Source organism: Mobula birostris, chromosome 24 (assembly GCF_030028105.1).
Source record: "Mobula birostris isolate sMobBir1 chromosome 24, sMobBir1.hap1, whole genome shotgun sequence".
NCBI lineage: Eukaryota > Metazoa > Chordata > Chondrichthyes > Myliobatiformes > Myliobatidae > Mobula > Mobula birostris.
Genome location: NC_092393.1, coordinates 41,987,490 through 42,059,578, shown reverse-complemented (window position 1 = coordinate 42,059,578; position 72,089 = coordinate 41,987,490). Strand labels below are relative to the sequence as shown.

Below are 72,089 nucleotides of genomic sequence, written 5' to 3'. Positions count from 1 at the left end.
TCAAAATCTTGGAATGTTCAGTTCAATAACATTTGCCCAAAGGACTGCAATGGCTCAGGAAGATGAATTACACTACCTTTTCGTGGATAAATTCGATGGGCCATAAGTTCTGGCTTTTGTAGCAATGCCCTTGTCTTATAAATGACTTATCAAAAAGCCTGGCTTGTGTGCCTTTTTGATATTAATCTTTGTGGCTTTAAGGTAATTAAATACAGTTCTGATTTTCCTACTTAGTGGGTAATACATAGAAGACATGATGCATTAAACAGGTATTTTGAATATTGTCATTTTCCGAATCATCATGAGATGCCATTAGACATAATTAAGGAATATTGTCTGTGTTATAAAATTGGTACGCAAACCCAGACACAGGAGATTCTGCAGATGCTGGAAATCCTGAGCAACACACAAAAAATGCGGGAGGAACTTAGTAAGTCAGGAAGCATCTGTGGAGGGAAATAAACTGTCGACATTTCCGGCTGAGAACGTTCATCAGGACTCATGTTGCCTGACTTGTTGAGTCCTTCCAGCATTTTGTATGTGATGCAAATAGAATAATATTGCATCATGAGCAAGCAGCGGAATACTATAAAATATGCAGACGTGATGAAGGGTCATAACATGCTTTAACATGGAGGATATATAAACTTGTATTCACTCGAACAGAAACAACCAAGTGTATCTGGCATCTGGCATGATGCATTCAATGAAGGCTTTTAATCAGAGCTGGCACATGGACCAAATGTCTTATTGTCTTATTAAGATAGAAATTACTTTGCCAACAAAATATATGAAGCATTATACTGACACAGAGTGGTAAGAAAGGGAACTGCAAGTTTTTTTCCCTGTCAGGCACAAAATCACAATCTAGTTAGATGACCATTTTCTTTCTAATTTAAGAAATGCAGAAAATATTACAACATTCCCACATAGTTTTGTGAAAATTAATCTTATTAATGAAAATTGAATTGAGAGATATATTGCAATAAATTAACGACGTGTTAATTAAAAAGGACGATGCACAGCACAAGGGGGAAGAATTGAGAAACGATCACGATTATACCCATATAACTATATAGCAATTACAGCACGAAAACAGGCCATCTCGGCCCTTCTAGTCAGTGCTGAACTTTTACTCTCACCTAGTCCCACCGACCTGCACTCAGCCCATAACCCTCCATTCCTTTCCTGTCCATATATCTATCTAATTTAACTTTAAACGACAACATCGAACCTGCCTCAACCACTTCTGCTGGAAGCTCGTTCCACACAGCTACCACTCTCTGAGTAAAGAAGTTCCCCCTCATGTTACCCCTAAACTTTAGCCCTTTAACTCTCAACTCATGTTTGAATCTCCCCCATTCTCAATAGAAAAAGCCTATCCACGTCAACTCTATCTATCCCCCTCATAATTTTAAACACCTCTATCAAGTCCCCCCTCAACCTTCTACGCTCCAAAGAATAAAGACCTAACTTGTTCAACCTTTTCCTGTAACTTAGGAGATGAAACCCAGGAAGTATTTTAGTAAATCTCCTCTGTACTCTCTCAATTTTATTGACATCTTTCCTATAATTCGGTGACCAGAACTGTACACAATATTCCAAATTTGGCCTTACCAATGCCTTATACAATTTCAACATTACATCCCAACTCTTATACTCAATGCTCTGATTTATAAAGGCCAGCAAACCAAAAGCTTTCTTCACCACCCTATCCACATGAGATTCCACCTTCAGGGAACTATGCACCATTATTCCTAGATCCCTCTGTTCTACAGCATTCTTCAATGCCCTACCATTTACCATGTATGTCCTATTTTGATTAGTCCTACCAAAATATAGCACCTCACCCAGGAGCTCAAAAAACATTGACAGTTTTTGGTGGCTTATGAGGTCTTAAGTGATTTTGTAACTTGATGATAAATCAGCAGAGTGGCCTGCATGTCTCACATAAAACCCAAACAAAAACTTTTTAAAAATCTGACCATAAACACAGTGATTCGGCAGATGCTGGAAATCCAGAGGAACGCACACAAAATGCTGGAGGAACTCAGCAGATCAGGTAACATCTGTGGGACAGAATAAAACATCAATATTTTGGGCTGACACCCTTCATTAGGCCTGAAATGTCAACGCTTTATTCCTTTCCATAGATGCTGCCTGGCCTGCTGAGTTCCTCCAGCATTTAATGTATTCCACTTTTTTAAAAAACTGACTTTCTGGGCATGACTTCTTGCTCTGTATTTCACGCCTCTCACATTTTTGACTAACTTCTTCTGTCTATGTTCTCACTCTCAGCTGCTCCTGTTCACTCACTTAAAAGATAAATGTGTTTGGGGTTTATCGTCATGGTCTCCCCTGCTTCAGGGTTAGTGGATCCACATTCAGTGCCCTGGATTATTATTCTAGGGAACTCAGTTTCGTGGCAGTAGGGAAATTAATATTCAGCCAACAATAAGATTTTGGAATAGGTATTCAGCCTTAACCAAGACAACCATTATAAGAACCTGTGAATAAATAAAAAATAACTATTTATAGAGGCAAAAAAATGAAGGCCATTCCGCCCCTTTATATCCATGCCAGCTCTCCGTAATTAGACTAACCCCATAGTTTTATTGGATCATTAGTGCCATAGTTTTATGAGATTATTAACCTCACAGTTTTATAAATCTGTTCAACAGCCCCCTAGTACGATAATCTACCCTATGATGGCATTATTGTCTGCCTGCACTGCACTTTCTCTGTAATGGTAACACTTTATTCTGCATTCATTTATTAATTTACCTTGTCCACTTCCCCAAAGCTCCCTTCATTTCCTCCAAAGTAAACAAATCCAGCTCCATCAGTTAACTGCACTGTTGTAATGAAATGATCCATTTGGATGACATTCAAAAGAATGATTTTCACTGTAGCTCACAACACATGACAATAGTAAGCCAATTTTCCAATTTACTAATTTACCATTGTCCCACTGCACAGTAAGTTTTTCTCTCAAGTGTCCATCCAATTTCCTTTTGAAATCATTTATCGTCTCCACGTCCATTACCCTCCAAGGCAGCAAGTTCTTAGTTCTTGTCATTCATTGTGTAAAGAAGTCCTTTCCCCCATCCCTATACATCTCTTGTTTAAGTCATTTAAATCTATGCCTCCGCATTGCTTGCACCTTCTATCTAAACTTGTGAAAATATTCTCCACCTCCCCAAAGCTCCCTTCATTTCCTCCAAAGTAAACGAACCCAGCTCCATCAGTTAACTGGAATAATTGAAAATAATTGAAAACCAAATAAACCAAATATTGGAAATCTGACATGTTTGTTCACTCAGTCTCTAACTTGTTTCATTATCACCCATAAGCTCTAGGAAGATCAGCATCAGAATCAGTAACCCTTGCCTTACCCCATCAACGCAATTTCGCCTTTTCGTCTTTCCATCAAACATGGTTTGGCAATAATGTCTCCTCCACACTCACCATCTGCTCAGATACAGTTTTGGACTGTATGGTTAGATCCCTGCTTTACTCACCTTGTACCTGTGATTGTGTGTCTAAGCACAGCTCCAATGCCATATTTCAGTTAGCTGACTACACCATTGTCGCTGGCTGGATCAAAGGTGGTGATGAATCGGGAGATTGAAAATCTGGTAGAATTGTGCCACAACAACAATCACTCATTGAATGTCGGCAAGACCACCAAACTGATTATTGACTTCAAGAGGAAGAAATCAGAAGTCCTCATTAGGGGATAGGAGGTGGAGAGGGTCAGTAGCTTTAGCTGCCTTGGCGTTAACATATCAGAGCATCTGTCTTGGGACCAGCACATAAGTGCCATCGCGAAGAAGGCACAATATCGCTTCTACTCTCTTAGAAGTTTGATTAGATTCAGCATGTCACCAAAAACTTTGGCAAACTTCTCTCGGTGTACAGTGGAGAGTATCCCAATTGGTCGCATCATGGGGACGCCAATGCCCTTCTCCGGGGGCTATCCCCGGCAGAAAGAAACTATGACACCAGAAATCTGGAGATTCTTGTGCTTAAGTTAGCCTTGGAGGAATGGCATCACTGACTAGAGAGGACCAAGAACCCTTTTATCATTTGCACTAACCACAAGAACCTGGTTTATATTCAAGAGGCTGAAATCCAGGCAGGCCAGGTGGGCTTTGTTCTTTAACTGCTTTGAATTCATCCTGACCAACCAACTGGGGTCGAAAAACCAGGAGCCAGATGTCCTGTCGGGTAATATGATGAACCGGAACGAGAGGAACAGCCCACCGCCATTTTGCCCCAGGAGTGGTAGCACTGATTTGTTGGGGTGTTCATGCTCTTGTTCACAAGGCCCAAGCACAAGGGGAGATTCCGAGGAATGGTCCTCTGGGTCAGCTGTTCATCGCAAGTTCCGTCCGGTCCCAGGTACTCCAGTGGGGACATTCATCGAGAATGACTGCATGCCCAGGGATTTCCAAGACCCTCGAGTTTATCAAGAGGAGGTGTGGGCGGAATGACGAAATTTGTTCAGCAGTACGTGCAGGCGTGCGAGGTGTGCACCCAGAACAAGGAACCTTGTACCTGACCTCGGGGGCTCCTCCAGCCCCTACCTGTTCCAAAAAGACCTTGGGCACACTTCTCCACGGACTTTGTCACTGGTCTCCTGCCATCCAAGGGGAAGTCGCTCATCATGGTAGCTGTTGATCAGGTTTTTGAAAGTCAGCAAGTTCATCGCCTTGGAGAAGCTACTGTCTGCAACAGAAATGGCTGAGATTGTCCTAGACCAGGTCTTCAGGATCCTCAGATTCCCAGCAGACATTGTGTCAGATCGCGGTCCACAATTCACCGTATATCCGGAGGGTGTTCTGCCAACTGATAGGGGCAACAACAGGCTTTTCCTCTGGGTTTCACCTGCAGTCCAACAGCCGGACAGAGCAGACCAACCTGGATTTAGAACGTGACCTAAGATGCCTGACCTCGGAAAGACCAGAGGAGTGGTGTGACCATGTGATGTCGGCAGAGGTCGCCCACAACACCTTACAGCATTCTGCGCACAGGATGTCACCGGTCGAGTGCCAGTTTCATTATCATCTGCCTCGCTTTCTGGAACAAAAGGCTGAGGTTGGGGTCTCCAAGGCAGAAGACCTCATCCAACACTGCATGCAAAGATGGATTAGGTCAAGAGAGATTTTGCCGGACTCTACCCGGAAAGCAGAGACCAGGGCGAACCAAAAGAGAAGTTAGGGACCTGTTTACAGCCTGGGCAACAGGTCTGGCTATCCACTCATGACTTGCCTCTCCAAGTGGAATCTAGAAATTTGCCGCCTTTGGACCCTTTGAAATCCTGAGGAAAGTAAACCCAGTGGCTTACACCTTGAAGCTCTCCAGGACCTGAAGATCAATCCCACCTTCCACATTTCTAAATTAAAACCTGTCTGCACAATCTCCTTCACCCCAGCCCCGTCAGCCCTGCCACCAACCAGGTTTATCGAGGGGATCAGGTCTTCATGGTGAATAAACTTTTGGACTCCTGTACTGATCGAGGGGTTCACCAATACTTCATGGACTGGGAAGAATTCGGACCCGAAGAGAGGTGCTGGGTATTCGCAAGAGACATTTTGGATCCAGTTCTCATCCACGATTACCATCATCGCCTTTCCCAGCAGCCAGGGCCGTCAGGAGTCAGCCGTAGGGTAGGGGTCCTGTTACGAGATGCCCCATATATACCTGCTTCTAGGATTAAGACGCTCAAACTCCCCAGAGTACGGACAGCTGACGCGGCCCCTTTAAGGTTCAGGACGATCCCGCTAATTGATAATCATGTTTTGAGCGCTGAGTATTGAGTAGTTAAGGAACACCTGAACTGTGGTTCAGTGCTCAATCACAAGCCTACTAGTGATATCGCCTAGCGTTTGTTTAGTGCTAAGAGTCAGTTGGATGCCATCCCAAGCATTTGGGTCCAAACCATCCTCGTCAAGGACTCTCGTCACATGAGGTCCCACACCACCAGATTTAGAAACTATTACCCTACAACTGACATGGATAACTACACTCACCAGAGTTCTGAGCTGATTTAACAACCTACAGACAGACCCACTTTCTTTGACTTTGACTACCATCTCTGCAATTTAAAATAACCTCAACTTTCTCAGTTCTGATGAATAGTTTTCAGCTTGAAACATTAACTCTGTTTCTCTTTCCACCGTTGCAGCCTAACCTACTAAATTTTATTCCCCATTCTAACATCATAACTGAAGTTGCTCATCACTGGATCTGTTCCTATAAACCTCATCCAAGCATTTTAAGGATCTTCATGTTCTTCCAAAGTGTGATGACCTTTGGCCCAGGCACTTAATCAGAATCAGAATCAGGTTTATTATCACCAGCACGTGACATGAAATTTGTTAACTTAGCAGCAGCAGTTCAATGCAATACATAATCTAGCAGAGAGAGAAAAAAACAATAATAAATATAATAAAACATAGTAAATAAACAATTAAATCAATTATGCATGTTGAATAGACTATTAAAAAATGTGCAAAAACAGAAATACTGTATATTAAAAAAGTGAGGTAGTATCCAAAGCTTCAAAGTCCATTTAGGAATCGGATGGCAGAGGGGAAGAAGCTGTTCCTGAATCACTGAGTGTGTGGCTTCAGGCTTCTGTATCTCCTACCTGATGGTAATATTGAGAAAAGTGCATGCCCTGGGTGCTGGGGGTCTTTAATAATGGAGGCTTTAAGAACACTTAGGAACAGATAAAAACAGGACTATCTTATTTAGTCCTCAATCTAAATTCAAAAGTGTTCAAACTTCACCATAATTTAACCTTAAGGGTCAATCTGGTATATTTTTGCTGCATTCCTCCCTGAAGCTCAGGGCTGCTCACAATACCGCAAGGGTGGTCAAACTTTATATGGGTGTAATAAAATTTCCTTTCGCTTGTACTCCAATCCTCCAAACAGAAAGCTGCATTCCATCAACAGTAGGATGAAGAAATAGAACAGAATTATACAACTGTACAATACAGGAACAGGTCCCTTGGCCCATAATGTTGTGCCAAACCAGTTAAATTAGCAATCAAACAGCTAACTAAACTAATCCCCTTCGACTACATAATTTACATATCCTTCCATATTCCTCACATTCGTGTGCCTATCGAAACGTTTGTTAGGCATCTCACCCTAACCCTGGACTTTTTATTCTCCTCCCATCCGGTAGGCGCTACAGGAGCCTCCGCTCACGCACCAGCAAGCACAGGAAGAGCTTCTTCCCTGAGGCTGTGACACTGCTGACATCACAGCGCTAAGCAGTATTGCACCCATATTGTACTGTCTCAGTACTTTTATATTTGTGTGCTATAGCACTTACTTTCTATTCACAGTTATTTTGTAAATACGTGGGCACGTGGCCAAGTGGTTAGGGCATTGGACTAGCGACCTGAAGGTCGTGAGTTCGAGCCCCAGCCGAGGCAGTGTGTTGTGTCCTTGAGCAAGGCACTTAACCACACAGTGCTCTGCGCCGACACTGGTGCCAAGCCGTATCGGCCCTTGCCCTTCCCTTGGACAACATCGGTGTCGTGGAGAGGGGAGACTTGCAGCATGGGCAACTGCCGGTCTTCTATACAACCTTGCCCAGGCCTGCACCCTGGAGAGTGAAGGCTTTCCAGGTGCAGATCCATGGTCTCGCAAGACTAATGGATGCCTTAAATATTCTGTAAATAACACTATTCTTTGCATTTCTGGTCAGATGCTAACTGCATTTCATTGGCTTTGTATCTGTACTTGGCACAATGATAATAAAGTTGAATCTAATCTAATCTAATAGTTTGTAATGTTTCTGCCTGTACTACCACCTCAGGCACCCACCACTCTGTGTAAAACAAGGCGACCAGAACTGTAATCAATACTCCAGATGCAGCATAACTAGGGTTTTATAAAACTGCAGCACAGCTTCCTACTTCTGAACTCAATGCCTTGACTAATGCCATATGCTTTCTTAACCACCATATCAACCATAGCCCCCTGAAAGCATAGTCACTTTCAGGAAGCTATGAACTTGGACCCAAGACCCTCTGCTCATCAACACAGTTAAGGATCTTGTCCTTAACAGTGTACTGTCTCTTTACACCTGACCTACCAAAGTGCAAAACTTCACATTTGGCCGGGTTCAACTCCACCTGCCATTTCTTCACCCGTATCTGCAACTGATCTATGTCCTGCTGTATTCTTTGCCAGTCTTCTACGCTCTCCACAACACACCAGTCTTACAAATCTTATAATCTTACATCTACAAACTTACTCACTCAGCTATTTATATTTCCATCCAGATCATTTACATACATCGCAAGCGGCAGAGATCCCAGTACAGTTTTACAGATCACCACTAATCACAGATCTCCAGGTGGAATAGATCCCTTTGACAACTACCTTCTGTCTTCTATGGGCAAAGCAATTCTGAATCCAAATGGCCTATTCGCTATGGACCCCATGCATCTTAATCTTCAGGATAAGCCTCCCACGAGGGACCTTGTCAAACACCTTTCTAAAATCTGCGTAAACAACATCCACTGCCCCACCCTCATCAATGTCTCTCATCAACTCATCAAGCAACTCAGTCAAGTTGGTAAGACTTGGACAAAACAATGTTGGCTCTCACTAATTGGGCCATAAATACTCATCAATTCCCTTCCCTAGAATTCTCTCCGGTAGCTTCCCTACCACTGCCGTGAAACTCACTTGTCTCTGGTTTCCAGGATTATCTCTTTTCCCCTTCTTGAATAATGGAACAACATTAGTTACTCACCAGTCCTCCAGGACATTACTTGTGGCTTGAGAGGACACTAAGATATTGGTCAAGGCTCCAGTAATCTCTCCTCTTGTCTCTCTCAGTAACCTGGGATATGTCCCATCAGGCCCTGTGGACTTATCCATTTTAATGCTCTTTAAGAAGCCCAACACTACCTCCTCCTTTATTTTAAAATGCCCTAGCATGTCAATACGCTGGGCACTGATCTCCCTATCATCCATGTCCTTTTCCTTGGCAAATACTGATGTAAAGAATCGCTGAAACACTACACAGAAAGGCTGTCAAACAATCAATGTAATGCGCACAAGATGCTGGAGGAATTCAGCAGATCAGATCAGGACTAAGTAGGAAAGGGGGATGGCACCAGAATAAAAACGGTGGAGGGAGAGAAAGGAAGATAGCTGGAAGGTGAAAGGTGAAGCCATGTGTGTTAGAGTGAGTTTTTTTGGGTAGATGATTTGTTTACACTTAAATGACTTTGGCCACCAGACTTCTATTTGATAATGCACTTCCTAAAAAGGTGTGAATACCAGAAGCTTCTGGCGCCATAGTTTGACCAGATGCTGTAGTTTCAAAGACAGTATTATCTATATATTATAAATTATAAATATTATATTAATATAATCATATTTATTAATATTATATAATTATATTTATTAATATTATATAATTATATTTATTAATATTATATCATTGTATTAATTATAAATATTAATCAATATTTATATTAGTATTATAAATATCAATTATAAATATTTATTATATATTATAAATATTAATTGTCTTCTATGTTAGCAGGTAAAATGCCAAATAAATGTATTGTGGATTGAACTAAAAGCTGTGGAAACCAAACCGGACACGTTGGCGTCGGAGGGAAAGGATAAAATCCGAAGGTGTGATGTTTGTATGTAGCTTCAAAAGGAAGCATTGTCTAAGCATTGTCTGTAACTTTTTAAGTAGCGATTGCCTTTGGGTTTAGCATATAAATATCGAGCCCACATTGAGCTAGAAGTCCTTTCTGCGGAAAGCGTCTCCATCCGTAAGATGCCTGCTGTACCTTGTTGTGTCGAATAGAGAAGCTGCTTTGTATCTACCAGTGACTCTGTCTCTCCAGTAATTTCATCCATGCTACAACAATGTGGGTAGGAAAAGATAAAGCGAGCTGGAATGGAAAGAAGGAATCTGATAGGAGAGGAAAGTGGACTATAAGAGATTGGGAAGGAGGATGGGACGCAGGGGAAGGTGATGGGCAGGTGAGAAGAGGTAAGGGGCCAGAATGGGTAACAGAAGAAGAGGGAGGGGGTGGAATTTTTTTTTAACCAGAAGGAGAAATCGATATTCATGACATCAGATTTAAGGCTGCCCAAGTGGAATATAAAGTGTTGCTCCTCCACCCTGAGGGTGGTCCCGTCATGGAACAAACAGAGGCCATGGATCGATATGTCAGAATGGGAATGGGAATGGAATTCAAATGTTTGGCCAGCAGGAAGTTCCATTTTAGGCAGCTGGGGCAGAGGTGCTCGCCGAAACGGTCGCCCAATTTACGACGGGTCTCACCAACGTAGAGTAGGCCGCGTCGGAAGCTCCAGACCCAGCAGATTCACAGGTGAAGTGTTGCCTCACCTGGAAGGACGGCTTGGGGCCACGAATGAGTGTGAGGGGGGAGGTGAACAAGCCGCTTTCAGGGATAAGTGCCAGGAGGTAGATTAGTAGATTAATGGGGAGGGGTGACTGGACAAGGACATCATGGAGGGCGTAACCCCTGTGGAAGGCAGAGAGGGGGGAGAGAGCTAAACATGTGTTTGGTGGTAGGATCCCTTTGGAGGACGGCTTGGGGCCACGAATGAGTGTGAGGGGGGAAGGTGAACAAGCCGCTTTCAGGGATAAGTGCTTGTGGAAGGCAGAGAGGGAGGAGAGAGCTAAACATGCGTTTGGTGGTAGGGTCCCTTTGGAGGTAACAGAAGTTGTGGAGAGTGATGTGTTGACAATCAAAGTGCGAGGTGACTCACTGCTGTCTTTTCAACGATGGGCAACCAATGCTGTCCTTTGCCAGTGATTCGCAGGATCTGAAAAGTAATGTTTATGTTCCACGTGGAGTATAAGCGATAGAGAATTATGGTTTTGTTTAGGTTGTATATTTATGTGACTTGAAATCTCACACCTTGGCATGCTGTGAACATCATTGCGTGATCTATGAATAAACTTGAACGGTGTAAACCCAAAACAATACTGAGAGGCAAGTGACAGTTCATTGGGAGTAATTTAGCCACAGGAAGTTAATTAAGCAGCCTGCAGCATTTTAATTGTTAATTCTTAATGTAAGGCCCATTTGACCGCACTGGCTCAGAATCAGGAAGGTGATGAGCCATTTAGTCTAATATCTTCATAGAGTAAATCAGTGTTAGTGGTTACAGAAATAGATTTAATCTTTTTAATGGCGGAAATCACCAACTTTATCCACTCAGGGGATCTCCCATCCACTGCTACCAACCTTATAGTTCCCACACCCCGCACTTCCCGTTTCTACCTCCTACCCAAGATCCACAAACCTGCCTGTCCTGGCCGACCTATTGTCTCAGCTTGCTCCTGCCCCACTGAACTCATTTCTGCATACCTCGACACTGTTTTATCACCCCTTGTTCAATCCCTTCCGACCTATGTTCGTGACACTTCTCACGCTCTTAAACTCTTCGATGATTTTAAGTTCCCTGGCCCTCACCGCTTTATTTTCACCATGGATATCCAGTCCTTATATACTTCCATCCCCCATCAGGAAGGTCTCAAAGCTCTACGCTTCTTTTTGGATTCCAGACTTAATCAGTTCCCCTCTACCACCACTCTGCTCCGTCTAGCGGAATTAGTCCTTACTCTTAATAATTTCTCCTTTGGCTCCGCCCACTTCCTCCAAACTAAAGGTGTAGCTATGGGCACCCGTATGGGTCCTAGCTATGCCTGCCTTTTTGTTGGGTTTGTGGAACAATCTATGTTCCGTGCCTATTCTGGTATCTGTCCCCCACTTTTCCTTCGCTACATCGACGACTGCATTGGCGCTGCCTCCTGCACGCATGCAGAACTCGTTGACTTTATTAACTTTGCCTCCAACTTTCACCCTGCCCTCAAGTTTACCTGGTCCATTTCCAACACCTCCCTCCCCTTTCTAGATCTTTCTGTCTCTGTCTCTGGAGACAGCTTATCCACTGATGTCTACTATAAGCCTACTGACTCTCACAGCTATCTGGACTATTCCTCTTCTCACTCTGTCTCTTGCAAAAACGCCATCTCCTTCTCGCAATTCCTCCGTCTCCGCCGCATCTGCTCTCAGGATGAGGCTTTTCATTCTAGGACGAGGGAGATGTCTTCATTTTTTAAAGAAAGGGGCTTCCCTTCCTCCACTATCAACTCTGCTCTTAAATGCATCTCCCCCATTTCACATACATCTGCTCTCACTCCATCCTCCCACCACCCCACTAGGAATAGGGTTCCCCTGGTCCTCACCTACCACCCCACCAGCCTCCGGGTCCAACATATTATTCTCCGTAACTTCCGCCACCTCCAACGGGATCCCACCACTAAGCACATCTTTCCCTCCCCCCCCTCTCTGTATTCCACAGGGATCGCTCCCTGCACAACTCCCTTGTCCATTCGTCCCCCCCACCCCTCCCCACTGATCTCCCTCCTGGCACTTATCCGTGTAAGCGGAACAAGTGCTACACATGCCCTTACACTTCCTCCCTTACCACCATTCAGGGCCCCAAACAGTCCTTCCACGTGAGGCAACACTTCACCTGTGAGTCGACTGGGGTGATATACTGCGTCCGGTGCTCCCGATGTGGCCTTTTATATATTGGTGAGACCCGACGCAGACTGGGAGACAGCTTTGCTGAACATCTACGCTCTGTCTGCCAGAGAAAGCAGGATCTCCCAGTGGCCACACATTTTAATTCCACATCCCATTCCCATTCTGACATGTCTATCCACGGCCTCCTCGACTGTAAGATGAAGCCACACTCAGGTCGGAGGAACAACACCTTATATTCCGTCTGGGTAGCCTCCAACCTGATGGCATGAACATCGACTTCTCTAACTTCCGCTAGGCCCCACCTCCCCCTCGTACCCCATCTGTTACTTATTTTTATGCACACATTCTTTCTCTCTCTCTCTTTTTTCTCCCTCTGTCCCTCTGAATATACCTCTTGCCCATCCTCTGGGTTCCCCCCCCCCCCTTGTCTTTCTTCCCGGACCTCCTGTCCCATGATCCTCTCATATCCCTTTTGCCAATCACCTGTCCAGCTCTTGGCTCCATCCCTCCCCCTCCTGTCTTCTCCTATCATTTTGGATCTCCCCCTCCCCCTCCTACTTTCAAATCTCTTACTCACTCTCCCTTCAGTTAGTCCTGACGAAGGGTCTCGGCCTGAAACGTCGACTGCACCTCTTCCTAGAGATGCTGCCTGGCCTGCTGCGTTCACCAGCAACTTTGATGTGTGTTGCTTAATCTTTTTAACTTATTTTTCTTTCTGTCCCTTTTCTTTCCCTCTCACTATTATGACAATATTTCTTCCCATCTCTTGACTTCTTTCTGATTTGTCCTTAATTCTCCCTCCTTGGACATTTCTCTACGCTTCTTGATAGTTAAAGTGGATGGATTAGGAAGGAAAGCAGTTGATTCTGTCTTCCACCAAGGTTCTGGGTTTACTGGAACTCGTGACATTTCCAGTAATTTACACTGAGTTTGCAGTAAATACAGCAATTGCTCTCCATTTAGGATTGGGTTGTGTGACTACTCCTCAGTTTGTTACAACATTTTGTAAACGTTTCCAGAGAAATAGTCTGTGAAATGAGCCCTGGAAGATACACACAAACTTTATTTGAACACCTCATCCAGTATGTATTCTCTTTGGACCCACTCCCATCACCCCTCCCTCCATACGTCACCATTCCCACCAAGATTTTCCGAGGATGATTTACTTCTCCTTCATTTCTGATTTGTTTCATTGTTTCGTTTAGTTGTATATACGTACAGTCAGGTGACGACAAACTTAAACTCGAACATAATCTATTTCTGCTTTGCTCTCATTGTTTTAGCTTGTCTTTACATTTTTTCCCTAAAGTATTATATTTCATTTTATATGGCAAAGTTTTTCATAATGTTTTCCCAAATTCTACAGTACATCTAGAAGTTTATCAAACACTCCACGTTCATCAGGACCAACTATAGAAATGTTAAATATATAAGAAATTTGAAAAGGCCAGTTAGTCTATCAACCATGACCCATAGTTCAAACTGCATCCAAACTTTTCAAACATCAATGTAGTATCTCTTATGATAGTGAAAAAATTTAAACGTTCTATTAGGTTATAAAGAATTTCCTCAGCATTTTCAGATTCTTTAGAGACTATAACATCTATTGTTCTTAACGGATTTTTTTAGAATCTTGTACAATATACACACACTAGGAGTTATTCCCATTCATTCATACAGAACTACCTTCAATCATAACAAATGTTATCTACTAGAATTGGGCCCAGTTTTGTATGAACTTGCAGTGCCGCTGGGTGCTGATAACTTACAGCTTCAGTGTGATGTGCGTTTTTTTGGAGAACATGTTTTGTTTGCTTAGTGGGTGAGACAGCATCTGTGAAGGGAAAGGCAGAGTTAATTTTTCAAGTCAATGACTGCTCATTAGAGTAGTAAAAATGAGAAAACAGGTGGATTTCAAGTTGCAAGGGAAGGGAAGGGTAGAGAGAACAAAGGAAATGCCTGCACATGGCGTGGAGACTTCGGGCCTTAGGTGCCAGCTAAGAGAAGGAAATGCAATAAGTACTTGTTTAACAGCAGCTATGGTTACAAGGAAGTAAAAAATTAAGAGCCTTCAACCTGAAACAGTAATTCTATTTCTCTTTCCACAGATTCTGCCTGGCTTGCTGCAGATTACCAGCATTTCTGTTGTTATTATCATTCATTTCCTTTCGGATCCCCAGAATTTTCTGTTTTATTTCAGATTTTCAGCATCTGCTGTGTATTTTGCCTTTCAAATATTTCCAATTGAAGTAACTTTTTGATTACTTTCCATTCCGTTTGCGGGATGCTATATCATTGATGGAATATTTCCTGGTTTTCTCTGACTACATATTGTAGGGGCAAAAAAAAAGAGAAAAAACTTTAACCATTACATTACTTTGGTGTTATTTATAGCTGGCAATGATTCGTGGATAAAATCATATCAAATTACTAATTTGCGATATAAACCTATAATATGAAATGTTATGAATAATTTGTACTAATGTAATTATATTATATAGATGCATTGTGTAGCAGTGTAACAGTGACAGTGAGACTGCACTGTGCATTGCGATTAGTTGCAGAGTTCTAGTGCGGAGGGGACTATATGTGCGGCGGATCTGTTTACACCGCACCAGTGCGCGGCGGCGGTTGCTTATTCGGGTGACACTCGGAGTGACGGAGAAATTTGAAGCTAATCTTTCGGTTAAAAGAACCGGTGGAGGAGCGGCATGGCGGAGAATATCGTGAGTAACCAGCTAAGGTTCGGCGTTTCGCTGCCTGGGCTTGACTGGCTCCAACCCTTGGTTATCAGCTTGCCCAGGGCCGGCTGAAGAGGAAGGCCCGACACGGCCACCGCGTTCAGCGCTATGAGGCAGCAGTTTGAGGGAATAAACCGCGGGCCTGGGGCAGAGCTGGCAAGCGGTGGGCCGGAATTTGGTGAAAATTGTCTCTACCATGTACAGCCTTGCTCTGAACATCGCTTCCCCATAACCTTAGAATGGTCAGAGTCCGTCAATACACGGGCTCCTGCATGCCGGGTTTTCTGCCGGTCATTGTGTCTATTCTCTTCTGCGGATGAGTGGAGAATGAAACCACGACATTTCTACTTATTTCCTAATTCTGTGGGTATACTGTCAGTGTTCATTGTTTGAATAAAGTACTTGCCCAGAATAGTATACTAAACTAGTATAAGTAAAACTAGATACTGTTTCCAAGTGAAACACGCAACAGTGGAAAGATCAGTCAGATTTAACTAATTCTATATTATTCTTCTATCTCTTGTCAACAGGCTTGACAATTTTAACTGCTTTCATTGATCCCTTTGTTAAGCCGGGATCCTAGGGTTGTGTTAAGTTTGAATAGAGGTGTGCATTTGTTGAAGTTGCTGGTGTTCTCAAGAGTTAAATTCAGCATGAGTTTGCATTTTTGGGCGGGGAGGAAGGCTTAATGTGTCATTGTAATTTGAGCAAGTAAACCAAAGGATGGAAAATTTGCAGTAGGGTTTTGGTTGGAAACAACTATGTAGTGGTTGCTCATACATTTGGGATGGTCAAACCAACAGACAAGTTAATGTGTAGTATGAGCTTTGCTGTGGAATTTAATCCAATCACTATTCAAAACTGCGCTTTTCAGTTTAAACAGTGAAATTTAAGAAGCAGGGAAAGAATACAGTGTTCATTGGACTGTAGTATTGTATCTGAAGGGAAGATGGTAGATGTAAAACTTGGACATTCTAACTCCAAGACTCTCACAAAATGCTGGAGGAACTCAGCAGGCCAGGCAGCATCTATAGAAAAGAGTAAGCAGACGGTGTTTCGGGCTGAGACCCTTCACCAGGACTGATGAAGGTTCGCTGCCCCAAACGTCAACTGTTTTACTCTTTGGATGGTGCTCCCACAATGGCTACAGGTCACTTATTGCTTCCTGACTCATGTGGGTGTCAGTCTGGATGTATCTGTGACTGCAGTGGCACATTGTGTGTGCGCATGGTTCACCCAGTTATCAATGAAAGTTTAGAATTGCTTGACTTGAAGCATTTTGCGGTTACTTCCTGACAAAATCATTCAGAATCAGGTTTATTATAGTTAAGTTTGTTGTTTTGCAATGCAAATACATAAAATTACCATAAATTACAAAATAATACAAAGAAAAGGAACTATGAAATGAGTGAAGCTCTTTCAACATTGAGTGTGGCAGTTTTTGAATCTGCATTTTCAGAGAGCAGTTTTGAATTATAATTCTCTAGAAGAAATAGCTTTCATTGTGATTTAATAAAAGTATGTTCAATCTGTTTATTCTGAGTCAAGTACTCCTTGTTCTAGACTCTCCAGTGTAGAGAAACAGCCTTTCATCTGTAATGCAGTGTATGGAGACCGACTGAATTGTTTTGGTCATGCAATGTATTATTCAAGGAAATTTGTTCTGCTCTGCGAGTCAACCTCTTTGGATACAGGGACCAAGATTGTATACTGTTCTCCTCTTGTGACTGTAACTGAGTCACTGGAAACTGGAAGCTCACAGATGCAAAAACCCTATCATGAGAAGCAGGCGTTCTCTCTGAGACCCTATCAGTAGAATCTCCCTGAACCCAAAGTATATCGGGTTTTTATACTCTTACACCATAACTGACAAAACATCTCTGAATGTCAAACACCTTTGCTGGGATAAAGTAATTCACATGGATGGTCTGGAGATAGTGAATCTTGACACCCAAAATTAGGCCAGGTCGCATTTTTAGGAAGAGGTACAGTCGACGTCTCAGCTGGAAACGTCAACTGTACCTCTTCCTACAGATGCTGCCTGGCCTGCTGCGTTCACCAGCAACTTTGATGTGTGTTGCTTGAATTTCCAGCATCTGCAGAATTCCTCTTGTTTGCGACCCAAAATTAGGGTTGTGAGGGCTGACTTGAGCTGACCAATGTACAATTATTAATATGCCTATGACCATGTTTGAGCTTAGTATGAATAAACAAAATAAGTTTGGCCTGGAGCCTTCCATGACCTCAGTCACAATGATGCAAAATAACTGAAAGTGTCCGACACCTAGTAGGCAAGTTAATTTAGCCCCATTGTCATGCATTTGACTTAGCATACAGGAATGTCTCATGGTTGTGTTAGTTTACAAACCGTGAGCAGCTCCTGCTGCAGACAGTAGCTTGCGTTCTGTGCATGGCTCTGTAAATAGTACTGTTTGTGTCTATAGCTCTTCTTTTAAAAAAACACTGATTACTGCATGCAGTTTCATTTGAACAGTTTTTGAAGACTCGATCTCTTTAATATTAATGCCTGCTGATCACATAACAGTAATTCCTGAAGGATGTCCTATGTCTAACAATCCCTAATGTGCTGTCCTTTGCCAAATCAGTATATATACTGACGATAAAGCTCAACATATTATTAGTTTCTCCATAACCGTCTTGTTTTTGCATCAGATTCTGTTTCCCACTACTTGTGTCATCTATGTTTTCTGTAGTGAAGTCTCAGCAAATTATTAGACAGCCATTGTATCCTTTTCCTCACTTTCCATGATAGTTTGAGGCCTATGTAAATGTTTGTTTCTATCTTTTATACACACTTTTTGAAAACTTAAGCACTTTGCTAATTTATTTTCTTATATTTTTCTCTAGTCTTTCCTATTAACCACTGGTTAAGTGGTTAAAGCGTTCATCTAGTGATCTGAAGGTCGCCAGTTCAAGCCTTAGCTGAGACAGTATGTTGTGTCCTTGAACAAGGCACTTAACCACACATTGCTCTATGTCCGTGTGAGGAGTGGTGCACCACACAGTCTTTCGCTCCGTGCCTTGTAAGGCATGAAAATGCCCGACGCTGGCCTCTTAGGCCTGAGTCGATGATCCCTCCTCCCTCCCTCCCCCCCCTTCCTATTTTAAAAGTTGACCCAGTCCTTGTGATTACTACTCGCGCTTTTGTTTTAAAATCAATTTTCTCTAATCATGGTGGGTAGCTCTGAATGGCATGTGCTTGTCCTGCTCTTCTCCCTGGATAGATACTGAAGAGAATTTGAAACTTTTTTCATGTGGACAGTGTTTAGGATCTAGAATTTTTCATCAGTGGAAGAGTTGTGTTAGGTTGTTCTACAATCAACTAACATGGCTGTGAATTGGTTGGTCTTTGCCATTATGATCCTATGATATATACTGTAAATTTGATCCATTTGCTCTGTGGCCTCCAATAGAATGATATAGAGCAATTAGTGTTTTGAATCACAGATACATTAACAACAACTTAAAAGGTAAGTGGCAAGCAAAAAGAGGTTTAGAGGAGAGGTTCCCAACCTGGCATCCATAGACCCCTCAGTTAATGGTAGGCTCCATGGCACAAAAAAGGTTGGGAACCTCTGGTTTAGAGAGAGGTGGGTCAAGCACAGGGAAATGGGAGTAGCTTGGATTGAAGTTTTGTTTAGCATGGACCAGTCGGTTAAGGGGCCCATTTCTGTGCTGTATAATTATGATGTTAACTGTGTGTCACTCAATACTTGCAATAAATTTACATTTTAAGATTTCTGTCATTAGAAAAATTGGCCCTTTAAATGTCATTGTTGACCAAATGACCCAATAAAAATCTGGGTATTATTTTGTTTGTGTTTTTGTATCTCCTTCACTCCTGACTGGTTATCCAGTTAGCCACATTTTGAAAATACAACAAACAATCCTCTGAAATTACTTGGTAGTTTATGCTCTAATTTTCCACTGACTGTTTCTGTACACTCACACATACCTCCACCAGATGTAGAATGCGCATCTTAATTACAGATAGGCTGTAGAAGTCCTGCCTCCACAACAAATAACTGGGTCGGGAGCTTTAACTTTAGAGTTATCCACTGGTGGGGGATAAAATAGGAGATTGGATCTAGGGTGAAGGACCTGTAGTTAGAAGGATGACTTTAGACTGTCTGGATCAGCTTGCTTTAAGAAGACTGAAGGAAACGTGTAAAATGATGTTGGATCTGCACAGAATGGACAGTGGGATGTTTTATTTGTTTTGAAGCTACAAGTACAGAATTGAGTGATATGAGGAAAACTTGTTTAATGCTACATGGGTTGGAATCTGCATTGAACTAACTGAAAGAACATTGGTAAATGGCTGATGGGTAGAGTTAGGAAGTTTCTGTAGTATAGAGCCAGTGGCTATGATGGACCAAAAGGCCTCCCTTCCATTCAGAAATCTTTCTATAATATTATCTTGAAACTTCACACAGAAGCAAAGTACCATGGATTCTAGTTAATTGGGTCATCAGTTAATCAGGGCAGCTGCTTACCTGGGATAACACTTAACAAAAACAAATGGAGAAAATATCCAGGATTCCTTCATTTATTTCTGACAATATGCCACTTAATTGGAGCAAGAGACTGGCTGAACATTTTCTAGCTTGTGTCCGTTGCGTGTGCTTGTGTTCAGAAAGCAGAGATTTTTGTTGCTGATAGTTGGAGAGAAATAAGCAGTAAGACAATTACTGTGGTTTCAAGCATTCAGACTCTGAAATCCCAGCAACATACAGGAATGAAAATAACAGTGAAACTATTTCACTACTTCAACAAGTTAGAAACTATGAAGAATTTGAAGGTAAATTCTGACAATCATCTTGACGTCATTGATATATGCAGGTGATATTAAATCTGATTGTGAATATTACCTTTGGTCCTCACCGAACACTCAGATCTCACCTGTAGCTCTCAGGTGTTTGTGTACGACAGTGGTCATACCCTGGTACACCACTTCGACAGGCAGGCTAAACCAGATGAGGGTAGCCAGCGGGTCTCAGCCGTGTGGGATAAGGAACTTGTTTCGGCAGACTGGGTGAATGAGATCTTTCATGAAATTCTGTGGCCAGGAAGGCAGTTCTGCCATGCTCTGTGGAGAGCGAATCACATGACGAGGCACGGAAGAGGTCATGATTGTCCACTGTGACCAGGGAAGACCCCGGTTGTGATGTCCACTCATCCCACTGGACCCGGATTTCCAGGGTCATGTGAGTGGAACTGCCCCAGTGTAACTGCTTTTCCACTTTAAAAACTCCTGCACTGGATTTTTGTCATCAGCAGATACGGCTACCAATATCAGTAATATTGGTAGTTCTAATTTATTCTGTATTTCATTTAAATACATAATTTGTCACTCAGTTAAACAGTAGTTTGTCTTTTTTTAATACCTTTTTAACTATTTCCATGAAACTTCATTAATTGGGGCAGCCGCTTAATTGGGCCAAAATGTACTGTTCCCGATGTGTCCCTATTGACTGGAATCCACTGTATTTCACTTTTCCCTTTGACTCCAAATCAGTAGGCCTAGATTACCCATTATAATTAGTTGAACTTCGGACGATGTGACAGCTGAGAGACTATTTCCCGGTGTAATGCCAGGGAATTCAACAAGGCTAGACCTGGTAATGAAGCCTAGTAACAGCTGTAGTGCCATCTGTCCTTTCATCCCAGGCTTCTGTGCTTGAAAGTGAATGTGCAAAGCCGGCCAGGAAAAGTCTGAGAGATCCAGTCCATTAAGCAGTGAAAGAAAACACAAACTGTAATGTGGCAGTATAACATTACTTATGAGGTAGGTTAACTGAACAGCAACAGTAGAGAGGAAAATACAAGCTGTATTTGAGATAAGTTACTTGCATATTTATATGAGAATTGTTCTTACCATTTATGGAATGATCTGACCTGTCAGTCTTTCATAAAATTGAATTAGGAAGCAACTGGGGCCAAATAAATTTCTCAAGAACTATAGAAATGTTGCCAATTAAAAATTGAACTAGTCATTGCAACACACACCCACACCCTGTCGCTCTTTCGAACTCAGCAGGCCAGGCAGCATGTATAGAAAAGAGTACAGTTGACGTTTTGGTCTGAGAAGTCCTGCTGAAGGGTCTCAGCCCGAAATGTCAGCTCTGCTCTTCCCTAGATGCTGCCTGGCCCACAGAGTTCCTCCAACATTTTGTGCATGTTACTTGGATTTCCAGCATCTGTAGGTTTGTGATTGAACCCGTCATCATGGTGTGGCCTGCTACTGAATAACCAAATGAACCAGCATGATATTTGTGACTATTGTAATAAGTTACATTAGAAGTCCTGAGAGTGAAGCTGTTTTTACAAAAGAGGAATAGAGAAACCAATACCTAAACATTAGGCATAACATCTGCTCCAAATCCTCCTTTCCACAGATGCTGCTTCATTTGAGTTCCTCTAGCATTTTGTGTGTGTTATGAATGCATATGGCTGTTGATTGGTATTATATTGAGATGGCAAGTCAGGGAATGTGGATATTTTTATATAAATTGTAATATTTCAAAATCCAGCTGTTTACAAATCGTAGGTGAATTAGTGGCTAGCAAAATGATCAGTATTGTATAACGGGTTATAAAATTGAACTAATATATCGGTACCGAGCTCTGTAGTTTGACTTGGGTATGTATTGACCAGTTTCACTATGCTTTATTAAGATAAAAAAGAATTCCAAAGACTCTGCTAACTGCCCATTGTCTTTGGTATTAATTGTTTACATGCAGTTTTGGTTGTAGTTACATTACTTAACTTGTAACACTGCAATATATAGTCTTCGCAGCAGCAAATCAATATAGGCCCACTAGGTAGGCTAAACACCAGAGTAGTGGGACTTGCTTCTGATTAAGAAGAAAACTTTATAACAGGGTTAAAAGCTCCAGCAATCTCCCTATTTTAAAAAAAGTGTTCCCTTTTCTATGCCTGCTGCTGTCATGTGAAAGTAACACCTGACAGTCATGGTTTTATCAATTCACCAGTGTAGAGACTTGCACTTCAGTTTTCAGGGCTTTATTAAGGTGTCTTAGTTTCATTGGCAATTATTTTTAAAAACAATCTAATGTTGTGCTGAAAGGCTCAATTGCAGTTTAATCTAGGACATTATACAGGATCTAATCTCACTCTTGCAAAAGCTTTAATAAGTTTTGGCATTTTTGTATGTACTTGTATTTTTTTTATAGATTGTTCGCATCCAGTCACCACATGGCATGAAACGGATTAATGCGGGGAAGCGAGAAACTGGAGCCCAATTTTTGAAAAAGGTAATGGGCTATTTTCAAGGACATTTCTTTCAGAGTAAATTTGTGTATTCTTTAGGTTTACCCATCTGACCTAATTACTTAAAGCTATTGTAAAGAGAAACCGCTAGAGGCCTTTTTAATTGGTTTGCTCAAACATTTATTAATGTTGCCAATGGGATGATGGACAGGTCAGAATTCTCTTGTCTGTTTTGTTTGTGCCAACTTTAAAGTAATGTGATTTCTCAGAGTGGTGTTAAGACCAGGCTTAAAATCGCAGACAATGTTGGGGAGCGGGTGTTGGGGTGGGAACATTAGGAGACAAAAATAGGTAAATTTTTTTCCTACCCCTCTAATTTGTTGAAACTAGTACACTGACATAAGAATTTGGTCAAATCAGATTCCACTACAGGACAGCAATCTGTCCTAAAGGTCCACAGATGTGTGGGAAACAAACCACCAATAATCTAGATCTAGTCTTGCACAGCCTAAAATGGGAACAATAGTCTTCCCTGATCTATTCAGGATAAAATCTAAACTGGCACACTGTCTGTGTGCATGATTTTGTAAACAACATCCAAAAGTCAATGCTAGTTTTTGAGGTTATCTTGGTCACTATGATACTCCATCTTGTACGTTACATTAGTAGCCCTCCTTCATCCTTTCTTCAAAGCGTTAATTATGCTTGTCTTGTAATTTGTGACCTGACAGGTCTAGCTGACACTCCCTTACCAGCTGTAGTTGCAGCTGAAAGGTATGTGCATTTGCCTCGTTTGGATGGGGTCAGTGTACCTTAATGCAATGAAGTACCGTAGGCCCCAGTGGTTTTGTGTGAGCAGTGCCAGGTGTTCCTATGATCTTCTATACCTTCTGCTAAATCTCTGTATTTCATAATATGGAGTACAGAGAATTTCTTCCAAGAATGATACGGCAGTGGTTCTCTCCACTGGATGGGAGGGATCAGGAATTTGGCCATGTGTACTGTTTCAGCAGGAGTTTGGGAATGTGGGTTGGCTAATATGCTGAAGACTTATTTTAGGAACATTGGCTGGGTATACAGTGGAGCTGGAGACAGAAATGTGTATTGGTTGTGGGGTTGGAGCCAAAACTGATATTTATTCAATTGCGGCCATGATGGGTGGCAGTAATTCCCCACAGAACATCACTGTTGTTCACTGGTGCCATCTTGCAGAACTTCACTGGCCTGACTGGTGCCTTATTCTTTCTGTTACCTCTGTCAACCTGGTCTCAGAACGTAGCATCAAAAGGAGCTTTTGCACAAGTGAATCAATATTAAAACACTCTGCTCCCCATAAAGTCAGCCCTTCTCAGACAACATGGGCATCCTGTCAACTCCTAGCCTACAGGATACAGAATGTCTGTGGTTAATGGCTGCTTCGAAGTCTGCTCTAATGGGCACCCATGAAAATGCTCTTGTGGTTCTTCCTGTTACATGGTCTGGGTTCGCGAAATTAAGCAGGAAGTCCAGGAGTTAGTTTTTTGCAAAGATTGAGTGTTCCAGATTTCTAAACACCTTCATTCCTCAAAGGAGAAGAAACATCACTTCTGGGAGTTAAAGGCAGAGGTCAAGCAGAAAACCCAGGATCTAAAGAAAAGATGGTTCATATAGCGAATACTGGAGGCTCAGTATTTTCTGACAGTAATGATGTTCATGGGTTCTTTGATGCTGTCAAGGCTTTGGTCTGGGAGTCGGGAATGAAGGTAAACTTACTAGGGAGACAGCTAGTCATTGGAAGGAACATTTTGAAGACCAACCTTAACTATGACTTTGTCCTTAATGTAAGCACATTTGTTAGAAACCTTCTTTAGTCAGCATTGCCACTGTTCCTGATGTGCATAAAGTGAAAATAGCCATATCCCATCTAAAAAAGTATTAGGGGCTTGAGAGCAAGCAGCATTTTTATTGTGCTTCAGTAACAAATTCACAATCTCGTCGTTCATTTCTTAGAAAAGGTGCATAAGCCAGAGGTGGTCATAATTATGACATCTTCAGGGAAAGGGGTAAATCGAACAGTTGTAACTACAGAGGCATCTCACTGTTTTCTTTGTGACAGAAACTTGACGCTTGAATTGTCCTTATCTAGCTCATCCTGGTGATTGAGGAATTGCTTCTCAACTCATTGGAATCCATCCATCCAGAGCTACAGATGGCATGATCTGTGTGAAAGCAATATTTGCAGCGGCCTTTGATCTCACTTAAATCTTAGTCTCTCCCAAACATCAGAGTTAGAAACACTCCAAAATTCAGCTACCCACAGAAATCCATTGTAATTTTATGTTTGTTTCACAATTGCTTGCAAGCCATGATTTTAATTCAAGGTTATGCAAGAGAGTCAATTTTGGAGATGACCAATATCAAAGAAGACTGTTCTTTCCTTGACTCTTCCTTTTTTATCACCATTATTGCATTTTACCTTTATCAGACATCCTCCAGTAGTGAAGCTACAGAAGCGCATGAGAGAATGGAAGTCTCAAACAACATTGAGAAGGAAAAGATCCTCTAGCATTCTTTCCCAAATGCATAACACTGTCCGTCAATGATAAAAATCACGCCAAGATCTTGGAAAATGTGGTCCATTTTATTATTCACATGATTTGGGCTGTTAAACATTAGAAAATCAAAAATATAAGAGTGTTTCCCATTTTAAAACATAGGAAATTGGTATGTTTTGAATACTGAACTCAGGGTATTAGGAGTTCTAATGCAGGAGTCAGTCAGCAGAGTTGAAAGCAATTTTAGCCCAATGTCCATTTACTTAGTATGAAGATTAAGTGTTGAGTAAATTGGGGAGAAAAAAGGTTGATAGTCCACAGAAAATATGTGCTTAATATTGCATTTGTAGATGGATATATAAATGTGGGTCAGTGGCTGCATACATAAGTATAAGCATGCAAAATGTTAGAAACGTTTTTTCTTTCTGCATCCGAATTGTAATTTAGTTTTTTAACTTTCTTTTTAGGTTGCAAAGGAATTTGGCTGTTCCAACAATGGCTTTTCTGTATATCTTAACAGAAATAAAACAGGAGAAATCTCCCCTACAACGAGTAAATCACTCTCTTTGCTTAAAATAAAGTGCGTATTGGTATTTGTTCATGTTTTCTTGAGCGTTTTTTAAACAACCAAAAGTGCGGAATGAAATGTATGACCAAGTGAAGTTTTAAAATATGTTAACAACAAAGTTATTGATGATGAAATGTTTTAGTATTAAAGTGGACATGTTGCTCCCCTGTCATCAATTTAGGTATTAAATTTTTTTTTTATAATTTACTGACACTTCACAAGTATGATTGAGAGAGTGGTTCTTTCAAAAGGGATGCTTATTCAAACCTTCATCAGTTGGGGGATTGAGTTCAAGAGCTGTGATGTAATGTTGCTGTTCTATAAAACTTCGAATACACCATGCTTGGAATATTATGTTCAGTTTTAGTTGCCTCATTATGGAAAGGATTTGGAAGCTTCAGAGAGGGTGCAGCAGATGCTGCCTGGATTGGAGACGGTATGTTATGAGGATAGGTTGAGTGAGCTAGCGCTATTTTCTTTGGAGTGAAGGAGGTTGAGAAGTGACTTGACAGAGGTGTACAAGATGATAAATGGCATAGATTGATTGGACAGCCAAAGTCTTGGATTGAAATGGCTAATATGAGGGGCTATAATTTTAAGGTGATTGGAGGAAAATAGGGAGATTTCAGAGGCAAACTTTTTTTTTCACAGAGAAAGTGATAAATGTAGTAGGTGTGTGGAATGTGCTGCCAGGGGTAATGGTAGAGGCAGATACATTAGGGATATTTAAGAGACTCGTAGTAGGCACATTGATGAAAGAAAAATGGAGGCCTATGTAAGAGGGAAGGGCTAGATTGATCGTAGAGTAGGATTGATCTTAGTGCAACATTGTGGCTGAAATTCCTGTATTGTGCTGTACTGTCCTACTGTATGTAAAAGGTTGTGTAGGATATCAGTTGTTGCGAATTATATAGAGTACATAACAATGGAATATATTGTCTCTGCTAATGCAGTAAAATCAAGATTTTGTTTTAGAAATGTGCCTACTTAATTAATAAAGTTAAATTAGTATGTCGTTGAGGAAGAGACACCTGCATATATTTTCCTTGACAGAGTTGCCCTAGTGGAATAGAGGTGAGGAGGTTTTACTTGTTTTATTCTTACGCATGAAAAAATGCCATTTATGTGTCAAAAAATAGGTTGTAGACAGCTTATTTATAAGAGGGATGAATGCGGTTGACATTTAACTATTACAACTTATATTGCCGTTTTCAGTTGGAAAGCAATGAAATCAACATACTGATTTCATTTACAGAGAAAAATGAGCAAGATCTCAGTATTCCTGTAAATAATGATTATGTTGCAACAATTTTCAATTACTTTAAGCATGTTTCTTAATCTATTTACCAGCTGGGAATCCATCATATCTAGGCTTGAAGTTTAACCTCAATACAAAAATTACATTGAAGGTCACTGGATAACAATTAGATCAAGGGGCACTGTTCTGATAATTTTCCTCATTATGTAGGAGATAATGTAGCCAAAAATAAAGTGAATGCTACAGATGATTAATATGAAGAAATAATGGGAGGTTCTTTTACCATTTGCACCCTAAACATTGAGCTATAGATTTAGTAACATGTATAAAGAATCATGAGATTGTTATTTTGTCAGAAAATATTCAGCAAAAATCATCTTAAATTAACTATGAATACTAATTATAAACAAAACACTATTTGCAATGAAATTTGGTATGTATTTTTTCAAATTGCTTACCTCTTTTAATAAAAAATCTTTATATGCTCTGAGCAGAGATATTTGAAGGGAAATTGTGTTTTTAGAAGTATCAGAGATTTTGTTTGTCTACAGAAAGCTTTAAAATGAATTGTTCCAATATGATTATCTGTGTTTGATTTCATTATTTATTAATATTTTTTCTTAGACATGGAGACTTGCTGTACCTCTTTCCATCCAGTGATGCTGGGACTTCTACTCAGGTCATGGAAACTTCAACCCAGGCGCAAGGAGGGTCACGAGTTTTAACCCCATCTTCTGTGAATATTGTGGAGGATGAAATTGATCAGTATTTAAGCAAGCAAGATGGAAAAATTTATAGAAACAGGGACCACCAACAGTAAGACTTCCTGAACAGAAATCTATAGAATTGCACTAATTACTTTGTAAATAATATCAGCTTACATTTTATGGTTTGTAACTATTAATTTCATAAACCAAGAAGCGCTGTAGTTAGAAGAAAAAATTCTGTATCTAAGATTTAACCCTTCATTCATTATGTACTGAGCCATATGCCATAGACGATCATGGTCTTTCCATGACCGTGATTGTTCTTGGTAAATTTTTCTAGAATAGAATAGTTCTTTGCCATTACCACCTTCTGGGCAGTATCCTTACCCCAGCCATTATCAATACTCTTCAGAGATTGTGTGCCTAGCGTCGGTGGTCACAGAGCGAGGACCTGTGATATGGACTAGCTGCTCATACGACCATCCACCACCTGCTCCCGTAGGTTCACGAGACCCTGATCAGGGAGTTAAGCAGGTGCTACACTTTGCCCAAGGGTGACCTGCAGGCTAGCGGAGGGAAAGAGCGCCTTACACCTCCTTTGGTAGAGATGTATCTCCACCCAACCACCTAGAAGATTTAATTTTTAAGGCTTGTTTTCCCTTTTCTTCTTCACTTTTATCCACAGTCTGAAGAATTTGGTAGCTTCTGCTGAAATTTTGCCATGCTTTTTTTAACCAATTGTGAAAATGTGGCTTTTGCACAAGAAAAAGAGACAAAGACTTGGGTGCTAATTTATTCCATTTTGGAGTCTAACATGTTTAAATCTTATGAATTAGGATGAATTGAACATCACTCTTATTTATGTTTTGTTCATGGATTGTTTATGTTGTGGCAATGTCAGCGCTTAATAGTCCATAATTGCTGCTGACTTGAGGAACCAGTTAAATGTGAATTTTGAGTCACATATGGTCTAAACTAGACAAGGCCAGCATGTTTGCCTCCTTCAAGGATGTTAATGGATCAGGTGGCTATTAATGATGATCTGGTGATTTTGTGGTGGTGTTATTGTGATGTATTTTTATTCCTTGAACTTAACTTTCACATACCATTTGGGTCCATTCAAGGTTGCATTGATGACTCAATGGCCCAGGATTCTGACTGAGTTTGCTATTGTATCCCTTACAACTATTGTAACTACAACCTCTCGCCATCCCCAATACAAATCCTCATACAATAAGGCTGTTGGATAATGATCAGATCAGCTGATAAATGACACCATTGGCTAATGTAATCTGCCCTATTCATAACTCCAATGGGCTATTTAATCTGTGCAAAGGAATTCAGCCAATATTTGTATCCCAGAACTAAACTGTGAAGATGGTACGTTCGTTCTCTGTGGAAATTTTAATGGAGTTTTACACAAATCAAACTCTACCCGAGGGGCTCTGTTAGCGTTTTTATTTATGTTTTTCATAGGTGTCGACATGGTCCACTTGGTAAATGTGTTCACTGTGTACCGTTAGAGGTAAGGAAATCTTTTCAGTCATTCGGTTTAGAAACCTATATTGAATATATGAATTGAAACAGTGTGAGATGCCTTTGGCATTGCTATATTGCAAGAACATTTCAGACTGCGTGGTACCTTAACTCCTCCTGGTGTGTTAATATTAAATGTGTATTTGTGAAATATCTTTGAGCAAACAATTGAGGGGAATTTATGCCTGTAGACTGTTGCTGTAATTCCACTGAAAGTGTTAGATGTTGATTGTCCTAATATTTTTGATCTTAAAGAGCATTAATTTATGTAGTACAGATATGAGCATTTTAAATTAATTTAACCTTGTTCTGCTTAAATAATAAGGTCTCTGCATTTTCCAATAAATACCCCCAACCCCAAACTAACTAGTTCTTGTTCAACTATGCAATAAGCCTATTGAGTTCTCAATCCATATTGAAATGCATAGAAGCTTAAAAAAAATTAAATGTGGCTTCTTACAGAAGATGTTTTCCTTTAATGTAATTTTGAATTTGTATCTATTTTCACTGGTAGGGAAAATATTACTTGGTGTCATGACAATATCTTAACTTGGAATTGAGATATATAATGTCCCTTCGGAAAGGAGATTGGATATTCTATATTTGGTTATTAAGTCTACAGACTTATTCGCACTGTACCAATTTTTTTTCCTGTGATTTTTGTGCTAGCAAAACAGTTGTAAAACTCTTTACAGGACTGTGTACTTTCTGCTTTTGTTTTTTTTTAGTTAGCATGCACTTATCTGTCTACTTCTCAAATCGATTTATTTCTGGGAGAGTACTGTACACACTAATGCTGTCAGTTTGAACAAAAATCAATCCCCCTCTTGGGGTTGTTGATGTCATCATATTAGTCGTGTAGTTTGTGATAATGGAATTTAGTGAACAATTGATTTTGATATATAATTCAGTAAGCTGTTAATGCATTCTAGGCTACTGTACCTGCCAAGAGACTGATAAGATTTAATTTGCAATTCACATTTTTTTTCGTTCAGGTACTTTTTGCTTTTTTAAGCAAAATACCCTTATTGTTGCTTGTATTGTTAACAACCCTTGTTATTTTAGTTTTGTTTCTTTTCATTCCACATAAAAGTAAGGTATAATGGTTTATTAATCTGTATTTATCAACCTTTGTTATTAATCTGTATAAAATGTTCATTAGCCTTTGTCTACAAAAAAGATTGCATTAGCTTTTAAATCCCTTTGCTGTGAACACTGTCAAAAGTTTTTGAAAATGAAAGCAAAAATGGGGCCAAGAAATGGGTGAATTAGAGGTGGGTGTGAATTGCCAAGGAGGTTAGTGTAAAGGGAGATATAAAATAAAATATAGGAAATGATACAATTGGTCAGAAACCCAAGACAAAAATAGCTTTGCATGCTTTGAGTGCAACATTTAACAAAAGAAACTCTATGGGAAGACACTGGAAGGAAATATGAGGAAGTATAGAATCAAAATACGGCATGATAAACTAATTTTTTTTCTATTTAGTACTTACACAAAATGAAAACTTGTAGATAGTTTAAATGCAAGGGAAGGACAGAAGAATGCATATCAGCAAATGAAAATAAGGCCAGTTTTATAGTGGTGGGCAAGGTAGTTGCTGGGTGTCTGATATTATAACCTGAAGTACTGATAACGCACAGTAGGCTCAGAAAAGAGGAAAAATATTGTGATGCTGCAAGTCTCTTCCCTCTATTACCACTATCCATCCACAGATGTTCTAACAATCTAATCTCAAAGGCTTAACAGCTTTTCTTTGCCTTCAAATTCCATCAAGTCCATGCTGCCTTCTTTGCAAGTTTTATTATGCTAGGAAGTGATCAGTATAAAATTGATTGGGTGGCCTTGATTCTAACTTCAGTTGTCCGCAAACATCTGGTGGTCTGTGATATGGCTTCCGTTTTTCTAATGTTGTTTTGTGCCAGGTGTCCCTTCAAGGCTATTCTCAGGCACCCAGTGATATCAAGCTTGCTGAACAGCCAGTCACATTGAAGTATTGTCAGATGGCAAACGTGGGGGGGGGAACAAGTGCAATTATAATTTTTGTGTGTAAATGTTTCAGTGACTGCAACAAATAAGTTAAGATGTGTACTTAAGATTAAAGTGCAAACAAAACAATCAGACCTTTATTTTAACAAAACTACATTTTGAAGTAAACCCTCCTCTTCTTCATTGACACCCCACTCTGGTCTTCTGCCTGCTCTGGATCTCTTTATTGCTAACTGCCTTTTTTTTCTTCAAATCCCTTACTCACTCTTCCTTCAGTTAGTCCTGACGAAGGGTCTCGGCCTGAAATGTCGACTGCACCTCTTCCTAGAGATGCTGCCTGGCCTGCTGCGTTCACCAGCAACTTTTATGTGTGTTTTGAAATAAATGGTAGAATTAAAATCCACAAGTACTAAAACTAATTTTAGAAGTAATTAAGACTGTAAGACAAAGGAGCAGAATTAGGTTGTTTGGCTCAATGAGACTGCTCCACCATTCCAACATGGCTGACTTATTATTCCTCTCAACCTGTTTCTCATGCCATCTCCCCATCGCCTTTGATGCTATTATTAATCAAGAACCTATCAACCTCCACTTTAAAATATATCCAATAACTTGGCCTCCACAGCCGTCTGTGGCAATAAATTCCACAGACTGACCACCCGCTGGCTACAGAAATTCTTCCTCATCTCTGTTCTAAAGGGTCATCCCTCTTTTCTGAGACTGTGGCCTCTGGTCCATGTCTCCCCCATTATAGGAGACACCCTCTCTATATTCACTGTAACTAGGCCTTTCAATATTGGATAGATTTCAGTGAGGTACCCCCTCATTTTTCCAAATTCCAGTGAGTACAGGCCCAGAGCTATCAAAAATTCATCGTACATCAACCCTTTCATTGTTATTCTCGTTAACCTCCTCTGGATTCTCTCCAATGCCAGCACATCCTCCTTAGATAATGGCCCAAAACTGCTCTCAATACTCCCAACTACAGTGTTCAGTGTATCTTTCAAATGTTGTACAAGCATGAAGAAGCACTGATTCATCAGCTGTGGCAAAGTGGTAGATGATAACAGGAGGATGCATCCTTACTCATATTTGACTTGATGTCATTTCAAGTGGTCTGTTATTAATATTGAAGACTCTCAAGGCTACTCCTTCCTGCCTCAGTACCATTTGAGGCATTACCTCTGGTAGGCCTGTCCTGTCTTTCAAAAAGGTCATTTCTTGGAATTGTGATACTGGAGTAAAGTATTAGGGTGGCAAGAATTGATTCTGTGTAAATGACCATGGCAAGCTGTTGCATTAGTCTTAAGGATGCCTCTCTCAATTTAGGTGCCACCCCCAGATGTTTGTTATGTAGTTCCAATGGAGAACAAGTTGCTGGGGCTGATTTCAGTGCCTAGAGCGATACTAGGTCGTTTGCCTGAAGTATGATTCCAGGAATATGTTGCAATTTCCTATTTCTATAATAATTCTGAATAGGGAACAAAGGTAATTAGAAAAGCTAGAATCAAAGATAGGATTATTTCCTTAAATCCAGGAGATGTATTTTATAGTATGAGTAGTAAATAGATGGTTTTATTTTTGTTATGTGAATATCAGATAGAAATTCATGCATCTGCAGTTAACTCATATTAATAGCAAAACTAGATGTGTGTTCATTTGAAATCATCCCCACCTGGATTAATCACATTTGATTTTATTTGTGTCCATGGACTGATTATGTGTATAAACAAAATTAATGCAAACAGTGTAGTTGTATTGGTCTACTTTATATTTTTCAGCCTTTTGATGAAGACTATCTCAATCATCTAGACCCACCTGTTAAGCACATGTCTTTTCATGCATACATCCGGAAGCTTACTGGTGGTGCTGATAAGTAAGTATTCTTGTGGTGTGCTTTTTGGAAATGTGTAATTATTTTCCAAAACCAGTTCTGCAGCTTGCAGTTCATGTCACAGGCTTGTTTGTTAGAATTGCTATAGGGTTGTGATAAAGTATACAGCAAAATAGATGATATCATCTGAGGGAATTGTGATGGCTATAATAATGTTTGGATATGAAATGGATATATGTCTAGCATCTTGAAAATCAATAGATCACTTGCATTTAATTATTCTAGTGAAATTTTCTGCAAATGCTGGATACTTTGATCCAAACCTGAAGATTAAGTTGGGATGCATTATAATTTATATGCCTTGCATTGTTTTTTCTCTCTCCTGTAGTCCCAAAGGCAACCGTACATAGTAATAGTCATGAAAGAAATATTGGTAAAAGTCACCTCCAAACTCAATGCCTCTAGAGGATGCTTTGAACTTTCCATGTAATTTGAGAGCTGAGACTGCTATGTATGTGTTTTCTCAGTTACTGCATGTATGTGGCAGCACAGAACTAGTTTATTCTGTTTACTACATATGGTTTAACTTGAAGCCTTTATTCCACGATACTTAAAATGAAGGCTGTAGTAGTACTCTAGATTTCCTGTAGACTGCTGATTTATTGCTAAATTCCATTAGAACATAGAAATTTATTTCCCTTGTGTTTTGAGTTATGCTTCCGAGAAGTGGGAAATACAGAGAAATTTAAACCAATCAACTCTGAAAAAGAATTTAATGCTTTCCCAGTGTATATGATGAATAAACTCTTCTCCCTGATGAAGATGTTGGAATTTGTCATCAAAATGTCAGTTATAATTGATACCTGTACCCAACTGGAAGCTCGAGAAGAGTTCATTCGATGTACTCTGAATCTCAAAGCATCAATTCTTTAACATGCTATTGTCCTTCGCAAAGATGTGTGTTAAGGTTTTGACTTCTACTTATGTATTGCATGTTATTTAACCGTAAGCCACAAAAGCAGATTAGGCCATTCAGTCCATCTGCCGTTCGATCATAGCTGAGGTAATTTCCCCTTAATCCTATTCTCTTGCTGACTCCCCATAACCTTTGATGCCCTTACCCTTTGAGACTAATCATCCTCTACTTTAAATATACTCAGTGACTTGGCCTCCAAGGTTGTCTGTGGCAACAAATTGCACGGGTTTGCCCACTGGCTAAAGAAATTCCTTTTCATATCTGTGCTAAAGGGACAACCTTCTATTCTGAAGCTGTGCCCTCTTGTCCTAGACTCTGTCACTGTTAGAAACCTTCTCTGTGTCCACTCTTATCTAGGCCTTGCAATATTTTATAGGTTCCACTCTTCTCCCCCCCCCCCCCCCCCCCCCCGCCCCAGCCACCCCATTTTTCTGAACTCCGGTGAGAATAGGCACAGAGCCATTAAACATTAACTTTTTCATTCCAGGGATCAATATTATAAACTTCCTCTGGACCCTCTCCATTGCTAGTGCTTTTTTTTTTTGGATATAGGGTCTAAAATCATCACAAAACTCCAGACATAAAAACGTACTCTCCACATTCCATTTATGTTGAAAACAGAATTGTAAAATTTGCAATGTTGTACACTTCCAGGTTTGATCAGGTACTTTTAAGTTTTAGTTTATCACTAGCCAAATTGTGTTAGTTTATTTATCTCTGAAAGTGTAGTTTCATTGAGACAATATATTTTGCCTCTATCACACCACTTGATCAACAAATCCACTATAGGCTACTTGGTGAGAATCAGTTGCTGTATTTTCAAATCCACTTAATATTTATACTTAGACTTGATGTTAAATTTTAGTGGATTTTTTTGTACCTTTAAATTCTAATGTAGACTTTCCCAGTGTTGCCACTGAACAAAATAGATGTCTGGCTTACCAGTTCCTTAAGCACCATAGCAACAAGCTTAATTTGTATGCATTATTAAAGTAACCAGGTATTAGTTCTTTGCCTAAAACAATTTGGGATTCTCAGATCGTTTGACAAGATGTGTCTTGCAAAATAAAAAGATGTAATCTTTAAAATTTTTTTATTGTAGTATCATAACATAGAGCATAGAACGTGGAAACTTACAGCACATTACAGGCCCTTTGGCCCACAATGTTTTGCCGACAATGTTTTGCCGACCATGTAACCATAAGGTTAACACAAGAAAATAGTAAGCCTGCTCTACTGATTGATATAATCAGGCTAATCTCTGCTATCCTCAATTCTTAACTATTAACTTTGGATCTGTCAAATATTTATCTTTCTTTACCTTAAATATATCTATCGATCTGGCATCCAGCACCTTTGGGAAGCACAGAATTCCAAAGATTCCTTACCCACTGAGGAAAGACATTTCTGTGCACCTCAGCTTTAATTACTCAGCGCCTTGTAACTCTGTCCCCTTGTTCTTGACTCCCTAGTGGAAACTTGTCAACATCTACCCTGTCAAGCTTCTTTTGGATTGTATTATGTTTGAATACGGTCTTCCCTCCTTCTTATGAACAATACGAACACAATCTGTCGAGTCTCTCTTGATAGGTAACCTTCTCATCCCAGCATTTGGTCGGTTGATTTTATTGTGAAATGCCTTCAATGCTATTAAATTGTTTGTATAGATAATAGGACGAAAACTGTGAGCAGTATTCAAGGTGTGACCTTGCCTATAATAAAACCACCCTATTCTTAAACTCCAATACCTTTATAATAAAGGTCAACATGATGTTTGCCACCATAACTATTTGTTAGACCTGCTATCTTATGATTAATGCACTAGTACACATAGATCTCTGTGTACGGTTTGTCTTGATCCAGAAAATCTGCTTTTTAATTTCCCATGCTGAAATTCATGACTTGGTATGTCTCCACAAGATCCTCCCTATTATTTGGAATTAATTCATGTATTATTTCAGGGGTTATTTTGGTGAAAATTAATTTAATGATTTGCATTGCTAATTATACTGTTTCAATTAGTATTTAGTGTTCCGCCAGGGTTTGTGTTTCTGGATTTACCCAGCCTTGCAGAAAAGTTGAAAGGTTTAATTTAGATTCTCATTCTTCTCAGAGGCAAGTTTGTTGCTTTGGAGAATATAAGCTGCAAAATCAAATCTGGTTGTGAAGGGCATCCCCCGTGGCCTGATGGAATTTGTACAAAGTGCCAACCCAGTGCCATAACACTCAACAGACAGGCAAGTATGGATTCGTAAATCTCTTTATGTTGAGTGTTAGATATTTTGGAGATGGTTGAAAGCACATTTGAAACAATGTTGATCAGGTGTATTAAGTAACAAGAATAGAATTAATATTCTAGTGCAAATTCAAATGGCATGACACTGAACAATTAGCCTTTTAGAATACTTTTTGCCTGATTGGTGTCTAAGTATGACAATTTTTTTGTCAATTTGCTTTTCTCTCATGTGGCTTCTTTATAAAGAAAGTGTTTAAAAAGTTTCAAACCAGATTGCCTGTTTTTAATGGAAGTAGAATGTTGGCTAAATGATTAGGTAATTCATACTTTCAAAGTATGATTACTTGAAATTAATTAACAATAGCATAATTTATTTAATTATAATTAATTATAAATTAATTAACAATAGCATGATTAAGAAGGTTGGGGAAGGGAAGGAGTACAAGTTGACATGTGATAGGTTGGACCAGGTGAGAAGGGAGCAGGAGTGAAGTAAGAAGCTGGGAAAGAGGTGGAAGAGGTAAAGGACTGAAGAAGAAGGAATCTAATAAGCGAGGACAGATGAGGAGAAGAGAAGGTAATCAGAATGGGAAGTGAAGAGAGAGATAAGGAGATGGGGGTAGAAATTCCATGTGCACCCAGATGGAATGGGCTATTGCTTCTCTGACCTGAGTTTAGCCTTGTGGCAGTAGAAGAAGCCATGGATGGACATGTCAGAACGGGAATTCAAATTGAAATGGGTAGCTGTCCAGAGAGCCTGCCTTTTTGCGATGGGCAGAGCAAAGGTTCTCAACAAAATGGTCCCCCAATCTGCATCAGGTGTCATTGATAATGGAGGCTGTTGCACTTGGAATTCTGGATATAATAATAGAAGGACTGTTTGGGACTTGAATGGTAGTCTAATGGTCTAAATCTGTTCTAATGTTCTTAATTCTCCACTTCATATTCATGAGGAAGAAATATTGAATCCTCATCATTATGCTGCTTTATCTTAGGCCTCTTTGTTTTTTGATGGTTATGACTTTAGTTACCTATATACTAAGATATCGAATTCCTTCCCACATCTATTTGTTAATCTTTTGTTCACCTTCATTGCACTCACTGAAGCCTGGTTACTGACTACTTGTCTAGTTGCGTTGTGGCGTGTGAAATTTTGTTTGATATCTGGGCGGCATGGTCGCATAGCAGTTAGCACAGCGCTTTACAGAGTCAACAATCGGTTCAATTCCCGCCACTGTCTATATGAAGTTCATCGGTTCTCCCATTGAATGTGCGAGTTTTGTCCACGTACTCTGGTTTCCTCCCACGTTCGAAAGACATACTGGTTGCGGTTACTGAGTTGTGGGCTTGCTTTATTGGTGCAGGTAGTTGGTGATACGTGAGGATTCTCCCCAGCACATCCTTGGACTCTGTTGGTTGTTGACACAAAAAAACACACTTCATTGTATGGTTTGATTTTTGATGTACATGTGACAAATAAAGCTAATCTTTAAACTTTGCTTTACAAAATAACACCTGCGAGTTATATTATAAATTTAACATGAAAACATCCCAAATCACTCAATGTTTGGGTGATATGAGGACAAATAATCTGTTTGGTTGAAATGCTCCACTATTAAGTTCGTGCCCTGCACGAGAAGAGTGAGATAAAAGCAGAGTTATCAGAAAGGGTATTCCTGAGCTTGGGGCAGAGGAAGAGAAGTGCATGATTGCAGAGATGGAATAGGGTTCAAACTCAGGTGCAGAAAATTGTATTTGGAGGAGTGCCGGAAACTTGATTTCAACTAGTCAAGTCTGCAAACCTAGTGAAAGGAAAGGTGGAATCAGAGAAGTTAAAAATAGGAAGCGCTGGCCGCAGCAGTTGGGTCAAGTTTATTGTCAAGTAGTTGTTGCACCAGAGGAGATTTACCAGGAGCCAAAACAGTCATGCGAGTTTGAATATGCTTTTTGTCAATAGGGAGGGGAATGAAACTATCGCTGAAGGATCCTAGCTAAAGCTCAATTCTATCTTTACTTGTTTCTTACTGTATTGTTACCTTCAGCCCCATCCCATGGACCACTACTGGGTTACTGCAACTCTAATGACAATCATCTATAAAACCTGATATAATTTGAATAAATATAGCTAATGAAATATGCCATTCAACTCTTCTACCCTGCTCAATCATTCTATTTTATCTTGGTGTTTGTTGTATCGCATTTTTATTTGTGTTATTTTCTTTGATCATCTTGCCTTACAAAGGAGAAGCTATCAATTTTTGCCTTAAATTTTAGCTGGCCTCTGATCAGGTTTTCTGGTCTCAGCCCAAAATGTTGACTATTTAATCTCCCCATAGATGCTGTCTGACTTGCTGAGGTCCTATAGCATTTTGGTGTGTTGCTTCAAGGTGTCCAGCACCTGCAGCTTCTCTTGTGTTTAGGCTTTCCCCTGTTTGCATGTTTTCCTTCTGTTAATTCCTATTTGACCTAAATCTACTTTTAAGATCTTTGTCCTTTTTCAATAAGGCTTTATTTTGAATCTTTTAATACTATATTCAGAAGACTAATGCATTTGTACACAAGGCAGTCCATACAGGATGAGTCTATGTTGTACAAATAGATTCTGAATCCAAATTATTCACTAATCCTAAATATTTTTCATAAGAAGTTACTTTTGCACCTCCTTTCCTTTAAAGAAAATTGCAACTAAAGTGATTTGAAGATAATGAAAGCACATTATGATTTTTCTATAGAATGTTTGTACTGTTTGAAATAAGCATGAATGTGGATTGCTAATAGTCTTAATAACTAAATGTAAAATGTATTTACATTTTGAACAGAAATACAGGCATGTGGATAACATCATGTTTGAGAACCACACAATTGCAGACCGATTCCTCAACTTTTGGCGTCAAACGGGGAACCAGAGGCTAGGATTCCTTTATGGTCGTTATACTGAACACACAGACATTCCTCTAGGTATTCGAGCTGAGGTTGCTGCCATTTATGAGCCCCCACAGGTCAGAGATCTCTATTATTCAACTTGAAAAGATAGATAACTTATTTAACATGTAGGAGTTTTTTATGCACTTCATTTTTGTGTCAACAATATTCCTCGTCGTGCACAATATTTCAAATAGAGTAGATTGAAATACAGGGGGAAAAAGAAGGGAAAAATACACGCTTTCCTAATAATCTGCTCTTCCCTAATGGAAAATGAAAGAGAATGCAGGAAAAATAGCACAAGTTTCTGTAATTTGGGAAATGAGAATGAGTGGATTGCCCACTTTGTGCATGCTATATTTTACAATCTGGCACAAGTTTATCTGATGTGCCTGATTCTTATTTAATTTGGGTTTGGTTCTCTGGAGTTCCTAAGATAGGAAGCTTGAGAAGAAAATAATTTTTTAAAGTGCTTTCTGATTGAAATGTTAATTTATGCTGAATGCAAAACTGTCTGTTATGAATTCTTAAGTACCAGAGGTAACTGCTCATTGTAGAAGGGAACTATAATCAGGATTTTTCTGTAGCCATTACTACCAACAAAATACTCATCGTTCTATTTGTTCAATAAATCCACTAGATGGCCCTATGTCATTTCTAGTACAAGGAAATGCTGTTTCTTATGACTTTTAAACTAGTTGCTCTGAAATTGTAGAGAATGGGGTGTAATCTGTGGTATTCCACGTAGAAAGTGAAATTTACACCTTGGCATTAAAGTTAAGTGGTGAATTATTCTTAGCCCATTAGTTAACAAGAAAAAAAAACAGTGGATTCGACTAAACTTTTAGTTGAGCTATTGATGTGAGTGAAATGATCCATTTCATGGTGGTCTTGTAAATGTTCATGAACTAGAACTATACAGAAACTGACCTGTCAATGTACTGATTACTAACTCCTGTTCCAAAGCCAGGGCCTAGCGGGGAAATGGATTTCTCTGCACATTTCCTTTCATCTGTAAGATCCTTCAAGTAATCTGTACTGAAGGAATGCCATTGATTATGGTAATCAATTTTTGGCCTTGGAATCCAAGATACCCTGATAACCTGAGGGTTGCATTCTCACTTGATTATCAGGTCAGATGCATGTCTTAGATTGGTTTGTTTTCCAATTGAAAGGAGATCATTTCTAGAACATCACTATCATAATTTTGGTGCTGCCCAATCCTTTTTAAAAACCTTTTCTCTGTTTTTATAGGTAGTTTTTAATGAAAGGATTTGGGTATCTCTCTGTTAGGTAACCTTGATTTTACTCCTTTCTAAATTGTTAAGTAACCTTCAGGAAAATAAATTTGAAGTGGATTCAGTATTCTATGATTCTCCAACCTTTAGATTAATTTGGCCTCATTGTTGAAAACCATGTGATTGAATTTTAAATTGTGCTGTTAATTACTCTATGAATTAAATTATAGTAAATTTAACTAAAATACTGGGTAAGATAATAGATAGGTGGCTAGTTTGTCCTTTATGTTGATAGCATTTGTGTCGAACTAAGTTCAATTTAGAAAAGAATTAATTTTTCCATCTTCCACATCTGGTGAGCTTGCCTCTGAGTCTAGTTTGTTTTTGTATTTTTGTGTAGGTTGGTACAGCAAATAGCCTAGAACTTTTGGAGGATCCTAAAGCTGAAGTTGTAGATGAAATTGCTGCTAAACTTGGATTGAGGAAGGTGAGTCATATCTGGTCTTTTCTAACAATACGGCTGTCAGCTCTTGCAGCTTTGAAGAGCAAATAGGATGATAGCATCTGGTCTCCACATGCGAGCAGTTGAATGCAGGAATTGGGTGAAGGGAGTGGAGGGAAGGTAATGCTGGGTGTTGCTATCACAGTTATGCTGGTACTGCACAGGCACTCTCTCTCACACACACCATGAGGGATTTTTTGGTGAAGTACGAGTGAAGTTTGAGCACCTGGTCACTAAATGTGGAAGAGAAAATTTGAATTTGTCAATTTAAGCTTATCTATTTAAGTCTAAGTGAACTTTAATTCATGCCATACCTTAATTCTACCAAAAATAATCTCTTGCTCCCGTCAAAAAGTCAAGTGGCATTGCGATTTTTATCAAATTTTTTAAAATTGCACTTTAAAAAAAAAAATGTAACCTGAACATTGAAGTACTTCAGCATGGAACTTTTTTCCAATATTTGAAGCCTGTATTGTTTTTCTTTTATTAACAATAAGCAGATGTGGAGCATTGCTTTACAGTAAATGTAAGTAATTGTTTCCAGCTGTTTTGGACAGCGCAATGTAAGACTTTTGGATGAGTGGAAAATAGTTTATTTAACTTCCAGACCTGTGTGAATAGAACAAATATTCTTAAGTTCAGCCACTGCTGTATTCCTGAATTTAAGAAGAAGCATTTTCTGAATAACAACCACTTAGTGACGTGTGCCAAACATCAACCTGTATATGGGATTGTGTGATAAGATAAGAGTGTCACTGCGATGCTGTGGTGTGTGACAAATTATTTGGTTGGCAAAAGTAGAATATTGGGTGAGGGAAGGAGCAATTTGTATGAACATGCTTAAGTTGAAACTCTAAACTAAGAAAACGAATGTGTACATATGGTGGATCCATTCTTGGCTTTGTAGTTTGCTTTGGCTAAGCTTTTAGCTGCTCTGGTCTAATTTTATGAAACTCAATGAGAGATGAATGCTCTAATGAAGTACCTTCAAAAATTTTACTGCATTAAAAATTGTTGCTACCATTTTCTCCTCTTCCTGCTACAGTTTTTCCTCTTGCTTGATAACTGATCTAGTGCGTCAATGGAACAGTAGTTGCAATTCCGTACTTTAGGTTCTATTATTAAATCTTATCACATTAATTGTTACGTCCTGTTAATCAAATACAACAATAAATATTGAAAATATTCAAGCATCATTTAAAAAAGAATAGCTAAACTTTATGGAAGTTCTGACCAAAAAACTGTTTACACCAATTTGCAAGCATTAGTAACAAATTTTGTTGTAAGGTTGATTTGTGAAGCTTTTATCCCATGTTATGGGAATTGAAGCTGAATAAGTAAACTTGGCACTGCTAACTTTAGGGTGTTTGCAAGAACATTTTGACTGGAAACAAAATGGCACTAGAGAACTTCATAATTCAATTAAGTTTTCCAGAGCATCATCTGAAGGTAGTGCCAAGGAAACATAAAAACGTTTGAAGCTCACTAATTATTTAGGTGCATTTGGCTTACTGCATCATCTTGTTTCAGGTTGGTTGGATATTCACAGACCTTCTATCAGAGGACACAAGGAAAGGCACAGTCAAATTCATCAGGAATAAAGTAAGGAATCTTGTGTAGGATCGTGAAAATACTCATACTTAATCATAATGTCTTGCAGGGTGTTCACATGCTTCAAAATTGAAAGTTTTCTCATCTTCAGGAAGAACTGAATTTCTGAATTTCCTTCTGGGATTCAGTATTTTATATTTGGGGAATCTGGCACATGTTATTGTCGTTACATGTCCATCTCAAATTATTTAGCAGTATTTTTGTGTTCTTTGGGCTTTGTGTTCCAAAATTTAAAATGCTGCCACTTAAAGTATAATTGCAGACACCATCTGTGTTTAACAGGTTCCTCTTCTTCATACAGGCTTCTCATTCCTTCCTAGTTTTGAAGTATGAAAGCAAAATAATTTCGTAGTGGCATTAGAGTTGGAATTAAAGCAAGTGTGAAGGTTCAGAATGATTTATAAAATAAAGTAGATTGGAACTTTACACTCAAGGAATTTTGCTCTCCCCCCTCCCCCGCCCCCAGTACATATATTTCTAATATTTTAGGTTCCATTACTCAGTCTTATCACATTGATTGTTACGTCTTGTCAATCTAATTCAACAATAAATATTGAAAATATTCAAACTTAAAAAGAGAATTAAGTATCTTGTTGCGTCCTTTTACAACAGATCTGTAAATGTTGACAGTATAAATTTATATCCATTCAAAAATGTCCTCTTTGTTTATCGTTAATACCAATGACTCATATAAAGTAACTTTTCCTTTAATTTTTCAAAATCTTTACCTGATACAAGTATGGCAATTACTTCATTGGGTTATTAACAAATGAAAATCTTAACTGTTGTTAGATTAAGTCCTTATTTTGGTTATTTAACCTTTCCACAGTCTGAGTTATGTAATTTTTGATTATTGAGAACCATCTGTTTAAATAATGAAATTGTGATGATGTGCAGTTCATTGACCAAGAAACAAAAACAGGAAGCAGTGTTTTAAATGTACACTTGATGTTTATAATCTTTGGGCATATTCAACACAACCTATGAGATTGACATTTGTTGCAATCCAGGAACCTACATTTCATGTTCATAGTGGTAACCATGCAATCATAAAGGAACTGTGCATCTTCGTCATGCCCAGTAGCACCCCGTCCTCAGCCCAGTTGTACTTCCGTTTCCTTCTCACAACCCATACTGCTGTCGAGCTTTATCATCTGCAGACTTGAATATTTTATACTTGCCGCATCAAATTCTTTCAGATAGATTGTGACCTAGCACCAGTGTCTGATATTTCATGGTCACAGGCTCAACTGAAAATGGCTCATTTATCTTATGATTTTGTCCATTAATTGGTCCTGAATCCATAACAGTGTATTAAACTCAAAACTGTAAAAATCTCCTTGTGTGACACTTCCTGAAAGTCCATCAACACCATATCATCTTGTTTTCCCTTGTCCTATTTTCTCCAGTACTAGTGTTCCTTTTCTATTTGGAGAATCACACTTACTCTAGACTTACAGGACCACTATTTTCAAGAGGTTCTTGTGTTAACTTTCTTGAAGAAACAAATATATTTGTTAAATTTCTCTGCCACTTCCTTAATGCAATTTCTCCTGCATCAATTTGAGGGACCTGCATTAACTTCAGCTTTTCTCCTTTTTTTTTTACATAACTTTTGTAATTGCTTTTGAAGTTTCTCACTTGTATTACTGTAACAATGTACTGGTCCTCCTCTGAGGCAGTCTCAGAATTCAGCAATCCTTGGGCATATTGCTTTTTTGGCCATGTATAACCCCTTTCCTTTGATCTAATATTATATTTAACTTAACAGTGTAAGTAAAATACTTTTCATGTTGGGTCTTTGACTCAAAAAGATGTATATTACTTGTAGACCTAGCAAGCACAGCTGCTTATGGAGAAAGAGTAAAGAAATCTATTCAAAGGTGTCTAGGAGTTCAAGTGTAATCAAGTTTGTGATAAATTTGTTGTTGTGGCAGTGGCTAGGATACAATTAATATTACTTGGAGCATCCTATTAGGAAACGGCACTGTTTCAGAATGTACTCCTTGTATTCTGCAACATGAGGAATTTCAGGTGAGGAAGAAAGATATAGCGTGGTTTCCATGGGCGTTATAAGTTAATCGCATTATGTAAGGGTTTTTACAATTTATTGCTGATTTTGATTCGATAAAGGAAGAAATACTGTTTCCTTGGATTAGTATTGATTTTACTTAGGCGAACTTGGAGTTAATGAGGTACTCGAGGAATATAAAGAATGTAAAAAGAATCTTAAGAAAGAAGTTAGAAAAGCTAAAAGAAGATACGAGTCTGCTTTGGCAAGTAAGGTAAAAATAAATCCAAAGGGTTTCTACAGTTATGTTAGTGGCAAAAGGATAGTGAGGGATAAAATTGGTGCCTTGGAGAATCAGAGTGGACGGCTATGTGAGGAGCCAAAAGAGATGGGGGAGATTTTGAACAATTTCTTTTCTTCGGTATTCACTAAGGAGAAGGATATTGAATTGTGTAAGGTAAAGGAAACAAGTAGGGTAGTTATGGAAAGTATGACAATTAAAGAAGAGGAAGTACTGACACTTTTAAGGAATATAAAAGTTGATAAATCTCCAGGTCCGGACAAGATATTCCCTAGGACTTTGAGGGAAGTTAGTGTAGAAATAACAGGGGCTCTGACAGAAATATTTCAAATGTCATTAGAAACGGGAATGGTGCTGGAGGATTGGCGTATTGTTCATGTGGTTCCATTGTTTAAAAAGGGTTCTAAGAGTAAACCTGGCAATTATCGGCCTGTGAGTTTGACATCAGTGGTGGGTAAATTGATGGAAAGTATTCTTAGAGATGGTATATATAATTTTCTGGATAGACAGGGTCTGATTAGGAACAGTCAACATGGATTTGTGCATGGAAGGTCATGTTTGACAAATCTTACTGAATTTTTTGATGAGGTTACTAAGAAAGTTGAGGATAAAGCGGTGGATGTTGTCTATATGGACTCCAGTAAGGCCTTTGACAAGGTTCCACACGGAAGGTTAGTTAGGAAGGTTCAATCGTTAGGCATTAATATGGAAGTAGTAAAATGGATTCAGCAGTGGCTAGATGGGAGACGCTGGAGAGTAGTGGTGGATAACTGTGTGTCAGATTGGAGGACGGTGTGTAGCGGTGTGCCTCAAGGATCTGTACTGGGTCCAATGTTGTTTGTAATATATATTGATGATCTAGATGATGGGGTGGTAAATTGGATTAGTAAGTATGCAGATGATACTAAGGTGGTGTTGTGGATGATGAGGTAGGTTTTCAAAACTTGCAGAGAGATTTAGGACAGTTAGAAGAGCAGGCTGAAAGATGGCAGATGGAGTTTAATGCTGAAAAATGTGAGGTGCTACATTTTGGTAGAACTATTCAAAATACGACATACATGGTAAATGGTAGGGCATTAAAGAATGCTTTAGAATAGAGGGATCTAGGAATAATGCTGCATAGTTCCCTTAGGATGGAATCTCATGTGGATAGGGTGGTGAAGAAAGCTTTTGGTTTGCTGGCCTTTATTAATCAGAGTATTGGAGTTGGGATGTAATGTTGAATTTGTATAAGGCATTGGTAAGGCCAAATTTGGAGTATTGTGTACAGTTCTGGTCACCGAATTATAGGAAGGATGTCAATAAAATTGAGAGCGTACAGAGGAGGTTTACTAAAATGTTGCCTGGGTTTCATCTCCTAAGTTACAGAGAAAGGTTGAACAAATTAGGTCTTTATTCTTTGGAGCATAGAAGGTTGAGGGGAAACTTGATGGAGGTGTTTAAAATTATGAGGGGGATTGATGGAGTTGACGTGGTTAGACTATTTCCATTGAGAGTGGGGAAGATTCAAACAAGAGGGCATGGGTTGAGAATTGGGGGAAGAAAGTTTAGGGGTAACATGAGGGGGAACTTCTTTACCCAGAGAGTGATAGCTGTGTGGAATGAGCTTCTAGCAGAAGTGGTTGAGGCAGGTTCTATGTTGTCATTTAAAGTTAAATTGGATAGATATATGGACAGGAAAGGAATGGAGGGTTATGGGCTGAGTGCAGGTTGGTGGGAATAGGATAGGGTAAGAGTTCGGCACGGACTAGGAGGGCCGAGATGGCCTGTTTCCGTGCTGTAATTGTATATGGTTATATGAACGAAGGAAATGGAGATAACACTACAGTAAAATGAAGTGTTTTACTGTAGTATGGTATGCTCTCCCATAAGCCTTAGTGGAGGCACGGACAATTGAATTTTCAAAAAAAAATCATAAATATTTGAAGAAGACAAAACTAAAAGGCTAGAAAGAGCTTTTGAATTTCCTTATCATGGTGCCGTCTTGGGCATAAAGACCCCATAGAATATTTGCTGATAATAGCCTGGTCATTATTGCCAGTAATTGCTTTTTAATTTTTCACTCAGAGAATCAGAATCGGGTTTATTATCTCTGGCATATGTCATGAAATTTGTTTTGCAGTGGTAGTGTAGTGCAATACATAAAATATACAATAAGAAATATTATAAAAAAATTAAGTAGAGCAAAATAGTGAGGTAGTGTTTGTGCACTGTTCAACAATCTGAAGGTGAGGAGAAACAGCTGTCCTAAAATGCTGAGTGTTGGTCTTCAGGTTCCTGTACTTCTTCCCTGATGGTAGTAATGAGAAAAGGACATGTCCTGGGTGATGGTGGTCCTCAGTGAAGGATACCACCTTTTTGAGGCATCATCTGTTGAAGATGTCCTCAATGGTGGGGAGGCCAGTGCCCATGATGGTGCTGATTGAGTTTCCAACCCTCTGCACCATTTTATAATCCTGTGCATTGGCCCCTCCATTCCAGACAGTGATGCATCCAGTTAGAGTGCTCGCCACAGAACATCGGTAAAAATTCACTAGTGAAGGCTGACTTACTTCTGGTCTAGTTCTGAAGCTGATAAGAGTTGGGTAGACTCTCATAAATAGAACAAGAGGTTTTGAGGGGATGGTTAGTTGTATGGGAGGTTAGGCACTCTTACCATTTTTACTTTGGCATGCTGTTGATGAAAGAATCTTTGATTCCATCTTGACTACTGCTCATCTATTTTGAGTGGTTGTGGACCAGGGATACTCTAACCATGAATTGGTTAGAATATTGCATTTTATGAAGCATTGAGAACCTCATTGATTTGCTGTCTCTGTCCTCTTGATAATCTTTCCCTGGAGAATCTTTTTAAGAGTTCTTGTTTCATATGAGCAAAAGACATATGCCCATCAGAGCTTGTAATAGAAAATTAAAGCTTTGCTGTTGGTGTTGCTGTGAGAGGTAGTTGATACTGCCATGCCAGTGGAATTAGAGGCTTGGAGGGTTTGGAGAACTAATGTTGGTGGTGTTTTTATCTTTACCTTGATAGAGGTAGTCCAGGTCTCATTGTGTAGAGGAGAGCATGAATCACTCCTGTGTGGTGGATGGTCAGCTTTGTGGCAGGTTTGAGGTTGTGATCTTCATATACTTTCCCTCAGAAGCCAGAGGCTGTGCTGACACACTGAAGGTGATGGTGAATTTCATCTTTGTGGTTCATATTTGCTGAGAAGTGGTTAAAATACGTTGTAGAGACATGTGGGAGACTGGTTTCAGCTGTCTTTCCTGTCTGCATAAATAAATGGATAAATTTCACCAGTTTATACTGTAGCATGAGACTATCCACTATTTTAACAGTGGCTTGTAAATGGGTTATATTTATGTTTAGTAATTTTAAATGCTAATGTTTTATTTTTCTGTTAGGATGCACATTTTCTAAGTGCAGAAGAGTGCATCACAGCAGGAGATTTCCAGAACAAACATCCCAATGCTTGCCGACTTTCTCCTGATGGTCATTTCGGATCCAAGTTTGTTACCGTCTTGGCAACAGGTAAATGCTGGTTCTGTCTATGATCAAATCTCAGTTTGTGAAAAAATATTACAAAATAGAAATGGAACCTGCATACTTAGTGGTCTGTTTATGTAAATTTTACTTGCCACAACACACAATACCCATAATTACATAACAAAAAATTTGTTCGGTCCCTATAATGAACTGCCTGCAATTCTCATGCTGTTTAATGGAATAGGATCAGATGTTATTTAAAATGTAGTGTTTAGCATATCTGGATATGTCCAATCAAAAAAATTGTAGAAGCTACAATCTGACATGATCAAAAGTTTATTTGCAAAGTTGATAATTTTACAGTTGGGTTGTCTATGTAATAAGGGTGCAGTGGAAACTTTCAAAGAAATTGATACTGTAAATATTTAATTTTCCACAGCACAGTTTCTTCATTCCCTTGCTCATTGACCATATTTCACATTTCAAATTTATGTCATTTATTTCTTTAGGGGGCCCCGATAATCAGGTTCATTTTGAAGGGTACCAGGTTTCCAATCAGTGCATGGCATTAGTGGGTGATGACTGTTTTCTGCCATGTCGAGACGCACCTGAACTGGGATATGTAAAGGAGTCTTCCAGTGAACAGTATGTTCCTGATGTTTTCTATAAGGTAACTACCAAACTCTTTGCATTGTAGTGCCTTATAAACGGAAGAACAAATACAACTGCTTTAATTGTGACTTATTTGTCAGCATAAGCATTCCTTAGAAGTGGAGAGAGAGGAGTGGGAAGCAATGAAAAGAAAGTTCCAAAATAGAAAAGCAATGATAATGCGTTGTAATGATTTAACTTTGTAATAATGTGTAAGGAAAAATTCTTATTTGGTGGAGTAAATGGCCATTGCTCTCAAAATATCCTTTTTTTTATTTGAAGTTTCATTTGACTGTAAGCTAAACTGCCATTGATATCCTCTCCTTTAAGCCTGCTAGCTCCTATCTCCTTAGCAAAGTTCAAAGTAAATTGCCTTTTTTTCCACCTGAGTTCATCCAGCTCTTGCTGGAAACCTCATTCTGGGCTTTATTATCTCTAGATTCAACTATACCAATACTTGCCAGTCTAACATACAGAAAACCATGTTTGTAAACTACTGCACAGGAGACCATTCTGACTATCAAGTGTTTTAAAGAAAAAGTTACCTATTTCCTCTTTAAAAATTACTATTACATGCTGAACCCCACTGGTCATTGCAACTCTATATTTGGAACATGATTACTATTTCCTTTGATAGCTACTCTAAATTGTTTGCCCAGAAACAGAAATTGTTTTGGCTTTGTATTAAAACCGGTCATAGCTTTGCTAAACTCCCCCTTTATCATCGTTTTGCCAAGGATAGCATTGCCAATTTCTCTATGATCTCAGCTTAACTGGAGTTCCTTTTCTCTATATAATCATGATAAATCTTTCACTATCTACAATTCCTCAAGACACCTGGAGTATTGTGTGTAGTTTTGGTATCCAAATTTGAGGAAGGACATTCTTGCTATTGAGGGAGTGCAGCGTAGGTTCACAAGGTTAATTCCCCGGATGGCAGGACTGTCATATGTTGAACAATTGGAGCAACTGGGCTTGTATACACTGTAATTTAGAAGGATGAGAGGGGATCTGATTGAAACATATAAGATTACTAAGGGATTGGACACGCTGGAGGCATGAAGCACGTTCCCGCTGATGGGTGAGTCCAGAACCAGAGGCCACAGTTTAAGAATAAGGGGTGGGCCATTTAGAACAGAGTTGAGGAAAAACTTTTGCACCCAGAGAGTGGTGGATATATGGAATGCTCTGCCCCAGAAGGCAGTGGAGGCCAAGTCTCTGGATGCTTTCAAGAAAGAGATGGATATAGCTCTTAAAGATACTGGAATCAAAGGTTATGGGGATAAGGCAGGAACTGGATACTGATTGTGGATGATCAGCCATGATCGCAGTGAATGGTGGTGCTGGCTCGAAGGGCCGAATGGCCTACTCCTGTACCGATTGTCTATTGTCAATAGCCTGCTATAATATGGCATCCACATTCAGCTGATTCCATTTCTATGTAAGCAGTGATAGTCAGTGAAGTATCTGCAAAGGTTTTCCTTTTAATTCTGGCAGCATTATCTGAACAGTGCAAGTGATGTATTTTGGACTACTCTGCATTCTTCCATTTCTGGCCGCTTGAGCTTCCCCAAATTTAATCTTTACCATTGGTGTCCATGCTTTCAGCTGCTAAGTCTGTAACATGCAGAATTTCTTTCCTAAGTAATTATATACTTTTTGCTTTTGAAGGTTTAAGGTGCTCCTTAAAACATTTCTTCTTGATGAAGCAGTTAATTATCTGTCCTACTATCTCCTTGGGTGGTTGTAATTCTAAGTCCTGTAAAGTCCCCAATAACTTCACTACATGACCAACTTGTACAATGAATTGTATGCAAGACTCAATCTGTGGCCTAATTAGTGATTTATGTTTTGCAAAATCAACTATACTCTTTGCTTCTATTTGTAAAGCCAAATGTTGCATTCATTTTCCTGAATTAAAGCTTTTATTTAATTTATCAAATCCCTGTCATTGGTTTGTAAATGTGAAGCTACTTTTCTGACCTCCCCAACCTTTAAAGCTATTATTTTTATTCTTCCTTCCAAATGTCCCTCTACAAACTTTGCATTCAATTTCATCCCCAATGTGCTTCTTTTTGCCATTTGCCTCTTTTGCTACTTGTCAGTTGCTATGTTTATCAGCTTAATATGTTATATTAATATATATATAAATGCATACATAAATTGTGAATTTGTTAAATGTTCCAATAAATGAGCTGGCATGGTGAATTATTTTTTTCTCTCATAGGATATAGACAAATTTGGTAACGAAATTACACAGTTGGCACGGCCACTGCCAGTTGAGTACCTGATCATAGATGTAAGTGCGAGCTAAGGTACATTTCTAACCCTGAATTTGCTTGTTCTGTAGTTCATCTTGCCTGGGGTATTGCACAAAATATAGAGATGGCTTTCAGTGACTAATGCTCAGTTTACTTCTATAGTTCTACAGTACTGGTTAAAAGCTGCTGTGCCTCAATATATGATTCATGTTCCAAAAACAGATTTAAATACATTTATACCTCTGTATTCATAACTGAGGTTAAATTGGCAGAGATATGTAGATGTTGTACATCATCCCTCTCCTCCTCCTCCTCCTCCAATTTATTTCAGCAACTGTGACACAAAATGGATTTAGACAAAATATGTGGATGTACTTGACTGAAATTCTGTTATGTACTTAAAATATGCAAAATGCACTAAGTTAATATTAATCTAAATAGGTATTTTTCTTGGGTAACTCTTCTGGCAAACTTCAAAAAATGTGTGTTTTTAAATATAACGGGCATGATAAGTTTCAGAGTGGACATGAACTTTGACTCTTCCAGTGACAAGACTGGTTAAGCTCATGACTAACTGAGTTATAAAGACTGGGAAGGCACTGCTATCGGTTTCACATCTTGCTCAGTTAGTTACTGTCCTCAAGGTGGGCAGTTCACTTGCACCTTGTTGAAGGGATTACTACAGTGGAGGAGGAAATGAATTTGCTCAAGTTATCCACACCTGGTGCCTTTTGCTGTGTGAGTGCAAGTTGTGATTATCATTTCTTAACATTTAAGGTTCACAATAAAAGGTGAAGATAGGGTTGCAGAGCAGCTGTCATTTGTACATTTGTGCATTTGTGTACCAAAAGTGAATTAATGGTTTTGATCAAGAAAAGGGGAGAAAAAATTGGCTAGTCCTATTGAATTGCTGATTAGTGGTGAAGGTAGTGATAACAGTATAATTGAATATCAAAGGGAGGTGATTGGGTGTTTTTGGTTTTCATTGTATTATTCAGGTTATTGTAGGCATTATCTAATGTAAAAGAGTTTGTTTTTAATTTTAGTATGTATTCTAAAACATTTTATTGGTAGTTAAACTAATAATGTGTTGTTAAGCAAATCTTAAACAGTGTGATGCAATTTGGGTAATCACTGTATTCATAAAATTATTTCCTGTATATTTGGTTGCTGTCTTAAAAAGCAGTAACTTTGCCATTACTCTCTTTGCCGTTACTCTGTTTAAAGGTTTCTGTTCCCTGTGTGGCTCATTAATAAAACCTATTGTCATAAATATGAATTACTATCTGTCAATGAGATTTCTCTCGATGAAGTGAAGATGTAAAGGATTATGGAATGTCAGCAGTATTATTAACACAGTAGCTATTGCAAGAAGCTTCAGAAAAGGTCTGAATGAAACTTGAAACAGCTTAGTGTCTGCCAGTACATTGAAATGTTTAGATAGTGAAAATGAGTACTGTGCAGGTGTTGAAAGTGCTGATCTGAACCATTAGTAGATTTCCCAGTAGATGCTTGTTACAGTTCTGTTTTCTGCATTAAACTTTGGCACCCTGTGTACATTCAATTTTAAAATTTGTGTTTGATTCTCTTTAATTACATCAGTTAAATTATATTTATTATAGAAAGCACAATATAGGCCCTTTGGCCCACAAAGCTGTGCCAAACATGTCCTTAGAAATTATCTAGGGTTACCCATAGCCCCCTCTTTTTCTGAGCTCCATGTACCTGTCCAGGAGTCTCTTAAAAGACCCTATCGTATCTGCCTCCACCTCTGTTGCTGGCAGCCCATTCCACACACTCAGCACTCTCTGCGTTTAAAAACAACAACAACTTACCCCTGACATCTCCTCTGTACCTACTTTCAAGCACCTTAAAACTGTGCCCTCTTGTGATAGCCATTTCAGCCCTGGGAAAAAGCCTCTGACTATCCACACGATCAATGCCTCTCATCATCTTGTACACCTCTATCAGGTCACCTCTCACCCTCCATTGCTCAAAGGAGAAAAGGCCAAGTTCACTCAACCTATTCTCATAAGGCATGCTCCTCAAATCTGGGCAGCATCCTTGTAAATCTTCTTTCCACTTTTTCTGTAGTTTTCACATCTTTCCTGTAGTGAGGTGACGAGAACTGAGCACGGTACTCCAAGTGGGGCCTGACCAAGGTCCTATATAGCTGTAACATTACCTCTCGGCTCTTAAACTCAATCCCACGATTGATGAAGGCGAATGCACCATATGCGGCCTTAACCACAGTCAACCTGCGTAGCAGCTTTTAGTGTCCTACTAGACAATGGGGTGACCCGTTGGGGCACCCTTTGAGAGAAGGGTAGTGCAGTCTGATGTGACCAGAATGAACATTAAATTTTCCTGAATGCTATTGGTATCACTTTGCTTTGGGAGCTGAAGTAGAAAACCTCAGTATTAAAGAAGGACGACGTGTAGCAAAGCAAATATAGCTCCTCCTCATTTATGAAGGACACTTTTGATGGCATCATTTCTGGTTTATCTGCCACCCTCGTGCTTCTCGTTGTCATTCTGGAGATGTGCAGTCCTTTCATCCCCTGTCTCTTCAGCTCTTCTGTTCGCTGTTTGTCTCTGATCCTGGAGATGTGCATGCCTCTCCTCCATTGTCTTTTCTTCTCTCATCTTTTTTTTTGTCCTGACTCTGATCCTGAAGTGGTGTGGCCCTGGCCTCATTTGATTCTTGTTCTGTCTCTGTCCTTGCCACTTCCCGACGACGTTTGGCATCATCCCTTGACCATAATGACCCCCTTCCCTTTCCACACGGCGTAATTAGGCTGACCATTTTTTTTTACCCTAATGCTGGACAGAAGATACGAAGCACTAACACCAAAGGATGCTGATTATTCTTGATGATGTGGTTGGCGCTCTCCTAAATGGACTTGATATAGTCACCGCTGTCCTTTGACTGTAGTAGTGGGTTTTATGGGTGTCTCGAAGTACGTCATTAAAATAAGATTTAATTATCTCTTATTGATGGGTGGCAGTTAGATCTGTCCCAATCCTGCACATGCTGGTGATTAGCAGAATGTGACCCCTCGAAATCCCTCCCCCTCCCTTCCCCCATCCCAGTTTCACTCTGCCCCCTTCCCCAGCTGCCTATCACCTCCCTCATGGTTCCGCCTCCTCCTACTACCCATTGTGCTTTCCCCATTCATTCTTCACTTTTACTGCCTATCCCTTCCCTGCTTCCCCTCCCCCCCCCCACCCTTTAACTTTCCTCTTACTGATTTTTCACCTGGAGCCTACCAGCCTTCTCCTTCCCAACCTCCCCCCACCTTCTTTATAGGGCCTCTGCCCCTTCCCTCTTCAGTCCTGACGAAGGGTTCCGGCCCGAAACATTGACTGTTCTTTTCCACGGATGCTGCCCGACCTGCTGAGTTCCTCCAGCGAGTTGTGCGTGTTGCTTTGACCCCAGCATCTGCAGATTATTTTGTGCCCTCGAAATAGAACTGCCCTGCCCTTTTGCTCTGGTAGGTGTCGCTGCTGAGGCTGGCCGTGCGCATGCGTCGGGCTGTGGTGTCCTGATTTCCATGATGGCTGATCGTGTCTCAGGTGAAAGCCAGCCTGTTGATTTTTGGCGAATGAGCAATTTATACGAATATATAACCCTAAACTTTGCCTGCATTCTGTAAATTAGCGCATTTTAATTCGATGTAGCCAAAAAACGTGCCGCTGTAATGCAGCATTTGCACTGATTGGAGGTCACAAACAGACAGAGCATGAGAGTTTTAGTGGTATATAGATGGACTCAGACCCCAAGATCCCTCTGATCCTCTACACTGCCAAGAGTCTTATCATTAATACTATATTCTGCCTTCAGATTTGACCTACCAAAATGAACCACCTCACACTTACCTGGGTTGAACTCCATCCGCTATTTCTCAGCTCAGTTTTGCATCCTATCGATGTCCTGCTGTAACCTCTAACAGCCCTGCACACTATCTACAACACCCCCAACCTTTGTCTCATCAGCAAATTTACCAACCCATCCCTCCACTTCCTCATCCAGGTCATTTATAAAAGTCACGAAGAGAAGGTATCCCAGAACAGATCCCTGAGGCGCGTCACTGGTCACTGACTTCCATGCAGAATATGACCCATCTACAACCACTCTTTGCCTTCTGTGGGCAAGCCAATTCTGGATCCACAAAGCAAGGTCCCCTTGGATTCATAAATCCAGCCTCTCAGGATCTTTTCCATCAACTTACCAACCACTGAAGTAAGACTCACTGGTCTATAATTTCCTGGGCTACCTCTACTCCCTTTCTTGAATAAGGGAACGGCATCTGCAACCCTCCAATCCTCTGGAACCTCTCCTGTCCCCATTGATGATGCAAAGATCATCGCCTAGAGGCTCAGCAATCTCCTCCCTCGCCTCCCACAGTAGCCTAGGGTACATCTCATCGGGTCCCGGAGACTTATCCAACTTGATGCTTTCCAAAGGCTCAAGCACGTCCTCTTTCTTAATGTCTATATGCTCAAGCTTTTCAGTCCGCTCTAAGTCATCCCTACAATTGTCAAGATCGTTTTCTGTAGTGAATACTGAAGCAAAGTATTCATTAAGTACCTCTGCTATCTCCTCCAGTTCCTTACACACTTTTCCATTTTCACACTTGATTGGACCTATTCTCTCACGATTTATCCTTTTGCTTTCCACATACTTGAAGAATGCCTTGGGCGTTTTCTTTAATCCTGCTCTCCAAGGCCTTCTTGTGGCCCCTTCATTCTTAAGCTCCTTCCTGCTAGCCTTATAACCTTTTGATCTCCATCATTACCTAGTTTCTTGAACCTTTTGTAAGTTTTTCTTCTTGACTAGATTTTCAACAGCCTTTGTACACCACAGTTCCTGTACCCTACCATCCATTCGCTGTCTCATTGGAACGTACCTTTGCAGAACACCATGCAAATATCCCCTGAACATTTGCCATATTCCTGCCGTACATTTCCCTGAGAACACCTGTTCCAATTTATGCTTCCAAGTTCCTGCCTGATAGCTTCATATTTCCCCTTACTCCAATTAAACGCTTTCCTAACTTGTCTGTTCCTACCCCTCTCCAGTGCTATGGTAAAGGAGGTAGAATTGTGATCACTATCTCCAAAATGCTCTCCCACTGAGAGAGCTGACACCTGACCAGGTTCACTTCCCTATACCAGATCAAGTACAGCCTCTCCTCTTGTAGGCTTATCTACATATTGTGTCAGGAAACCTTACTGAACACATCAAACAAACTCCACCCCATCTAAACCCCTTGCCCTAGGGAAATGCCAGTAAATATTTGGAAAATTAATATCTCCCACCATGACAACCCTGCTATTATTACACCTTTCCAGAATCTGTCTCCCTATCTGCTCTTTGATCTCCCTGTTACTATTGGGTGGTTTATATATATAAAAAAAACACCTAGTAGAGTTATTGACCCCTTCCTGTTTTTAACTTCCACCTGCAGAAACTCAGTAGACAATCCCTCCGTGACTTACTCCTTTTCTGCAGCCGTGACACCGTCTCTGATCAGCAGTGCCACGCCCCCACCTCTTTTGCCTCCCTCCCTGTCCTTCCTGAAACATCTAAAGCCTGGCACTCTGTGTAACCATTCCTGCCCCTGAGCCATCCAAGTCTGTAATGGCCGCAACATCATAGCTCCAAGTATTGATCCACGCTCTAAGCTCATCCATTTTGTTCATGATGCTTCTTGCCTTAAAATAGACAGCTCTCAAACCATCGGTCTGAGCGCATCCTTTCTCTATCAACTGCCTATTCTCCCTCTCGCACTGTCTCCAAGCTTTCTCTATTTGTGTGTCAACCTCCCCTTCTTCCGTCTCTTCAGTTCGGTTCCCACCCCAGCAATTCTAGTTTAAGCTCTTCCCAATAGCCTTAGCAAACCTCCCGGCTAGGATATTGGTCCCCCTCGGATCCTTTTTGTTTGCTGCCTTGGTTTCAGGTGAACAGCTCCACATTCTAGAATTACTCTGTAAACCACTTCCATCAACATAATATCCTTTTTGAATGATAGTTAATCTTTGGTCAGACTTTGTCACTTTTAATAGTTTTCTCTGACTTGTTCTGTGAAATACCATATCAAGAACATTATATTCGTGTGTTGGAGAAAGTTTGGTTTATCTCAAACTATTTGAAGGCCTACTTCACACAAGATTTAAAAAATGGAAATGGATTAACTCCAAGGAAAATGTAACTGAATGCTGCTCTCAGAAATTTAAAAATGTATAACTAATCCATCCAGTTCAGTAGGAGAAAGGGATAGAGTGAATATCTGTAGATTTTAACAAAGAAGTATTCCAACAAATGGTCTTGCCTTTAAATATTAATGCCTTTTCTCTTAGCAGATAGTTTGAGTATGTTGTCTGTTTTCTAGAGATTTTTGCTTTTCCATTCATAAGCCTTTTAACTGATTGTGTAATCTTCTTTTGAACACAGATTCCCACAACTTTTCCAAAGGATCCCGTTTACACCTTTGCTTCATCTCCACAACCTTTCCCTGTTGTGAACAGAGATGTTGTAGGAGAAACGCAGGTAAGCTTTCACGAGTTTCAATAAGAAATGTATTTCTCTGATCCTTTTTATAGAATTGTAATAAATATTCTTTTGTTTTCTGTAGGATTTTCACACTTTGGCCTCCTACTTAGCACAGAATCAGTCCACTGTTTTTCTTGATGTCATCTCAGATTTCCACCTGCTCCTGTTCCTGGTTACCAATGATGTTATGTCACTCAGGGTGCGTATGTCATTTAAAAGTGCCTATGTAAGGAACACCATCAAAATTGTACTGTTTAAAAACTCCATTTGACAATTCCAGATATTTGTTTAAGCTCCCTTTTATTAAATGGCATTGACCACACAAAAATGAAATTTTTAAAAATATTTGCAATATGAACAGAAAATGCTGGAAACAGTGGGTCAGGGAGTGTATATATATATATATATATATATATATATATATATATATATGTGTGTGTGTGTATATATATATAATCCTAGTTATTGCTTTGGTGTAAAGTCCTTCTGTCAGAACTATCCTGTGTTTCTAGTCTTTTCTGTTTTTTCAGATTTCCTGTATTGACGGTTGTTTGATTTGCAATCAAATATTTCATGAGAACAAAAATGAGTGAATATATATCCAAATATATAGGATTGGATAAGAGCATGAAGTTATTTGGTCTTATTCTGGTGTGCTGGGTACACTTGGATAAAATATCTTCCATTATTTTGTAGTAGCATCCATGCTCAGCTGTTTTTTTTTTAACTCCAGCTCATAATAAAAATAAATACCCTAAATGTACAACAGCATTGTTAGCAATATAAGGTAGATTGACTAATGACGTCAAGCCACATTTAAACGTGTGTATACCTGGTATCAGTAGCCGTCATAGACTCCACTGGAAGGAGTCATACTTTGCACAAAGAAAGATGGTTGTGAATGCCCGTAAGAAATCACCCCAGGCATTCCTTGGGACAGTTGTCTGTGCACTTAATTGCATGACCAATGGTTACTGCAGACAGTTTGCCATGGACAGTCTGTTCCATTCTATTTGTGCTTTTTACAAATAAAAGTAATTTTACATCTTGGGTTTGTCTTAAAGGGTTAAATGCCACTGAAGCAGAAAATGATCTTTAATATAAATGATTAACTTGATCATTTATAAACTTCTTCGTAATGTGAACCAGTCTCAGAGCTGATATGGAGTCTGAAGCAGCATTCTGTCTCGGCTTATTCCCAGAGTAGTGTCCTCCAGATCATATCCAGAACATGCATTTCAGTTTAAAACAGCAAGTGTGTGTTTCTGTGTGTCTCTCGAACAACAACTCAGGATTATTTGCTGAACGTTCTGCTGGTAGTCTGCTAATTTGCAGGACAGCTCCCTGACTGTGTGGATGTTCCCAAGCCTGCTGGCAGAGGTCCAGCATTTTCCCAGTAGCATCCAACTGGTGGGATTGTGCACTGACACTAATAATGAAGTAGGACCTTGCTGAGATCCCTGACAGTCAAGCTAGGGGTTCTGCTCTCTGATCCTAAATAGATTTTTGAATGCTTTGAATTTCAGCTATCTGGGAACATTTGAAAAAACTTTGACAGACAGAGCTGGTGATCCGGCTTTGCCATCTGTTGAAGACTCCCATAGATGTTTAATGTCAGGGTTTAGAACATAGAACCCTGCCTCCCATATAAGCTCCCACCTTAAATTCCTCCATATACCTGTCTAGTAGTTTCTTAATCTTCACTAGTGTATCTGCCTCCACCACTGACTCAGGCAGTGCATTCCATGCACCAACCACTCTGAGTTTAAAAAACCTTCCTCTAATATCCCCCTTGAACTTCCCACCCCTTACCTTAAAGCCATGTCCACTTGTATTGAGCTGTGGTGCCCTGGGGAAGGGGCGCTGGCTATCCACTCTATCTATTCCTCTTATTATCTTGTACACCTCTATCATGTCTCCTCTCATCCTCCTCCTCTCCAAAGAGTAAAGCCCTAGCTCCCTTAATCTCTGATCATAATGCATACTTTCTAAACCAGACAGCATCCTGGTAAATCTCCTCTGTACCCTTTCCAATGCTCCCACATCTTTCCTATAGTGAGGTGACTAGAACTGGACACAGTACTCCAAGTGTGGCAACCAGAGTTTTATCGAGCTGCATCATTACATTGCGACTCTTAAACTCTAACCCTCAACTTATGAAAGCTAACACCCCATAAGCTTTCTTAACTGCCCTATCCACCTGTGAGGCAACTTTCAGGGATCTGTGGACATGTACCCCCAGATCCCTCTGCTCCTCCACACTACCAAGTATCCTGCCATTTACTTTGTACTCTGCCTTGGAGTTTGTCCTTCCAAAGTGTACCGCCTCACACTTCTGCAGGTTGAACTCCATCTGCCACTTCTCAGCCCACTTCTGCATCCTATCAATGTCTCTCTGTAATCTTTGATAATCCTCTACACTATCTACAACACCACCAACCTTTGTGTCGTCTACAAACTTGCCAACCCACCCTTCTACCCCCACATCCAGGTCGTTAATAAAAATCACGAAAAGTAGAGGTCCCAAAACAGATCCTTGTGGGACACCACTAGTCACAATCCTCCAATCTGAATGTACTCCCTCCACCACCACCCTCTCCCTTCTACAGGCAAGCCAATTCTGAATCCACCTGGCCAAACTTCCCTGGATCCCATGCCTTCTAACTTTCTGAATAAGCCTACTGTGTGGAACCTTGTCAAATGCCTTACTAAAATCCATATAGATCACATCCACTGCACTACCCTCATCTATATGCCTGGTCACCTCCTCAAAGAACTCTATCAGGCTTGTTAGACATGATCTGCCCTTCACAAAGTTTGTTTTCCTATGCCTGTTATATTCTTGAAGACTCTGCTACCACCCACAACTTCTCTGCTTGGCTGTAGGATATTTTGGCCAGCAAAGTAAGCGTTGTACCAGTTGGGTTTGGGACTGCAGAGGTTCTATGGCAGTGAAATCTATATTGTGCATTTGGGTGGTGAATAGGCATTGTTTTCCCTTTAACTAAAAATGTTAAAATTAACATTTTATCTGTACGTTATCCAAATTTAATGTTGTATTGTCTGTACAGGTGTATTAAGGGGTGTAGTTGTATATTAATGAATGTCACAATACAAATGATTATAAAATCAAAAAATGTTATTCATAATCATTTGAATTGCATCGTATTTAAGTCTTGTGTTTTGATGTATCTAACGTATTTGGTTTTGGATAGATGCCCATAATTTGGAATATATCTAGCAGATTTACTACTTTTTGATTGGCATTCACCATTCAAATCCCGTGAAATGGTGCAAATCTTAATCTGGATTACTAAAATAAGCAAAACCCATGTAAAGTCATTGAGGCATCAGGACCTGATGGTGTACCCTCAATACTAAACAAGCTCCAAAACCTGGGCCACTCTACCTCCCTCTGCAGCTGGATCCTTAACTTCCTGAATGCAAGACCACAGTCAGTGCGGATCGAAAGTAATATCTCCTTGCTGACAATCAACACTTGTGCACCCCAAAGATGTGTGCTTAGCTCACTGCTCTACTCTGTCTGCATCCTCGATTGTGGTCAAATGCCATTTATAAATTTACCGATGACACAACTATTGTTGGAAGAATTTCAGATTGTGACAAGGAGGTATACAAGAGGGAGATAGATCAGCTGGTTGAGTGGTGTCACAACAATTTTGCCTCAATGTCAGTAAGAAATTGATTGTGTACATCAGGAAGGGGAAGTCAAGGAACACATGCTAGTCCTCATCAAAGGATCAGCAGTGGAAAGAGTGAGCGGTTTCAAGTTCCTGGGTATCAACTTCTTTGAAGGTTTGTCCTTGGCCCAGCATATTAATGCAATTACAAAGAAGGCACAACAGCTACTATATTTCATTAGGAGTTTAAGATTCTTGATATGTTACCAAAGACTTGGAAATTTCTACAGATGTGCTGTGGAGGGCACTCTAACTGGTTGCATCACAGTCTGGTGTGGTGGGGCCATTGCCCAGAATTCGACAAAGCTGCAGAAAGTTGTAATCCCTATCATGGGTACTAGCCGCCTCAGCGTCAAAGGTATCTTCAAAAGGTGATGCCTCACAAAGGCAGCATTCATCATTGAGGACCCCATCACCCAGGGCATGCGCTTACCTCATTGCTACCATCGAGGAAGAGGTATAGGAGGCTGAAGACACACATTCAACATTTTAGGAACACCTTCTCTCTTCCTGCCGCCCACCACTGCCATCAGATTTCTGAATGGACAATGTACCCATGTACACTATCTTGCTTTTTTTCTTTTTGAACTAATTTAATTTGATATTTATTTATATTTCTAATTATAATTTGTAGTTTATTATTATTATTATGTACTGCTGTCGTGAAATCCATTGCTTTGCAACATGCCAGTGATGTTAAACCTCATTCTAATTCTGATGATGCAAGACTGAATATTTGTGCCAAAGTATGTGTTCCTGTATTTAATTTTTATTCATACTGTTCAACAGTAGGATAACTTTTGAATAGCCTCCTTTAAAGATTTTGAAAGTATGTTCAAGTGTGAGTGTGCAGGCCAGACAGTGTATTGAATGGTTTGTTGAAAATGAAATTATTTTCTGTTTGAGAGATGGTCAATGAGTGGAAGAATATAGTATGACTAAGTATATTTTGTAATCGTTAGTGTTAAACACTCAAAATGTATTACTTCCAGATATTTTATAACTCAGATAACATAGTGCAATAACATACATTATTTAAGTAAAAAGTAAATCTTGATTTACCTGCTGATACAATCAAAGGCTTCAGTCAGAATGTATTTTCTTAAGAAAATGGGGTATTTTGTTTTGGTGGAGGATGCGGGGGAATATTGTTCAAAGGCAAAAAGTCATACTTCAGGCAAGGATTCCCCTGAACTATTAACTGTTGTAGATTTGGATATGGCTCCTTTTGAACTAATGGATTAACTCTGTCAGGAGCAAGGAATGACCCATTGTTGTCATTCCATGAAACTCCAGTTGAACCAAAATGTTCTAAAAAGTTCATGAAATCCTTTGCAGCTGAATTTACTGGGGCATGCTGAGAAAGATATGGATACCAAAAGCTAAGAGGTGCAGAGCATAATTTAAAGCCTTTAAAGCATTTAAAGCATTTGTGCAATAGGATGAGTATTGAGAAGGTTAACAATTATTGCGCATTCCCCACTTGCCCTTGCTGTAAAGGGTCAGTCCCTGTAAGGAACTATCAAAGCTCATGCGATTAAAGTCCTCTTGGATGTAAGTTCCAAGATTTTGATCCATTAACAATGAAGAATCACGATCAATGTGACCTGGGAGTAATCTTGAGATGGAAATCTATCCTTTACGCTCATTTTCTTTGCTTTCCAATTGCAGTTATTGTGGATTTAAAGGTGCTGCTACAAGCCCTTCATGAATTGTTGCAGTGTGTCTTGTTGACGGTGTAGTTGGCAGATGCAGCAGGTAGAATTGAAGCGTGTTCTGCCAGTTATACAAGCTGCTTTCTCCTAGGTAATGTCGAGATCCTTGATTGGCAGTGTTCTTGTTCAGGCAAGTGATGTGTTTTAGAAGAGAGTCAAAGCCTAGACTAGGGGTTCCCAACCAAAGACCAGTACCATTATGCAAGGGGTCCAGGTTGGGAGCCTCTGGTTTAGACTGTAATCCGTACTTGTATTTATACATCAATGTTAGGTTTCTGATTAGTGTCAGCACCCAGAATATTAATAATGGGAAATTCTACTGTGTTACCAGGTCAAGGGAATCTTGTTAGTATTCCTCCTGTTGGAGCTGCTCATTATATAAAAACTGTACTTAATAGTCCAGGCCTGAATGTGGTACAGGGTTTTGTTACTGTCTCAGGAGATAAGAATTAAGCTAAACTGCAGGATTATTATTGAGTGTCCTCACTATGAAGTAGCTTAAAATTGGTTGGGCCAGAACCCTGTCCTTTGGAACTAATGCAGCTGCTTTCAATGGAGACAACATTTTCCTTTGTACATGATACCAGCCATCAAAGGCGTCTTATTTTCCCCGGCTGTTCAATGTTGATCTTGGTCAAATGCTGCTTCAGTATTTGATGCATCTGTTCTTGTCTCGCTCTGAAAGTCCCTTTTTGGAGCACAGCTGTGATGTCTGAAGCTGAGTGATGTTGCTTATTTGTGAACAGACACTGTTTTGCAGTTCGATTAATAGCATGTGCCATGTCTGGAGCAGTAATTGGTGAGATCTGATTTGTACTTGGAACAACCCATCGGGGCACTGCTTTACTTTATCAGGGATATGCCAGTGTTGTGGCTACAGTAACACCATTCTCTGTTTGTTATGCTGTCCTAACCTTGTCACATTAATAAGTAAAGGGTATGTAATAAAGTCAGCAATGATTATATAAATTTAGTTCTACAACTGTCTACTTTGGTACTTAATGTGTCTTTGAAGAAGAAATGCAAATTTTCAAGTGTAGGTAAACTGTATCCAGTGATTTCAGCTTCTGCCTTTGTTGGGTTCATTGCAATTTTTTCATTTGCCCTTTACAAGATGGGGACAGTAACGTTTCTGATTTAATTAATTACTCTGACTCAGTTCAGTTTTGGATGGGTCTTGTTCACAAATGTGTTATTATACTTTCTGCAAGAAGAAAACTGACTATGTAAGAATAATATATAGTTTGATTCCATTGCTGGAGGTCTAAAGTATAATTACTTAGAGACAAAGGTTGTGCTCCAGAGCCTCCTGAGTAATTTATAGATGTATCAGTTTGGACAGAATGTCAAACAATGATGACTGACCTGCTGTATATATGATTCATCTTCCTTCTGTGCCTTTTAAGTTTATTATTTTAACTAACCCCACCCACACAAGTGACTGCATTCAGATAATGATATTAGAAATGGCCTATTTTTAAGTCCTCTTTCACTTGTGTCCAACAGCTTTGACTAAAGTATGCATCAAATATTTTTAGGCCTGAATGATCTCTGTTTTGTATCCTTAACAGGATAGTATCAACTTGCTGTTGGAAGCAGTAAAAACACGGAACGAGGAGCTTGCCCAGACCTGGAAGAGATCAGAACAGTGGGCTACTATTGAACAGCTCTGCAGTAAGATAAATGAGGGTGATGGGTAGTGATGGTAGTTTACGTGTTGTAGAAATGTCAGTTGTTGAATAATTGTACCACTGTTTTGCACAAGCCCATTAATGCATATACTCAGAGGTTACAACCAGTTAAACCATTGTATCTGAAATCATAATCTAGGGCAGGGGTTTCCAACCTTTTTTATTCCATAGACCAATACCATTAACTAGGAGGTCTGTGGACCTGAGGTTGGGAACCCCTTGATTTTAGAATATGAATTTCGTGTACACTTTCTCAGTGACATAGTGGATGTTGGCCAATGAATTAAAAGTGAAAGATCATTAAGTAGTAAGTGAAACACTGACCACAACTAAATGAATCCCTTTTTAACTTTTTTATTTAAAAGGTCTTTCACAAATGAATTTAGAGAGTGTGTAGATAAGAACAGTTGTGTTCTGGCTTTGACCTTCGATGTCTGTTTGAAAATCTGATCAAAGTTGGAACTCCTGATGTAGGAACCAGGAAATTGTTCAATTACCACTGCAGACTCTGCATTTATGGAGATGTGTGCAGGATCAGACTGAGCCAAACTGGAACTACCTCTCTCAATCCATGTATGAAGTTTGGGTTGGAGGTACCCAGACAACACCCAGGGCAGGATTGAACCTTTTAGAGGTGTGTGGCAGCAGTGTTAACTGCTGTGCCACCTGTCAGTATCATAATGCTGAAACTCTTGCATACATTTTGTGCCTCTTGTCTTAGAGTAAGTCTTGGGCTCCACTTCACCTAAATTGATTTAATGTTGAATGCAACAGCTCACATGCTTAAATCTGCATGTGTATTTGTTAATGCTTTGTCGCCCAGTTGCTAATCGCTACTCTGTTTGCAGGTACAGTAGGTATTCAAGCACCCAGTACTTCAGAATTCGATGCCATGGGAGGATCCCAACAGTCTACTCCCACAGCAATGTGGTCCTGTAGACACTGCACCTTCATGAACCAACCAGGCACTGACCAATGTGAAATGTGCAACCTACCCAGAACCTAACCAGCAGCAAATGAAAGCCTAATCTAGCCCTGCCTTTTGACCCTTTTCCAATATGGTAAGACAATATGGTGACAACCAGGACTCTTTGGATCCAGCAAGGAAATTCTACAAGTGAAAATTGTACTCTTGAGATCTGCCTGGACTTTATTAAAAGATATTAAAAGGAAGCAATGACTAAATACAACTTTCACTTATTTTCTTCCACGCTTTAATTGAAAATATTAATTATTTGTATATATAAAAAATTTAAATAGGTAAATTAAAAACACTTGTGTTCATTACAGGATATTTGGGGCTGAAGCCTCAGATGCAGCTTGGCAGGTTTCGGCTCGTGAGAATTAGATTCAGTAAGGATTTCCACTGTAGTGAGTATCACTGCAAACATAACTATTCCAAAACGAAACAAATCTGATTTAGCCTTTTACAATGTTGAGCAGTTTGAAGATGCAGAGCCATGAATATCTGCTACTACAGTAATTATTTGCAAGGAACCAGATTTTAAAACTTGAAGTTGATGCTTATTTAGTTAATCCATGACAATTCCTATAGCCTTGAAAACAGCACCTTCTCATGGACAGTCTTAAAACTGTCTTATAATAATAACATTTTAGCACAGGTAATCGGTGCTTAGAGCTGACATGGAACTTCACAAAAATTTGAAATACATTATTAGTATTTTAGCTATTCCTTTTCCCACTCTCTCAAATATCTGTAAACAAAGTTTTAAGTGTATTTTAGTGGGTTATAGAACTTAGGGCGTAGTCATTTATATATGACTAGTATATAATGTACAAAACATTAGCTTTAAACTAATGTCACGTTGCCTACGGCACTACCAGTATTATTCTGTGTTGGTGAACTATCCCAAGGAATTTTTGGGATCTAATTAAAGGTTTAAACAAAATCTTCAAATATTACTTGTTACAGCTAGTATTTCCATTAGCAATGGTACAGACGTATCAGGCGTGAAAATCATTTGTATGACTTGTACTTTCATTTTCATTCACCAAGGCCAGCTTTATGACAACTGACATCTTCTGGAGGAACTCAGCAGATCAGGCAGCATCTGAGCTGATGCAGGGTTTTGATGTGCAAAATCAACAATTTCTTTCCTCCCATGGCTGCTGAGTTCCTCTAGCAGATTTTGTTACTCCAGATTCCAGCGTCCTTGGTCTCTTTTGTTTCCAACTTGATAAATTGGTTGTCTGAGGAGACTGCAGTTCTTTTCAGACTGCTCAATGAAGCAGCACTTAAGTTTATTTATTCTTTAAACTGTGGTTTTAAACCGAATTAAGGATTTGAAAAAGGTGAAGCTACTTTAACAATTGATCTCACAGCTGCTTTAATAACAACCTGACCTAGAAATATGGTGAATAAGATGCCTTCCTGTTCAAGCCTGATGCTATGAATTCATGACGGTGCCTAACACCCAGCCTTTAACCACGCTCAGTGGATTTTGAGAGGAGATTACAGCCAACGTTTTGATATGTACAACAGGTATCTCCTGAGGAACAAAACTGATGCCCTACCTCCCACTGACAATGCATGGGTGTGTACCTCTCACAGATGAGAGAAAAAGAATGGGGGTTTTGTGCCAGAAAGTTAGAGTAGCCTTGTATTATGTTGTCAGATGCCTCCTTTGCATAGGATTGTATTTCGGGTACAGAATATTTTACCTGACACTTGTAAAATCATTTCTTGCCACTTCTTGATCAAGGTGCCTAGCTAATATTCATAATATGATGTTTTCAGATTTACTTGCCTCTTGCATAAAGGCTAACTGGAAGTGAAATGTGATCAAAATGGATAGAAGCATAAATATAAAAACATATCCCAAAGTTTGCTGTTTGTTCTGTTAGCTTCATTGTTCATGCAGTGTGATCTGCAAGTTTGTTTGATTTCCAAGCTGAGGCTTTATAAATCTTCCAGATATTTGGGAAATTTGATGAGATGATGAATAGGACTACTGATTTCTGGACAAATAAAATGTTTGCCTAGAATTATTAAGAAGTTAGTATGTTTCTGCCAGGCATGGTGTGATGCAACTTAAAATACATTAGCATCAAGATTTATTGGCTACCTCAAGTTCCACTCTAGTGTTGATTAGAATTTCATTTGTACGTCTCATTCTTTTGATTTAGTAGAACAGTGACAAGGGATGTAATATTTGGTGTATATTGGCAACAAAAAGCAAATTAAAGAATTAAGATGAGTATTTGGTTAAAGTTTCTTAATTTGGAAACATTTGGACGTAGTGATATTTGGGCCAGTGGTTTACATATCCTGATATCAGTAATTTCAAACAAGTGAATTTACATTTGCTTATAGGAATAAAAAAAAAACTGCAATAGGAAACTACTAAAAAGCAAGAAAGCTTAAAAACCAAACAGTTGGCAGTAGGTTGTTTTAACCTCAATTTGTATGTTTGCCATGTTCAGATGTCTTGGGGTAAAAGGTAAGTTTCAGCATTTCAGTTTCCATTGAGATGAGAAGATATATTTAGCAATGTTATAAGTAAATTCTCATTCCTTTAAGTGAAGCTGACATACTTTGCCTTCTATGGAAAAGGGAAGTAGAACATAAATAGTAACACATCAGTGCAACCAAATTTATCATATACATACAGTAGTGTCGTCATGATGATGTGTGGTTCTTGCTCAGAAATGGAGATTCTCACCTGAAAGATACTTGGGTAAAGGTACCTTTCATTGAGTTATAATTTCAACCAAAACTCTGTCATAACATCATCCTCTTCTAAAGCAACTGTTTGCTGTTAATTTTATGCATTTTTTTTATTTTTTCAAGTTGTGGTACAGTTGATAGGATTTTGTATTATGCACAATTGGAAAGTAAGATTCCGTTGTATATTCAGACATTTACAAAAATTGCATTACACCTTAAATATCTGATTAGTCCAGAAATACATTGTACATCTTGCTCTTTCATAGGAACTGATTTACTTGCGCATAAATATCTAGGGAAATTTTCCGAGGCCGTGTTACTTGTCCATGTTTGTGTAGTGTATTTCTATTCAGTGATATTTTATGAATTATCCATTTGGAGAATTTGAATAATTTTAATTACTGAGTAGAACCTTGATGCAGTGGGGGAAATCGGTCCATATTAATGGACCCAAACCGATCTGAATCATAAGGAATAGATAACACATCTCAATATATAACAATTGTGGTAAATCATACAAAACTTAATTATGCAAAACCATCATTTGCAGAATTGCATGCTTAACTATTGCATTGGAACCTACAATTAATTCACTTTCCAGCTAGTTTTACCATAGCTTTTGTTCCAGTCCTAGTGCTCTTTATTTCTCATTTTCACCATGGTTTCTTGTGGCATTTTCCTTGCCCCATCTCTGAAAAATACTTAGCTGCTTGGCATAGTATTGGCATTGCCACCATCTCTGTCATTGTGATTAACGGTGTCCATTAATAAATTAAACATGACTTGCGTAATTGCATAGGTGCTTGCACAGATCCCAGTGGAGGTTTAACTACTTATTTCCATGATGTCCTTGATCCAAACATATCCAAAGAAAACTCTTGCCAGGAATACGGGTCTTGAAAGTGTATGTATGGATAGATTGGATTTGAATGTCCAGTTAAATATGTTGTAATTTGCCCTCATCTCCTGAAGGATAATCCATCACCCGAAGGCAAGAACTTTCACTACGCGGAGTCAAGGGCCCAAGGTGGCTATCTGGCATGAATCCTGTTAAAAACAACACTTCAGACTGCAACAGGCTGCTTCAGAGTAACTTCAACAGAGTTGGAGTGGAGAGTGTAAGACAATTAAAATTTTTGAGATGCACAATAAAGATTAACAGATTGTCTCCTAATTTAGTCTGAAGCATAAAAACCTGTGAAGTTGGACACTGAAATTCACAATTTTACATCATTGTCTGACTTTATTCCAGGTATATTTAAGCTGTCATCTAAAATTGTGACTTCTGCAGTGGTTGAATAGAAATAATAATAAACCATAAATTCTACATAATGTTGCTGTGTGATTATTAAGCCTTAGATTTACCAATAGGTGAACAAGAACTTGGCAGTGTATTTCATGATCTGAGGACATCCAAAGCAGTTTACTGCCCTTGATGCAAATTGGAAGTGTAGACTCCAGTTGGCAATCACAGAAACAATAATGACTAAATAATCTGTTTTGGTATATTTATCACTAAGAATTGTTAAGTAGAAAATGCTCAAAATAGCTATTGAAATATTGCTGACAATCTTCTGGTATTCCATACTACTAAATGGAAGTAAGAAAACTAACCCAACCAGTTGAAACTTGATGGAACTGATGATTGACAGCATGCAGTGGTATTTTCTTTGGAAATTAGAAATGTGCTTGAAAGCAGAAACAAGAGGATAATGTGGCATTGTAGTGCCATCTGTGCTTTTAGTCTCGGCTTGTTCAGTTGTGACGCTGAGTTGGTTGTGAGTTTATTACTTGTTCAGAATAAATACTTGAACAATCCTGACACATTAATATAGGTGCCATTGTTAGAAGTGTTCCCCTTCACATTCCATTGATTACTGTCTCTAGAAATATCATTAGGTACTACTGAAAGGATGAAATTCTTTCATTGTGATAAAAATTCAAAATGGTTGCATCATGAGCCCAAAAACAGATGCAGTGCCACTTCAAATAATAACTAGTTAATATGATGTGAAGGGGTTTACGATATCCTGGGTGAACTGATGAGGTGTGTAAAGTACAAAGGTTTTTACAGCTCTTGAAAGAATCATCCTCTCAATTTTCACCATGCTCTTGTAACAGCTGTTGCAGTGGTTTTAGTTACTGATACAACAAAAATGAATTTATTGAGTAATAGAGTACTTTAAAATACATGTGCATATGTATAGTGATCTAATCTTATTGAATCTTGCATTAGAATAAATCGTTGAGTTAGACAGAAAAGTATCTGTTGTAAAGTGCATTGAAGTATTTCTGATTAATGAGCATCCTCTTCTGCACATTACACAGTACTTGTCACAATCTAATGTTTTTTTTTCCTGTTATTTCCTTGCAACAGTTGTGTTAAAGATTTTGCTTATTTCTATAACTTTTTTTTAAAAATCCTACATTTAAATAATCTCCACATCACAAAAGGTTTCTTTGTCTCTCTCAAAAGCCACAGCTGGTGCACAGGCATGAGAGCCAATGAAAATAGTGGGCTTTTCTCATCCAAGGTACTTTGCAAGATACTTTACACAACAAGTGTATTGAAGTATGTAGATGAATGAGAATTTTGTGCACAGCAGGATTTTGTAAATGTTAGTAAGATGAATTGCTATCAAATCCATTTGGATTGGTGCCTCGTTGTTACCAAGAATGTAAAATGAATTTGCCTTGGTCTTCTCTGAGACATATCATCCATGACAATTAGCCTTAGTATTGTTTCAAAAGTAGAGGTAGATTATTACTCTCTAGGATGGGGTTTAAACACAATGATTGCAAATGAATGTTTTTGGAGTCAATACAATTTTCTGAAGTCCAGGGATGTGGAGCTCATATAGGAACCAGATGGACAGAAGTTCATGATGATTGAACTCAGTAAACTGTTTTCCACCATATGAAGCAGATGCATTACATTATGATAGGGTATACAATGTCTATTTTTAAGCCTACGTTTTGTGGAGTTTTCCTCAAAGCGAGCATCTTGATTTAATTATGAAATAACTGGCACATCACAGCTTTACTAATCTCTGCAACAGGAGTCAATGAAGTGAAGTGCCGATCATTGTCTGAATTAGTAGAACAACTCAGCCATTATCAGTTTTTTTTGTTCTTGAATATTTATGAGAATGTCACTGTTAAATTTTGTAAAACATTGTGGATTATGCAACTTGCATTATTGGAACTCCACAAATAAAATATTCGTAGAGTATCTCTCACATGAGATTGAACACTTTTTTCCACTGCCAGCAGCAATCTAAACAGATTATATGATAATCACAATAGACTTGCTATCATCCCTCTGCTTAATTGGTAGACTACAAGAGCAATTGTGGGTAAACAAGATCCACGAAGAATGAAAAGTTGAACTTCAGAATAGGATTTTATTTCTTGTATTCAGTTGTTTTGTAAAGTTGAATGCATTCTCCCTATCCAGTGCTTGCTGTTCATCAAAAGCATGGAAATTTCAATATCTTCTGGCAATGCCAAGTGCACCTGGTATGCCATCACCAGCCT

General features: G+C 39.4%; 1 protein-coding gene across 3 annotated transcripts; it reads left to right on the top strand.

Moving 5' to 3' along the window:
• Positions 1-15,177: 15,177 nt before the first annotated feature.
• Positions 15,178-66,037, top strand: nploc4 (NPL4 homolog, ubiquitin recognition factor). Of its 3 annotated transcripts, none has more exons than XM_072242697.1 (17): positions 15,178-15,312; positions 22,545-22,625; positions 25,583-25,695; positions 27,566-27,757; positions 29,125-29,173; positions 32,956-33,050; positions 36,098-36,221; positions 39,040-39,219; positions 40,781-40,867; positions 42,413-42,484; positions 48,208-48,334; positions 48,799-48,959; positions 51,168-51,239; positions 57,659-57,754; positions 57,840-57,956; positions 64,745-64,847; positions 65,713-66,037. In XM_072242697.1, the coding sequence occupies exons 1-17, from the start codon at positions 15,298-15,300 to the stop codon at positions 65,868-65,870; spliced, it is 1,842 nt and encodes a 613-aa protein (XP_072098798.1). In that variant the 5' UTR covers positions 15,178-15,297; the 3' UTR covers positions 65,871-66,037. The 3 variants fall into 3 exon arrangements, with proteins under 3 accessions (XP_072098798.1, XP_072098799.1, XP_072098797.1); XM_072242696.1 differs by lacking the exon at positions 15,178-15,312 and adding an exon at positions 15,374-15,690; XM_072242698.1 differs by lacking the exons at positions 15,178-15,312; positions 57,840-57,956; positions 64,745-64,847; positions 65,713-66,037 and adding an exon at positions 15,366-15,690 and having other exon boundaries at positions 51,168-51,255; positions 57,659-57,741.
• Positions 66,038-72,089: the final 6,052 nt, after the last annotated feature.

What these genes read in the sequence shown, in the direction of transcription:
- nploc4 (XM_072242696.1), top strand. Translation starts at nt 15,436, where the DNA reads ATGAGGCAGCAGTTTGAGGGAATAAACCGCGGGCCTGGGGCAGAGCTG. An exon ending in GAGCCCAATTTTTGAAAAAG is followed by an intron (nt 22,626 to 25,582) that starts GTAATGGGCTAT and finishes CTTTCTTTTTAG; the next exon opens with GTTGCAAAGGAATTTGGCTG. An exon ending in ATGATGTTATGTCACTCAGG is followed by an intron (nt 57,957 to 64,744) that starts GTGCGTATGTCA and finishes TATCCTTAACAG; the next exon opens with GATAGTATCAACTTGCTGTT.